The 72089-nt window shown below is 48.3% G+C and overlaps 1 protein-coding gene and 1 long non-coding RNA gene across 2 annotated transcripts; both read right to left on the minus strand.

Annotated features, from left to right (window-relative positions):
- Window positions 1–27720: 27720 nt before the first annotated feature.
- Window positions 27721–31958, minus strand: LOC123425884. The gene is made up of 2 exons (XR_006621948.1): window positions 31538–31958; window positions 27721–28030 (listed from the first exon to the last, which is right to left on the minus strand). It is a non-coding gene; the product is annotated as an uncharacterized LOC123425884 (long non-coding RNA).
- Window positions 31959–32442: 484 nt separating this feature from the next.
- On the minus strand, window positions 32443–34330 carry LOC123425882 (AAA-ATPase At3g50940-like). Its single transcript, XM_045109631.1, has one exon. The coding sequence runs from the start codon at window positions 34138–34140 to the stop codon at window positions 32614–32616; it is 1527 nt and encodes a 508-aa protein (XP_044965566.1). The 5' UTR covers window positions 34141–34330; the 3' UTR covers window positions 32443–32613.
- Window positions 34331–72089: the final 37759 nt, after the last annotated feature.

Genomic DNA, 72089 nt, shown 5'->3' on the forward strand with positions numbered 1-72089 from the left:
AGGGATGATCAAGGGGGTTTGCTGGTCTTGCTGCTCTGCGGCAAAGGACTGGTCGGCAGGGTCGTAGATGTACCCGGCAGCAGCGTCAGTCTCGGGGTCTACCGGTAGGAAGAGGGGGAAGAAACAATAAATAATAGCAACGATGCAACACAATGCATGACATGGCAAGATGCACGCTAGACATGAGCTAACACAGCAACATCCGTCACAGACGGGTCGGAAGAATATCTGATGATATTTTCTGGGTGTGTGGCTACTACTGGTCAGATTGGAAACGATGGAAATGTTCCATGTTTGCTATGCTAGGGACGCATGACAGACGAATGGACCGTGTATCCTGGTTCGTCTCGTTCTGCTGATCAACTTTCATGTTGAAAATATTTTGATGTGACTTACGGTTTAATTAATATTAATTTTTAAAGTTTTATTAATTATTTAGGAATCAAAAACAGATTTAATATATTTAATTAAATGCTAATATGGCATCAGCATGATGCCATGCTAACATCAGCAGGTTACTGGTCAACTGACCAGTGGGTCCCACGCGTCATAGACACAAGTTTTTAATTAGGTTTAATATTAATTTAGTGGGGGACCCACGTGTCATACTGTAATTATTCTAATTACTTAATTATCCATTTAATTAATTAACTAATTAATTAAATAATATATCTAATCATTTATTTATTTAGTAAAAACAGAATTTTTTATTTTATTTTTATTTTCATTTTTCTTAAAAGCGTGTGGGGCCTCCCTGTAAGTGGGTGTGGAGGTATGGTCCCACCGGTAAGTGGCAGTAGCCATATACACATATTTACCTACATATATTAAAAATAATGTATTCCTCTCTATACATACATGATATTACATACATACATATATACATACAAAATACATACGTGCATCTCATACATACATACATACGGGCGTCTAATACATACGTACATACATCTTTTTATTTTTCTTTTCTCACACACATCTCTCTTCTCCAACCTCTCTGTTTACATAGAAACTCTCAACACAGAGAGAGGGACATCTCCATCAACACCTACACGAGCACAACGACGTCGAAACGGAGCGCCGATTGCCGGAATGGAACCAGGAAAGGAAGGAGGAGAGAATGGTCGGGGCCCGGGGTTCACCGGCGTTGACGATAGGCCCGGTGTAGCCAGAGTTCTCGGGAGGTGCGAAGGAGATGGCGAGGAGGAGCCCGAGGTGATGGCGATGGCGGTGGCACGGTTGGTGACGGGGAGGCGCCGGAGGAAGGGGCCACCGGAGCCGGCCGGGGTGCGGGCGATGGCGACGGCGCCTCGGTCAGGCCGGCGGGGAGAGGGGGACCTCCCTGCTCGATCCCTCCTGGATCGATCGGGAGGGAGGTTCTGGCGCGTGGAGGGAGGATGGAGCCGCCGGAGTGAGGGCGACGGGGGGGGGGGTCTGGGGCGCTGGCGGGGATGGGAGGTGCCGGTGGGAGGAGTTGCAGGGAGGTTCAGCTGACGTGGGGATACATGGGGGCGAGGTGGATGGGCCGGAGGGTGACGGGTGCCAGGGAGGGGAACCAAGGGCACGGTGGAGCGCTAGGTGCGAGGGGGAGGGAGATCGGGAGGAGGGAGCGATTGTGGGGCTGGTCGTGCGTGGGGGGAAGGGCGCTCGGTAGGTGGGACGTGGGTGGTGCTGGGGTGCTTGGCAAGCGGGAGAGGTGAGGGTGCGGGGCCGACGTGGGAATGGGTGGCGGCGGCTCCAGGGGAGGGAGTGGGACGAGCGGCTTAGGGTATGCCTGCCCTTTGGTGTTATATACCCCACGTGGGTGGGCCGAATAGGGGTGGCCCACTGGGCCAATTTTGGCCTAGTTGGGCCAGGGGGTTTTCTTTTTTTTTTCTTTTTTTATATTCTTTTATTATTATCTTTAACTACTTTCTTTCCTTTATTTATTTGACACAAAGCTTCCCTTTTAAATATATTGGGATTACCTAATAATTTCAAAATTGCCCGATTCACATTTATAATTTCATTAGAGAATTTTTATAACTCCCCGACGTTTTTATTTTTAATAACATAAAACCTTTCTCGTTCGACGTTAATTTTAAGTTTTGAATTTTGATTCCGTTTCAACTAACACGAGATCATTGATATAATTAGTGGTGACGTGGCATCATTAGCGCGGGATCATTGTCGCTTAATTACATGCATTACTGTAGCAAAAGCTGAGGATGTCACATTGATGGAGATGAGTCCCCTCCGATGAGAGGAGTGTTGGTGATGACGATGGCGACGATTTCCCCCTCCGGGAGGGAAGTTTCCCCGGCAGGACGGCCCTTCCAGAGCTCTAGATTGGTTCTGCTCAAGTTCCGCCTCGTGGCGGCGGCATCTCCTCCCAAAGCGTGCTATTGGTTTTTTTTCTGGGACAAAATCCTCCTTATAGCAAAAGATGGGAGTTGGAGGGGCAACAGGGGGCCCACAAGCCACCCACGCGCGGCCAGGGGGTAGGCCGCGCCTGGCAGGCTTGTGGCCTCTTGGTGGCTCCCCTCCGGTACTTCTTTCGCCCAGTATTTTTTATAAAATCTAAAATAATTCCTCGTTGATTTTCATGGCTTTTGGAGTTGCGCATAATAGGTATCTCAAACTTGCTCCTTTTTCACACGAGAATTCCAGCTGCCGGCGTTCTCCCTCTTTATGTAAACCTTATAAAATAAGAGAGAAAAGGCATAAGTATTGTACTGTAAAGTGTAATAACAGGCCATAAAGCGATAAATATCAACATAAAAGCATGATGCAAAATGGACGTATCAACTCCCCAGGCTTAGACCTTGCTTGTCCTCAAGCGGAACCCGATATCAATAAATATGCCCACATGTTTAGAGATAGAGGTGTGGATAAAACAAAATACGGACATGCATGCATCATGATCATAATTAGAACAGCAATATCGTCATATAATCTCTTGTGCTAAAGTGACAATTCCTTCACAAAATAAAGTATGGATCAAGAACCTTATTGAGAATTAACAACCAATAGCCTTTAATCATTGAAGCAATTGCAATTTACCATAACATCAGAAAGAGTCAAATAAGAGCTTGTAAAGCAAATCCACAAACTCAATCATCCTTTCGTCTTCTACAATAGCTAAAACTCACGTGGTACTCATGAGATCAAAGTTTCAGTTGGAAACAAAGAAAGATAGGGGCTTATAGTTTCGCCTCCCAACTACTTACCTCAAGGGTAATGTCAACAATAATAATTCATGAATACTTACTTCCAAGTTGACATATGAATATAGATCTTTCCCTAGCACATGACGTTAGCCAAGATAAAGGCGAAATAAGGAATTGGTGTCGATCACCATGACTCTTTTAAGGACAAAAAGTGAAGGTACAAGATAGGCCCTTCGCAGAGGGAAGCAGAGGTTGTCATGCGCTTTTGAGGTTTGTATGTGTGATCTCTTAGTGTGGAGGAACGTCCCTTTATATTGCCTCCTGTGATAAAGAACTTTATTATGCAGTCTGTCGCTTTTTTGTCTTCCTCATCACACGTTTGTACAAAGCTTATTTTCCACACACTAATAGATCACACATATTTAGGGAGAAATTTTTATTGATTGCACCGATGACAACTTACTTGAGGGATCTTATTCAATCCATAGGTAGGTATGGTGGACTCTCATGGAAAAAATGGGTTGAAGGTTTATGGATGCACAAGTAGTATCTCTACTTATTGCGGAAGTTTTGGTTGATATGAGGTGGAAGCAAGCGTCACATGCTAAGGTATCTCTAGTCATATAACATTGTTCGGAACCAAGCAAACATAATTCATTATGCTGTCTTCCTTGTCCAACATCTACTTCTAAGCATGTAATAGTTTAATGAGTTTTCACAATCGTAGATGGTGCCCAAGATGATATATTTATATGTAAACCTCTCTTTCTTTATTACTTCCTATTAATTGCAACAATGACCAAGGTCTACGTTTGTCCACCCACAACAAGTTTCAATCAACATTCTTTTTATAAGTGAAGCCATCACTTCCCATAGGATCATTACATGATCTTTTATGCTTTTGTTCTTTTATTATTCTTTTCTTTACATCATGGCATGAAGCAAGGCCCTTAACTAAAACACTCTTTATTATATGACTCACGAGCTCGAATACAAAGGGGGTAACACAAAGCAAAACTCAAGCCTAGAACATACTAAGAACTTTATTCTGCTAGAAAAAGATAAAACCTAAAAGGATCGAACTAAGAAAAAGGTAAAGGTAAAAGATGTGATGGTGATATGATACCGGGGAAACTTCCCCAAGCTTGGCACAAGCCAAGAAGAGTGCCCATACCTGTGCTTAATTGTCTTCCTTCGATGGTGATGGTGGTGGAGTTGTTGCAATCTGGGGTTGATTCTCCGTCTTCCAAGGCATAGGTGCTCCATCATGGAAAGATGACCGAGTCTCCGGAATCCTCAAATCTGTAGCCAACCGTATTGATTTAAATCTATACTCATACTCACAGTTTTGGTTCTACAGGTCGTAGATCTAGGCTAGGAGGTGATCAATTCTGTCATAGAGCCTGGAGAGGTCCTTCCCGATGTCATAGCCATCGATCTTGTGCTTGTTGGTGAACTCCGTGATGATCGTGTGATTGGCGTTGAGTCCGCATTCCACCATCCCTTGACACTTGAAGACTTGCTGCTCCATTGCTTCGAGCCTCGCCTCCACGCTTCCGGTCTTCTTGGGCCCCTCGACATCACGGATGTGCAGCACCCCCTCATGCATCTCGATAGATTGAGGGTGTTGCAGCACTCCCGCGATGTAGGAATTGATGACCTTCTCGAAGAACTTGTCCTTCAGAACTTTTGGGGACGCCATAGCGATCTAGATCAGTCTGCACAGTAGCTCGAAACGAAAACAGAAGATATTTGCGCGATACGAGGGTCAGACCTTTCGGGAGAATATATAATGAATTTTTCCCGACCAAAGGAGTATTCCACAAGAAAACGGAGTCCGGGAGGCACACGAGGTGCCCACAATCCACCCAGGCGCGGCCAGGGGGGTAAGTCGCGCCTGGCAGGCTTGTCTCCTCCTCGTGCGCTTTCCGGACTACTTTAAATTTTTCTATTTTTCTAAAAATTCCAAAACGGAGAAAAATTGCTACTGGAAAAGTTTTGGAGTCGGTTTACTTACCGAATCACATACCTCTTTGTTTTTGGAGTCTAAAACAGGCTGATAAATATCCCTTATGTACTCCTCCGGAGTTATGGTATTAATAATATTGCTTTCAACATTTATGGGAGTACCTGAGATATAATGCTTGATTCTTTGCCCATTTACAACTCTCGGAAAATTACCTTACGTGTTGTTGATCTTTATGGCACCGGAACGATATACTTACTCAACAATGTAAGGACCTTCCCATTTAGAGAGAAGCTTGCCTGCAAAAAATCTTAAACGTGAATTGTATAGCAAGACATAATCACCTACATTGAACTCACGTTTTTGTATCGTTTTATCATGCCACCTCTTAACTTTTTCTTTAAACAACTTGGCATTTTCATATGCCTGAGCTCTCCATTCATCAAGTGAGCTAATATCAAATAACCTCTTCTCACGAGCAAGTTTGAAATCAAATTTGAGCTCTTTGATTCCCCAATAAGCCTTATGCTCTAGCTCAAGAGGTAGATGACATGCTTTACCGTAAACCATTTTGTACGGAGACATGCCCATGGGATTCTTATAAGCAGTTCTATAAGCCCACAGTGCATCATCAATTTTCTTAGACCAATTCTTTCTAGACCTATTGACAGTCTTTTGCAGAATTAGTTTAACCTCTCTATTACATAGCTCTACTTGACCACTGGACTGAGGATGATAGGGCGATGCAATTCTATGGTTGACATCATACTTAGCAAGCGTTTTACGGAAAGCACCATGAATAAAATGTGAACCACCATCAGTCATTAGATATCTAGGGACTCCAAATCCAGGGAAAATAACTTCTTTAAGCATCCTAATAGAGGTGTTATGATCAACACTACTAGTTGGGATAGCTTCTACCCACTTAGTAACGTAATCAGCAGCAAATAGGATATGAGTATACCCGTTGGACTTTGGAAAAGGTCCCATATAATCAAAACCCCAAACATCAAATGGTTCAATGACAAGTGAATAATTCATAGGCATTTCCTGACGTTTACTGATATTACCTATTCTTTGACATTCATCACAAGACAAGACAAACATACGGGCATCCTTGAAGAGGGTAGGCCAATAGAAACCGGATTGCAATACCTTGTGTGCAGTTCTATCTCCCGCATGGTGTCCTCCGTAAGCCTCGAAGTGACACTTCTGTAGGATCTGTCCCTATTCATGCTCAGGTACACAACATCTAATAACACCATATACTCCTTCTTTATAAAGGTGAGGATCATCCCAAAAGTAATGTCTCAAATCAAAGAAGAATTTCTTCTTTTGCTGGTATGTGAAACTAGGTGGTATATATTTCGCAACAATATAATTTGCATAATCAGCATACCACGGTGTACTACGTGAAGCATTGATGACATTCAATTGCTCATCAGGAAAGCTATCATCAATAGGTTGTGGGTTATCAAGAACATTCTCCAACCTAGACAAGTTATCTGCTACGTGCTTCTCAGCACCCTTCCTATCAACAACATGCAAATCAAAATCTTGTAGCAAGAGAACCCATCTGATAAGTCTAGGTTTAGCATCTTTATTTTCCATGAGATACTTAATAGCAGCATGATTAGTGTGAATAGTAACCTTGGAATCAACAATGTAAGATCTGAACTTTTCACATGCAAACACGACTGCTAAAAATTCCTTTTCAGTAGTAGCATAGTTTCTTTGGGCACTGTCTAGAGTTTTACTAGCATAATGAATAACATTCAATTTCTTATCAACTCTTTGTCCTAGAATAGCACCAACAGCATAATCACTAGCATCACACATAATTTCAAAAGGTAGGTTCCAGACAGGTGGTTGAACAATAGGTGCAGTTATCAAGGCCTTCTTAAGTATTTCAAATGCTTCTTCACAATCATCATAAAAAACAAATGGAATATCCGTTTTCAAGAGATTGGTAAGAGGACTAGAAATCTTAGAGAAGTCTTTAATGAACCTTCTATAGAAACCAGCATGACCAAGGAAACTTCTTATACCTTTGATGTCTGTAGGGCATGGCATTTTCTCGATCGCATCAACCTTAGCCTTATCGACTTCAATACCTCTTTCAGAAATTTTATGTCCTAAGACGATGCCTTCATTAACCATAAAGTTGCACTTCTGCCAATTCAAGACAAGGTTGGTATCTTTACATCTCTACAAAACTCGATCAAGGTTGCTGAGGCAATCATCAAAAGAAGACCCGTAAACGGATAAGTCATCCATGAAAACCTCAACAATCTTTTCACAAAAGTCAGAGAATATAGCCATCATACATCTTTGAAAGGTAGCAGGTGCATTACATAAGCCAAAAGGCATACGTCTGTAAGCAAAGGTACCGAAAGGGCAGGTAAAAGTGGTTTTCTCCTGATCAGATTGCGCAACAGGTATTTGGGAGAAACCAGAATAACCATCTAGAAAGCAAAAGTGTTTGTGTTTAGACAATCTTTCTAACATTTGGTCAATAAAAGGCAGAGGGTAAAGATCTTTCCTGGTGGCTTTATTGAATTTCCTAAAATCAGTTACCATCCTATAGCCAGTAAGAATTCTCTGTGGGATCAATTCATCTTTATCATTAGGGACAACGGTAATACCTCCCTTCTTAGGGACGCAGTGCACCGGACTTACCCAATCACTATGAGCAACATGATAGATAATACATGCATCCAGGAGCTTTAGTATTTCTTTTCTTACTACCTCTTTCATCTTAGGATTTAATCTCCGTTGATGATCAGCAACTGGTTTGGAATCAGGATCAGTTTTAATTTTATGCTGGCATAGAGTGGGCCTAATGCCCTTAAGATCATCAAGAGTTTATCCAATAGCAGCACGGTGCTTCCTCAGAGTTTTCAATAATTTCTTTTCTTCATGCTCTGAAAGGCTAGCACTAATAATAACAGGATATATCTCTTTTTCATCAAGATAAGCATACTTAAGAGTATCAGGTAACTGTTTAAGCTCTATTGGCAGGCTGAATAGTAACATCAATAGGTTCCATCTCGACACGTGCAATATCGTCTTTAATTTCATCATATAAAGATCGAGGTATTGCACTAACACTAGCACCCACGTCACATAAACCATGATAACAATGATCTCCTATCTTAACGGAAAAAATAGGCATGCCAACAACAGGCCTATGTTTGTCTCTAGTATGAGGTTTAGCAATTCTAGCAGCATCTTCACAAAAGTGAATATCATGCCCATCAACATTGTCGGACAGGAGATCTTTGATAATAGCAATGCTAGGTTCAACTCTAATTTTCTCAGGGGGTGTAGGTGTTCTAATGTAGCCCTTACGTATCAAAGTTGGAGATTTAGCATGATCCTTTATTCTAACAGGGAAAGGTGGTTTCTCAATGTAAGCACTAGGGACAATAGGATCATTATAAGCAATGACTTTCTCTTCAACTGGATTGGGTTTAACTACATTTATTTCTATGGGAGGATGATATTTAAACCACTTCTCTTTAGGGATATTAATATGAGCAGCAAATGATTCACATAATGAAGCTACAATCTTAGAGTCAAGTCCATGTTTAGCGCTAAAATCACAAAAAGTATTTGTTTCAACGAAGGATTTAACACAATCGAACTTAAGATTCATACCTGACTCCTTACCTTCATCAAACTCCCAATCTTCAGAGTTGCGTTTAATTCTTTCCAATAAATTCCATTTGAAGTCAATATCTCTCTTCATAAAAGAACCAGTACAAGAAGTGTCAAGCATGGTGCGATCATCATGAGAAAGCCGAGCATAAAAGTTCTGAATAATAATTTCTTTCGAGAGCTCATGGTTGGGGCATGAATATAACATTGACTTAAGCCTCCCCCAAGCTTGAGCGATGCTTTCTCTATCACGAGGCCAAATATTATAGATATAATTCCGATCACGATGTACCAGATGCATAGGATAAAACTTTTGATGAAATTCCAATTTCAATCGGTTGTAGTTCCATGATCCAGTACCATCACATAGCCTATACCATGTCAATGCTTTATCCCTCAAAGATAAGGGAAAGACCTTCTTCTTGACCTCATCCTCGGGAAAACCTGCAAGCTTAAATAAACCACAAACTTCATCTACATAGATTAGATGCAAGTCGGGATGTGATGTTCCATCTCGTGTAAAAGGATTAGCCAACAGTTTCTCTAGCATACCCGGAGGAATTTCTTAATAGATACTTCCAGTAGGTGCAGTAGGTTGAGGAGCAACTCCTTGTGCTTCTGTTCGAGGTGAAGATACCCCGAACAAGCTCCTCAAAGGATTAGTTTCCATAGTGACAAGTGACAATAAATTTCAGCACACTATATAAATGTTTCCTTACCAAATTCCACTTACCAAAGGCGCTTCACTCCCCGGCAACGGCGCCAGAAAAGAGTCTTGATGACCCACAAGTGTAGGGGATCTATCGTAGTCCTTTTGATAAGTAAGAGTGTCGAACCCAACGAGGAGCAGAAGGAACTGACAAGTGGTTTTCAGCAAGGTATTATGTGCAAGCACTGAAATTATCGGTAACAGATAATTGTGTGATAAGATAATTCGTAGCGAGTAGCAAGTAACAATAGTAACAAAGGTGCAGCAAGATGGCCCAATCTCTTTTGTAGCAAGGGACAAGCCTGGACAAACTCTTATATGATGTAAAGCGCTCCCAAGGACACATGGGAATTTCTGTCAAGCTAGTTTTCATCATGTTCATATGATTCGCGTTCGCTACTTTGATAGTTTGATACGTGGGTGGACCGGTGCTTGGGTGCTGCCCTTACTTGGAAAAACATCCCACTTATGATTAACCCCTCTCGCAAGCATCCTCAACTACAAACGAAGAATTAAGACTAAGTCTAACCATAGCATTAAACTAATGGATCCAAATCAGCCCCTTACGAAGCAACGCATAAACTAGGGTTTAAGCTTCTGTCACTCTAGCAACCCATCATCTACTTATTACCTCCCAATGCCTTCCTCTAAGACCAAATAATGGTGAAGTGTTATGTAGTCGACGTTCACATAACACCACCAAAGGACAGACCACATACAACGCATTAAAATATCGAACGAATACCAAAATCACATGACTATTTGTCGCAAGACTTATCCCATGTCCTTAGGAACAAAAGTGACTACTCACAAAGCATAATTATGTTCATGACCAGAGAGGTATTGAATAGCATTAAGGATCTGAACATATAATCTTCCACCGAGTAATCCAAGTAGCATCAACTACAAAGAGTAATTGACACTACTAGCAACCTTACAAGTACCAATCGGAGTCGTGAGACGGAGATTGGTTACAAGAGATGAACTAGGGTTTGGAGATGAGATGGTGTTAATGAAGATGTTGATGGAGATGAGTCCCCTCCGATGAGAGGAGTGTTGGTGATGACGATAGCGATGATTTCCCCCTCCGGGAGGGAAGTTTCCCGGCAGGACGGCCCTGCCGAAGCTCTAGATTAGTTCTGCTCAAGTTCCGCCTCGTGGCGGCGGCGTATCCTCCCGAAAGCCTCCTCTTGATTTTTCTAGGACCAAACCCTCCTTATAGCAAAGGATGGGAGCCGGAGGGGGAACAAGGGTCCCACAAGCCACCTAGGCGCGGCCAGGTGGGTAGGCCGCGCCTGGCAGGCTTGTGGCCTCCTGGTGGCTCCCCTCCGGTACTTCTTCCGCCCAGTATTTTTTATAAAATCCAAAATAATTCCTCGTTGATTTTCACGGATTTTGTAGTTGAACGGAATAGGTATCTCAAACTTGCTCCTTTTTAAGACCAGAATTCCAGCTGCCGGCATTCTCCCTCTTCATGTAAACCTTATAAAATAAGAGAGAAAATGCATAAGTATTGTACCGTAAACTGTAATAGCAACCCATAAAGAGATAAATATCAACATAAAAGCATGATGCAAAATGGACGTATCAGACTGCCACAACGTTGATATGCCAATGATATTTACCCTTCATAAGGACCCTTTTCATCGAATCCAATTCGTCTAAAATGGGAGAGACAAACACCCGCTAGCCACCTTATGCACCAAGTGCATGTCAGGCGGTGGAACCAGTCCCACGTAAGCGTACGTGTAAAGTCGGTCCAGGCCACTTCATCCCACAATACCGCCGAAAAAGATAGGACTAGTAACGACAAGCAATTGACAAAATCATCGCCCACAACTTTTGTGTTCTACTCGTGCATAGAAGCTACGCATATAACCTGGAACGGATGCCACTGTTGAGGAACGTAGTAATTTCCAAAAAAATCCTACGTCACACAAAGGATCTATCTAGGAGAAACCAGCAATGAGCAAAGGGGTAGAGCATCTTCATACCTTTGAAGATTGCTAAGAGTAAGCGTTACTAGAACGCGGTTGATGGTGTCGTACTCGTAGCGATTCAGATCGCGAAAGATTCCAATGTAAGCGTCGAACAACAGCGCCTCCGCGTTCAACACACATGCAGCCCGGAGACATCTCCTTCACCTTGATCCAGGAAGGAGAGAGAGGAGGAGTTGAGGGAGAGCTCCAGCAGCACGACGACGTGATGACGATGGAGCTGCGTGGTACTCCGACAGGGCTTCGCCAAGCGCTATGGAGGACGAGAAGGAAGAGAGGTAGGGCTGCGCCGAGGGAGAGATGGAATTGTGTGTTCCAACCCCAAAACCCCTTGGGTTTATATAGGAGGAGAGGGAGGAGGGTGCGCCACCCCTATGGTTTCCCCTAGGTGGTGCGACAGCCCTAGAGATGGGAGAGGGGCGGCGCCCTAGAGTGGCCTTGGCGCCCAAGGCAGCCCCCACGCCTAGGGTTAGCCGTCCCTTCCCCTCTTGTGCGCCTTGGGTTGAGGTAGCAAGTGCACCAGCCCATCTAGCGGCTGGTTCCCTTCCACTATTGGCCCGCGTAGCATTTCGGGGCTGGTGGCCCTTCCCGGTGGACCCCTAGAACCCTTTCGGTGGTCCCGGTACATTACCGTTGATTCCCGAAACACTTCCGACGATCAAATCTCTATGTATGAATCTTTACCTCCTGACCATTCTGGAGCTCCTCGTGACGTCCGGGATCTCATCCGGGACTCTGAACAACCTTCGGTAACTACGTATACTATTCCCATAACAACTCTAGCGTCATCGCACCTTAAGTGTGTAGACCCTACGGGTTTGGGAACCATGCAGACATGACCGAGACACCTCTACGGTCAATAACCAACAGCACCGTCTGGATATCGATGTTGGTTCCCACATGTTCCACGATGATCTCATCGGATGAACCACGATGTCGGGGATTCAATAAATCATGTATGTATTTCCCTTTGTCTACTTGTATGATACTTGCCCGAGATTCGATTGTCGGTACCCCTATACCTTGTTCAATCTCGTTACCGGCAAGTCTCTTTACTCGTTCCATAACACATCATCCCGTGGCTAATTCCTCAGTCACATTGAGCTCATCATGATGATGCATTATCGAGTGGGCCCAGAGATACCTATCCGTCACACGGAGTGACAAATCCCAGTCTCGATTTATACCAACCCAACAGACACTTTCGGAGATACCTCTAGTGCACCTTTATAATCACCCAGTTAAGTTGTGACCTTTGATACACCCAAAGCACTCCTACAGTATCCGGGAGTTGTACAATCTCATGGTCTAAGGAAATGATACTTGACATTAGAAAAGCTTTAGCAGACGAACAATACGATCTAGTGCTATGTTTAGGATTGGGTCTTGTCCATCACATCATTCTCCTAATGATGTGATCCCATTATCATGGCATCCAATGTCCATGATCATCTATTGATTAACGAGCTAGCCAACTAGAGGATCACTAGGGACACATTGTGATCTATATGTTCACACATGTATTACGGTTCCGGTTAATACAATTATAGCATATCAGGAACAAGGAAATATAATAATAACCAATTTATTATTGCCTCTAGGGCATATTTCCAATAGTTCGGATGATTCAGGCATCTTCTATATGATCTGGACGGGGGTCCTGATGATCCGATTTCAGGGGTCGGATGATCCGGGTCGAGGTCCGGATGATTCGGGCATCTTCGCGATGATCCGGACAGTTGTCCTGATGATCCGGCTCTAGTGAGAACGTTAGGTGTCCTTGCAAGATGATCCGAGCCGGGGTCTGGATGATCTAACCATCTTCCGGATGATCCGGGCCGAGGTCCGGATGATGTGGGCAAGTGCAGACTTGCACTTGCTCCATCTTCTCGACTCCCTCTTCTTGTGTCTCCGCTTCCAAGCTTCCCTCTCGGATTATGTAGTCTTACATAAGTGTTGGAACTACTTCCCATTGATACGTCCATTTTGCATCATGCTTTCATGTTGATATTTATCGCTTTATGGGCTGTTATTACACTTCATGGTACAATACTTATGCCTTTTCTCTCTTATTTTGCAAGGTTTACATAAAGAGGGAGAATGCCGGCAGCTGGAATTCTGGGCTGAAAAAGGAGCAAGTTTGAGATACCTATTCTACGCAACTCCAAAAGCTGTGAAGATCAACGAGGATATATTTTGGAATTTATAAAAAATACTGGGCCGAAGAAGTACCACAGGGGAGCCAGCAGGAGTCCATAAGCCTGCTAGGCGCGGCCTGTTGGGTAACGTAGCATAAATTCAAAACAATTCCTACGCATGTTCAGATCTTCCTATGGAGAGACCAGCAACGAGAGAGGGGTAAAAGCATCTTCGTACCTTTGAAGATCGCTAAGCGGAAGCGTTGCTAGAACGCGGTTGATGGAGTCATACTCGCAGCGATTCCGATCTAGTGCCGAACAACGGCACCTCCGTGTTCAACACACGTGCAGCCCGGTGACGTCTCCCACACCTTGATCCAGCAAGGAGGAGGGAGAGGTTGGGGAAGAAGTCCAGCAACACGATGGCGTGGTGTCGATGGAGAGACGATGTCTCCCGGCAGGGCTTCGCCAAGCGCCGGCAGAGAGGAGGAGGGAGAGGAGCAGGGTTGCGCCGAGAGAGAGATGAAACCGTGTGTCAAACAGCCCCGAACCCTCAACTATATATAAGGGGAGAGGGAGGGGTGCAGCCCTTAGGGTTCCCACCCCCAAGGGGTGCGGCAGCCCCAGATGGGAGAGGGGCGGCGGCCAGGGCAGGGAGGAGGGGTGGCCCACCCCTCTGGTGGGCCTTAGGCCCACCTATGCTAGGGTTTCCCCCTTCCCCACCTTTCTCTAGTGCGCATGGGCTGGGTGGGGGGCGCACCAGCCCACTTAGGGTCTGGTTCCCTTCCCCACTTAGCCCATCTAGCCTCCCGGGGTCGTTGCCCCCCTTCGGTGGTCCCCCGGGACCACCTCCGGTGGTCCCGGTGGTCCCGGAACGTTACCTGTGACGCCCGAAACACTTCCGGTGTCCAAAACCATCCGTCCTATATATCAATCTTTACCTACGGACCATTCCGGAGCTCCTCATGACGTCCGGGATCTCATTCGGGACTCCGAACAACTTTCGGTAACCTCGTACAACAATTCCCTATAACCCTAGCGTCATCGAACCTTAAGTGTGTAGACCCTACGGGTTCGGGAGACAGGCAGACATGACCGAGACACCTCTCTGGCCAATAACCATCAGCGGGGTCTGGATACCCATGGTGGCTCCCACTAGCTCCACGATGATCTCATCGGATGAACCATGATGTCAAGGATTCAATCAATCCCGTATACGATTCCCTTTGTCTGTCGGTATAGAACTTGCCCGAGATTCGATCGTCGGTATACCTATACCTTGTTCAATCTTGTTACCGGTAAGTCTCTTTACTCGTTCCGTAGCACGTCATCGTGTGACTAACTCCTTAGTCACATTGAGCTCATGATGATGTTCTACCGAGTGGGCCCAGAGATACCTCTCCGTCACACGGAGTGACAAATCCCGATCTCGATTCGTACCAACCCAACGGACACTTTCGGAGGTACCCGTAGTGCACCTTTATGGTCACCCAGTTACGTTGTGACGTTTGATACACCCAAAGCACTCCTACGGTATCCGGGAGTTGCACAATCTCACGGTCGAAGGAAAAGATACTTGACATTAGAAAATCTTTAGCATACGAACAATACGATCTAGTGCTAGGCTTAGGATTGGGTCTTGTCCATCACATCATTCTCCCAATGATGTGATCCCGTTATCAATGACATCCAATGCCCATGATCAGGAAACCATGATCATCTATTGACTAACGAGCTAGCCAACTAGAGGCTTGCTAGGGACACATTGTGATCTATTTATTCACACATGTATTACTGTTTCCTGTTAATACAATTATAGCATGAACAATAGACGATTATCATGAACAAGGAAATATGATAATAACCATTTTATTATTGCCTCTAGGGCATATTTCCAACAGTCTCCCACTTTCACTAGAGTCAATAATCTAGTTACATTGTGATGTATCGAACACCCATAGCATTATGGTGTTGATCATGTTTTGCTCGTGGAAGAGGTTTAGTCAACGGGTCTGCAATATTCAGATCCGTGTGTACTTTACAAATATCTATCACTCCACTCTGGACATGGTCCTGGATGGAGTTGTAGTGGCGCTTGATGTGCTTCGTCTTCTGATGAAACCTGGGCTCCTTGGCTATGGCAATAGCTCCAGTGTTATCACAGAAAGTGTCATAGGACCCGACGCGCTTGGAACCACTCCAAGGTCGGTGATGAGCTCCTTCATCCAAATTCCTTCATGAGCCGCTTCTGAAGCAGCTATGTACTCCGCTTCACATGTAGATGCTGCCACGACTTCTTGCTTGCTGCTGCACCAGCTCACTGCCCCACCATTCAACACATATACGTATCCGGTCTGTGACTTAGAGTCATCCGGATCTGTGTCGAAGCTAGCGTCGACGTAACCCTTTACGACGAGCTCTTCGTCACCTCCATAAACGAGAAATATTTCCTTAGTCCTTTTCAGGTACTTAAGGATATTCTTGACCGCTGTCCAGTGTTCCGTACCGGGATCACTTTGGTACCTCCCTACCAAACTTATGGCAAGGTTTATATCAGGTCTGGTACACAGCATGACATACATTAGAGAGCCCACGACTGAAGCATAGGGGACAGAACTCATCTTCTCTCTACCTGCTGCCGTGGTCGGCGACTGAGTCTTACTCAATCTCATACCTTGCAAAACTGGCAAGAACCCTTTCTTTGAGTTTTCCATATTGAACTTATTCAATATCTTGTCAAGGTATGTACTTTGCGAAAGACCTATGAGGCGTCTCGATCTATCTCTATAGATCTTGATGCCTAATATGTATGCAGCTTCTCCAAGGTCCTTCATTGAAAAACTCTTGTTCAAATAGGCATTTATGCTCTCCAACATCTCTATATTATTCCCCATCAATAATATGTCATCCACATACAGTATGAGGAAAGCTACAGAGCTCCCACTCACTTTCTTGTACAGACAGGCTTCTCCGTAAACCTGTATGGACCCAAACGCTTTAATCACCTCATTAAAGCGAATGTTCCAACTCCGAGATGCTTGCACCAGCCCATAGATGGAGCGCTGGAGCTTGCACACTTTTTTAGCACCCTTAGGGTCGACAAAACCTTTTGGTTGCATCATATACAACTCTTCCTTAAGGTTCCCATTAAGGAACGCTGTTTTGACGTCCATTTGCCAAATTTCGTAGTCATAAAAGGCGGCAATTGCTAACATGATTCGGACTGATTTCAGCTTCGCTACGGGAGAGAAAGTCTCTTCGTAGTCAACTCCTTGAATTTGTCGAAGACCCTTTGCGACAAGTTGAGCTTTGTAAACGGTTACATTACCGTTTGTATCAGTCTTCTTCTTGAAGATCCATTTATTTTCTATGGCTCGCCGGTCATCGGGCAAGTCCACCAAAGTCCATACTTTGTTCTCATACATGGATCCTATCTCGGATTTCATGGCCTCAAGCCATTTGTTGGAATCCGGGCCCGCCATCGCTTCTTCATAGTTCGAAGGTTCACCGTTGTCTAACAACATGATTTCCATCACAGGGTTGCCGTACCACTCTGGTGCAGTGCGTGCCCTTGTGGACCTTCGCGGTTCAGTAGCAACTTGATCTGAAGCTTCATGATCACTTCCTCTTCAGTTGGTGTAGGCGCCACAGGAACAACTTCCCGCGTTGCCCTACTTTCCTGTTCGAGAGGGGGTGTAATTACCTCATCAAGTTCTACCTTCCTCCCACTTACTTCTTTCGAGAGAAACTCTTTCTCTAGAAAGGATCCGTTCTTGGCAACAAAGGTTTTACCTTCAGATCTAAGATAGAAGGTATACCCAATAGTTTCCTTAGGGTATCCTATGAATACGCATTTCTCCGCTTTGGGTTCGAGCTTTTCTGGTTGAAGTTTCTTCACATAAGCATCGCAGCCCCAAACTTTAAGAAACGACAACTTAGGTTTCTTGCCAAACCATAGTTCATACGGTGTCGTCTCAACGGATTTAGACGGTGCCCTATTTAAAGTGAATGCTGCAGTTTCTAATGCGTATCCCCAAAATGATAGCGGTAAGTCGGTGAGAGACATCATAGATCGTACCATATCTAATAAAGTGCGATTACGACGTTCAGACACTCCGTTGCGCTGCGGTGTGCCAGGCGGCGTCAGTTGTGAAACGATTCCACACTTCCTTAGGTGTGTCCCAAACTCGTGACTCAAATATTCTCCTCCACGATCAGATCGTAGACATTTAATTTTTCTGTCACATTGATTCTCAACCTCACTCTGAAATTCCTTGAACTTTTCAAGCGTCTCAGATTTGTGCTTCATCAAGTAGATATACCCATACCTACTCAAATCATCGGTGAGAGTGAGAACATAACGATAACCATCGCGAGCTTCAACGTTCATTGGACCACACACATCAGTATGTATTATTTCCAATAAGTCGGTTTCTCTCTCCATTATTCCTGAGAATGGAGTCTTAGTCATCTTGCCCATGAGGCACGGTTCGCATGTGTCAAATGATTCAAAGTCAAGAGACTCTAATAGTCCATCAGTATGGAGCTTCTTCATGCGCTTAACGCCGATATGACCAAGGAGGCAGTGCCACAAGTATGTGGGACTATCATTATCAACTTTGCATCTTTTGGTACTCACACTATGAATATGTGTAACATCACGATCGAGATTCATCAAGAATAAACCATTCACCAGCGGAGCATGACCATAAAACATATCACTCATATAAATAGAACAACCATTATTCTCTGACTTAAGTGAGCAGCCGTCTCGCATTAAGCAAGACCCTGATACAATGTTCATGCTTAAAGCTAGTACTAAATAACAATTATTAAGGTTTAAAACTAATCCCGACGGTAGATGTAGAGGTAGCGTGCCGACGGCGATCACATCGACCTTTGAACCATTCCCGACGCGCATCGTCACCTCGTCCTTGGCCAGTCTCCGATTATTCCGCAGTTCCTGCTTTGAGTTGCAAATGTGAGCAACAACACCGGTATCAAATACCCAGGAGCTACTACGAGCGCTGGTAAGGTACACATCAATAACATGTATATCACATATACCTTTAACGTTGCCGGCCTTCTTGTCCGCTAAGTATTTGGGGCAGTTCCGCTTCCAGTGACCCTTTCCCTTGCAATAGAAGCACTCAGTCTCAGGCTTGGGTCCGTTCTTTTTCTTTTTCCCGGCATCTGGCTTGCCGGGCGCGGCAACAGTTTTGCCGTCTTTCTTGAAGTTCTTCTTACCCCTGCCTTTCTTGAAACTAGTGGTCTTGTTGACCATCAACACTTGATGCTCTTTCTTGATTTCCACTTCTGCAGACTTGAGCATCGAGTACAACTCGGGAATGGTTTTCTCCATCCCTTGCATGTTGTAGTTAAGCACAAAGCCTTTGTAGCTTGGTGGGAGAGACTGGAGGATTCGGTCAATTATAGCATCATCCGGAAGTTCGACTCCAAGTGAAGTCAGACGACCGTGTAACCCAGACATTTTGAGTATGTGCTCACTGACAGAACTGTTCTCCTCCATCTTACAGCTGAAGAACTTGTCGGAGACTTCATATCTCTCGACACGGGCATGAGCTTGAAAGACTAGCTTCAGCTCCTGGAACATCTCATATGCCCCGTGTTGCTCAAAACGCCTTTGGAGCCCCGTTTCTAAACTGTATAACATGCCACACCTGACCAGAGAGTAGTCATCACTCCGTGCTTGCCAGGCGTTCAGAATGTCCTGGGCTGCTGCGGGAGCGGGAGGGTCACCTAGTGGCGCATTAAGGACATAAGCCTTTTTAGCTGCTTCAAGGATGAGCTTCAAGTTGCGAACCCAGTCCGCATAGTTGCTACCATCATCTTTCAGCTTGTTTTTCTCTAGGAATGCGTTGAAGTTGAGGTTGACGTTGGACATCTACAATATTTTTAAAGACAACTTTTAGATTAAGTTCATGACAATTAAGTTCATTTAATCAAATTAAGTATGAACTCCCACTTAAATCGACATCCCTCTAGTCATCTAAGTGATACATGATCCATGTTGACTAACCCGTGTCCGATCATCACGTGAGACGGACTAGTCACCATGGTGAGCAACTTCATGCTGATCGTATTCAACCATACGACTCATGTTCGACCTTTCGGTCTCTTGTATTCGAGGTCATGTCTGTACATGCTAAGCTCGTCGAGTCAACCTAGGTGTTTCGTGTGTGTAAATCTGGCTTCACCCGTTGTATGCGAACGTTAGAATCTATCACACCCGATCATCACGTGGTGCTTCGAGACAACGAACCTTCGCAACGGTGCACACTTAGGGGAATACGTTCTCGAAATTTTAAGAGGGATCATCTTATTATGCTACCGTCGTTCTAAGCAATAAGATGTAAAACATGATAAACATCACAATGCAATCATATAGTAACATGATATGGCCATTATCATCTTTGCTCTTTCGATCTCCATCTTCAGGCATTGCATGATCATCATCGTCACCGGCGTGACACCATGATCTCCATCATCGTGTCTCCGTGAAGTTGTCACGCCAACTACTGCTATCACTACTACTATAGCTAACCGTTAGCAATGAAGTAAAAATAGTAAGCACATGGCGTTGCATCTCATACAATAAATTAAGACAACTCCTATGGCTCCTTCCGGTTGTCATACTCATCGACATGCAAGTCGTGAAACCTATTACAATAACATGATCATCTCATACATCATACATGCAACATCACAACTTTGGCCATATCACATCACATGCCAAACCCTGCAAAAACAAGTTAGACGTCCTCTAATTGTTGTTGCAAGTTTTACGTGGCTGATTTGGGTTTCTAGCCAGAACGCCTTCTTACCTATGTGACAGCCACAACGATGATATGCCAAAGCTATTTACCCTTCATAAGGACCCTTTTCATCAAATCCAATCCAACTAGAGTAGGAGAGACAGACACCCGCTAGCCACCTTTATGCACGGTGTGCATATCTGTCGGTGGAACCAGTCTCACGTAAGCGTACGTGTAAAGTCGGTCTGGGCCGCTTCATCCCGCAATACCGCCGGAAAAGAATAAGACTAGTAGCGGCAAGCAAATTGACAAATCATCGCCCACAACTTTTGTGTTCTACTCGTGCATAGAATCTATGCATAGAAAACCTGGCTCGGATGCCACTGTTGGGTAACGTAGCATAAATTCAAAAAATTTCCTACGCATGTTCAGATCTTCCTATGGAGAGACCAGCAACGAGAGAGGGGTAAGAGCATCTTCGTACCTTTGAAGATCGCTAAGCAGAAGCGTTGCTAGAACGCGGTTGATGGAGTCGTACTCGCAGCGATTCCGATCTAGTACCGAACAACGGCACCTCCGCGTTCAACACACGTGCAGCCCGGTGACGTCTCCCGCACCTTGATCCAGCAAGGAGGAGGGAGAGGTTGGGGAAGAAGTTCAGCAACACGACGGCGTGGTGTCGGTGGAGAGACGAGGTCTCCCGGCAGGGCTTCGCCAAGCGCCGACAGAGAGGAGGAGGGAGAGGAGCAGGGCTGCGCCGAGAGAGAGATGAAACCGTGTGTCAAACAGCCCCGAACCCTCAACTATATATAGGGGGAGAGGGAGGGGGCGCAGCCCTTAGGGTTCCCACCCCCAAGGGGTGCGGCAGCCCCAGATGGGAGAGGGGGCGGCGGCCAGGGCAGGGAGGAGGGGTGGCGCACCCCTCTGGTGGGCCTTACGCCCACCTATGCTAGGGTTTCCCCCTGCCCCCCTTTCTCTGGTGCGCATGGGCTGGGTGGGGGGCGCACCAGCCCACTTAGGAGCTGGTTCCCTTCCCCACTTAGCCCATCTAGCCTCCCGGGGTCGTTGCCCCCCTTCGGTGGTCCCCCGGGACGTTACCGGTGACGCCCGAAACACTTCCGGTGTCCAAAACCATCCGTCCTATATATCAATCTTTACCTCCGGACCATTCTGGAGCTCCTCGTGACGTCCGGGATTTCATCCGGGACTCCGAACAACTTTCGGTAACCTCGTACAACAATTCCCTATAACCCTAGCGTCATCGAACCTTAAGTGTGTAGACCCTACGGGTTCGGGAGACAGGCAGACATGACCGAGACACCTCTCTGGCCAATAACCATCAGCGGGGTCTGGATACCCATGGTGGCTCCCACTAGCTCCACGATGATCTCATCGGATGAACCATGATGTCAAGGATTAAATCAATCCCGTATACGATTCCCTTTGTTTGTCGGTATAGAACTTGCCCGAGATTCGATCGTCGGTATACCTATACCTTGTTCAATCTCGTTACCGGTAAGTCTCTTTACTCGTTCCGTAGCACGTCATCGTGTGACTAACTCCTTAGTCACATTGAGCTCATGATGATGTTCTACCGAGTGGGCCCAGAGATACCTCTCCGTCACACGGAGTGACAAATCCCGATCTCGATTCGTACCAACCCAACAAACACTTTCGGAGGTACCCGTAGTGCACCTTTATGGTCACCCAGTTACGTTGTGACGTTTGATACACCCAAAGCACTCCTACGGTATCCGGGAGTTGCACAATCTCACGGTTGAAGGAAAAGATACTTGACATTAGAAAAGCTTTAGCATACGAACAATACGATCTAGTGCTAGGCTTAGGATTGGGTCTTGTCCATCACATCATTCTCCCAATGATGTGATCCCGTTATCAATGACATCCAATGCCCATGATCAGGAAACCATGATCATCTATTGACTAACGAGCTAGCCAACTAGAGGCTTGCTAGGGACACATTGTGATCTATTTATTCACACATGTATTACTGTTTCCTGTTAATACAATTATAGCATGAACAATAGACGATTATCATGAACAAGGAAATATGATAATAACCATTTTATTATTGCATCTAGGGCATATTTCCAACACGGCCTACCCCCTGGCCACGCCTAGGGGGCTTGTGGGCTCCCTGTTGGCCCTCTGGCCCCCCTATTTTGCTATAAGGAGGGTTTCGTTCCATAAAAATCAAGAGGGGGCTTTTGGGAGGAATCGCCGCCGCCACGAGGCAGAACTTGAGCAGAACCAATCTAGAGCTCCGGCAGGGTTGTCCTGCCGGGGAAACTTCCCTCCCGGAGGGTGAAATCGTCGCCATCATCATCACCAACACTCCTCTCATCGGAGGGGACTCATCACCATCAACATCTTCATCAGCACCATCTCATCTCCAGACCCTAGTTCATCTCTTGTAACCAATCTCTGTCTTGCGACTCCGATTGGTACTTGTAAGGTCGCTAGTAGTGTTAATTACACTTTGTAGTTGATCCTACTTGGATTACTTGGTGGAAGATTATATGTTCAGACCCTTGATGCTATTCAATACCTCTCTGGTCATGAATATTATTATGCTTTGTGAGTAGTTACTTTTTTTCCTGAGGACATGGGATAAGTCTTGCTATAAGTAGTCATGTGAATTTGGTATTCGTTCGGTATTTTGATGTGTTGTGTGTTGTCTCTCCTCTAGTGGTGTTATGTGAACGTCGACTACATAACACTTCACCATTATTTGGGCTTAGAGGAAGGCATTGGGAAGTATTAAGTAGATGATGGGTTGCTAGAGTGACAAAAGCTTAAACCCTAGTTTATGTGTTGCTTCGTAAGGGGCTGATTTGGATCCACTGGTTTGCTGCTATGGTTAGACTTTGTCTTAATTTTTCTTTCGTAGTTGCAGATGCTTGCGAGAGGGGTTAATCATAAGTGGGAGGTTTGTCCAAGTAAGGGCAACACCCAAGCACTAGTCCACCCACATACAAACTATCAAAGTAGCGAACACGAATCATATTAACACGATGAAAACTAGCTTGACAGCAATTCTCATGTGTCCTCGGGAGCGTTTTACCTCCTATAAGAGCCTGTCCAGGCTTGTCCCTTGCTACAAAAGGGATTGGGCCACTTTCCTGCACCTTTGTTACTTTTGTTACTTGCTACTTGCTATGAATCATCTTATCACACAACTATCTGTTACCGACAATTTCAGTGCTTGCACAAATTACCTTGCTGAAAACCACTTGTAAGATCCTTCTGCTCCTCGTTGGGTTCGACACTCTTACTTATCGAAAGGACTAAGATAGATCCCCTATACTTGTGAGTCATCACGCATCATCCGTGAAGCTCCGACAATGCCTATGCATGCACACGAGAGGATTGTCAAGTAGTATACCATCCTCTAGGGGCACAAGCTGACACGTGTAAAGGAGAAGATTCACCTTTGTATGTATGAAGTAGATGTAGCACGTGTCACTTGGCAAAGGGACTCTTTCCATGGTGATGTCCGTGGGATGCTCCATATCATCATCTGCTTGAACCGTGACACTAAACAATAACATCATTGCCGACACATGTTCCTCGACCACTATATTTTCTTGTGCCGGCGCATTGTGTGCCTGCCTGTTTACGCCACTCCCTCTAGATCTCTAATTTCTTTTTTCACAGTGTTGTTGCCTCTAGTGTTTGCGGAGGTGATGAGGTTGTTTAGGTTCTGCGAGGACTTCAACATGACGTCTAACCCGTGACTAAGAACCCCATGTACAACACTTCTATGACCTACCCTCTAGGAATTGCAATGTGTTATTTTTAGTGCTACTAAACATCTTACGTGGATTCCAAACAGTACGAATTTGTTGCCAATAACATGCACATGTAAGGCTAAATGTGTAAATATTTCTTCATGGCCCTTTGTTTTTTGATGAAAATGGCACAACCAAAATTGTTGGTTCTATGTGTCGGCATTCTGGGAAAGGGGGTACCCAGACCTGCCTGCCTACGGCCCAGGCCCGGCCCACTTCACCGACCCAAGATCAACTAGTGCGACATCACCCGGGACAAGGCCCTCGTGAGAGGCCATGCCTTGCTAGGAGGAGCAGCATCAGGACCCGCCAAGGACCTCCTCAAGACCCCTCTGGAGCGGCGGATATTCCGAGGCAAGGCTAGGCCTCACGAGTCAAGGGTGACACCAGGAAAGGACAAGCCAGCAACAGATGGCAGGACGGGGCAGTTTCCCCTTTGGTGCAAAGGAGTAGGAGCGTACAGGGGTTCCAAAGGCATATTCCAAAGGTGTCCCTTCTGGTGCAACGAAGCCACTGCCGCCGCGAGTAGGGCAAACGTCATCCTCGGGCCCGTCCCTGCAGCGTGGACAGTTACTTTGCAGGCGAATACCACCTTTGGGTAGGGGAGCATGTTCCCATGTTCTCCTTCAAAATTGGCCTATGTGGGATCCCTTCCCATCGAATCTATAAGGGAAGAGGACCCGGGCCTCCACTATAAATAGAGAGAGTAGGATACTTGAGAGGGGGGAGTTCATTCCAACGATAGGGCAACACACCTAGCCACTTGGCCTCCAGAGGCTCGAGAGCACTGTACTAGTTCATCCACTAACCTCCGCGTGAGGCAATCCACCAAAAGAAGGAGTAGGGTTTTACGCTTCGCAGTGGCCTGAACTTGGGTAAACTTTTGTGTTCTGTGCTACCCTCGCCATCGAGTGAGGTCCTCGTTGTTCCCATCGAGTAGCGGGCTAGGTAAGGTTGAGCCGGGAGAGATCGCCGTACACGCCCCCGTGTTCGAATCCTTAGGGTTTTGCGGAGCCCGAAATCCGACACTATGTTTGATGATTATGTTTTATCTGACAAGGGACTAATGAAGTATGAGTACATTATTGTCTTATCTCACCAGTTACTATATCTTACTGTTATCTCATGAGTTGCTATATTTCTCATGAAATCTTGGAAGTTGTTCACAATAAAGGTAAACTTAGTAAATTATGTGATGTCACAGATGTGCACAAGTGCCGTTTCCAATTATTATTTTTCAATATATCATCAAAATGATATGTTTCATTATTTGCACTGCCACAATGAACCATCACAGTATGGTCAACCTCCTTCGTTCATAACCCACTAGGATTTCTGAGGGGCGTGGCATGCCGCCGCATTTTTGGCGCTAGTACTGCTAATGAGGCATGTTTCCTCTCTATGGTTTGCCCAATTTTCAATCGTTTATCGCATACATTGTACTTTTTAGTTTGTTGCAGGTTGTTGATTTTACTAACTCAATTGCTAGTGCTCCACACAAAACATATTGGTAATATGTGTGATGTAATACATACGATGGTCATTTTTATGTTATAGATCATACAATTTGATTATGGTGTGATGTTGTTGATCCATTGAAAATCACTTTGAATGGTGTACTACATCGTGAGCCAGTGTCACTCTCCACGAAGGCCCCGTGAGGCATTGAGATTCATGCCACACACGAGTGGCGCTCGCCGGCTTGGGGTAGGCATGGTGGTGGGCATAGGAGGGTTCAAGAACTTTGTTCGGGTGCGCGTGAAGGGGAAGGCAAATAAGAAAGCGATGGTTTGTGATGGCTACCCAGGATTTTGGTGTCAAGCACGGTGGCGTGTACGCACCGACATGCACGCTAAGGCAGCGACACGGGGATGTGTGGATGGGTTCAGTCATGGCATCCTCAAGCAGTAGCAGTTGCCATTGGTGTCGGGCTTCAACATGTGAATAAAAACGTCTTAGAGCATCTACAACCGGACCCCTCAAACCCTTCTGAAATGTCGAGGCACATTGGTTGGTCACAAAAAAGCGACCCAAACAGACCCCTCAAACGGGCCTCAAACGCCCGGGCTGACCGGCACCCCTCATATCCAGCCCCCCACGTCGGACCCGACATCCCAACCCTACTGCAAATTCCACCAAATCCACCCAGCAGAACTGTTGGATCCATTTCCTATTTTCCTCTCTTCTTCCTCCATGCGTCGTCCGTCTCGCAGCTCCGACACCACGCGCGCTTTGTCGCTTAGTAGCCTCTTCCACCTCGTCCGCCCGGTCAGAGGTATCATCTCTCGTGACCTCTCCCCGCATGACATCGTCGCTGGCCCACAAGACACCGCGCTACACCCGGCAAGTCTCTCGCTATGCGTTGCGTCGAATGTGTTTGACAAAATGTCTGACCGGATTTGTTGGTCAAATTTATAGGGGAAATGTTGGATTCCATGCTTCATTCGGCGAGGAGTATGGACCGATGGATCTTGATCAACTGATTCAAGATGAGTTCTTCGATCCATCGATTCGGACGATGAAGTGGACATGATGATGCTCATGAGCATGCAAGAGGAAATGGATCGAGAATTGGAGCACATTCTGAATTTCAAGGGCTCAATCAAAGGGAGAAGAGTCATCAATCGGTATAGGGTATCCGGAGTAAAGCTACTTCAGAAGGATTACTTTGATCTGGACCCACCTTTCCCGGATGTTACATTTTTTCTTCGTCGTTTTTGCATGCGAAACCCATTGTTTTTGCGCATCGTGGAGGGAGTGGTAGCACACGATGACTACTTCAAGCTCACAAGGGATTGTTGCGGTCAACTCTCTTTCTCTGCCAAGCAGAAGTGCACGACTGCTATGAGGATGCTTGCACTTGGTACTACGACATATGTCATTCGTGAGATGATCAAGATGGGGAGAGCATATGCTTGAAAACTACTATCAAGTTTGTCCGTGCTGTGGTGGAGGTGTTTGGATCAGAGTATCTGAGAGAACCAAATACATTGGACACGTAGAAGTTATTGGCTATTGGAGAGGCCAGAGGGTTTTCAGGAATGCTCGGGTCGATCGATTGCATGCATTGGCAATGGAATAACTGCCCCAAAGGTTTGCAAGGAATGTACCAAGGTCACACAGAAGAGGCCACCATCATACTAGAGGCGGCGGTATCACATGACTTACGGATTTGGCATGCTTTCTTTGGAATGCTAGATTCTCACAACGTTATCAACGTGCTTCAACGATCTTGGGTGTTTAAAGGGCTTTGCAATGGGGAATCACCTCCGTGGAACTACACCGTCAACGACCCATACTACAACATGGGATACTATCTTGCCGATGGCATATATCCTGAGTGGGCTGCATTTGTGAAGACCATATCCGAACCACATGGCAGAAAACAAAAGCACTTCGCAACAATGCATGATGCAGCTAGGAAGGATGTGGAGAGGACATTTCGAGTGTTGCAACCGCGTTGTCAAATGGTTCGTGGGGCAGCAGTGATGTTTTTTTAGAAAAGGAGATTACTTCCGGCCTTTGCATGAATACGATACATGCAACCACTTTATTAAAGAAAGAAATTAAATAGTCTGTGGTTCGGAACAAGCTCTAAAGGAGCAACAAAATAATCCAAAATAAAACCAAAGGATGCCACAACCGGCTAACATAGGCATAGATGCATGACCATCTATCCTATTACCGGACCGCCATCCAAACCTGTTGTAGATATCCCGAGCTACCATCTCCTACCGGATAGACCCAGTAACTAAAGGCTCCCGGTTTCCGCAGGAGTGAGTCACGGCCATGTATGAATCAACGCCGATGCCCTGTAAAGTACCTGCAAAAAATTTATATGTGTCTGTCTGTTAAAAGTCATGTCATTCCTGCAGTTCCATATAGCCCAAAGTAATGCACATACTCCCATACGAATATGTCTAGCAATAGTTGTGTCCACTTCGTTTAGCCATGTCCCAAACAACGTTTCAATGCTATCCGGAGGTATGATATTAAAGCCTATACGAACTATTTGCCATAAATGTTTTGCTAGCGGACATTGCAGAAAAATGTGTTTGATAGTTTTATCATGATCAAAAAAGCTATATCGTTTGCTTCCCTCCCAATTACGCCTTGCCAAATTATCCTTAGTGAGAATCACCTTCTTGTGAACAAACGACATGAAGACTTTCGTAAGGGTATTTTAACATTCCAAATATGAATCGACTTGAAGATTGGTGTTGTGTGAATAAGGTTCAAATACATCGATTTCACTGTAAAGATGCCATTAGTTTTTAGCTTCCCATGAAGCCTATCGGACTCCTCCTCGATAATTGGACATCCATGAGTGTAATAAAGCCTCCCATCGATGACCTATTAAAGCTCGTCGGATTTGAATGTTTAGAAGATTAGACTATAATATTACAGGGACGTATGCCTTCTCTTTTTTCGAGAGTACGCCAATGGCGTACCTTAGCTTTATAGAAGAGAGAAAAGTATGTACAAAGAGAATACATGGTAGATCACTGCAACCCGATGATCCCACCCTTCCCCTCCATTACTCTAAATGGACTACTCGCAAAAACATTGCACTCCTGCCACTCCAGCTAGCACCCATAGGCAAAGCTCCTAAAATATATGATCCACCATAGCATATTCGTCGCAAATCGCACCTAACTAGAAAACCCTAGCGTTCCTTTGCTTCCATAACGTCCAACAAATCAACATGACGAAAGCATCGAAGCCCTTCTTGTCCGCTCTGCTGATCTGCTTACGCCTACTCATCCACCACTGCTACAGCCTATCTTGCTGCACAGGAATCAGGCTCGGATCGATGCCAACTTTGGAGAAGCATCGAAACTAAACATGCCTCGCGAACACACACTGATCATGAGGTGATCAACCGTGTCCTCTTCCTGCTAACAGAAATAACAAAGAGAGTCTCTCTCTTGCAATCTATGTCTCAGTCTCCTATCACATGTCCAGAGGCGATATTCGACAGCCAACCACATAAAGATCTTGCAGGCTAGGGGGCACCGTTCTTACAAATGGCAGCTGTCGGAGGAAATCTCACTCCCCCAATACAAAACATCCGGTAGGCAGAGGCGGCGGTATAGACACGCGAAGCATGCCAAGCCCAAACGGCCTTGTCTTCGCTACTTGGGGTAATATCGAACTGCATAAGGACCCCCCAAAGGTGAATAAACTGTGCTAGCTCATTCGTCGATAGATTCTCGGGAATGTCCTTGGTCCATTCATGTTGGTACAACCCCTCATTGGCCAGCCTTCCGTTGATCATCCTAGTCTTCACCTTAGCTACCAATCCAAAAGCAATCTCCGTAATCATGCTACCATGCACCCATCTGTCCTTCCAGAACAGAATCTTTTGGCCGTCGCCGATCTCCCATGTCACCAGGCTATTGAATGCGCCCTGGACCTACTTGTCCAGCACCAGGTTCAGCCCTTGCCAGGGCCAGCAGTCATCCATTCTGCGAAGCCACTCCCATCTCGAGCCGAAGAGCAAGACCATGCTTACTGAGATCCATAATGCCAAGACCACCCAGCTGCTTTGGGCGACACACTTTGTGCCAGAGTGCACTTCCCACCACTCACAGCATCCGATACGGCCCAGAAGAAAGCCCTACAACCATGATCCACTTCCTGAATTGCCCACTTCGGAGCCTCGACCATGATTAAGTGGTGCGTAGGCCTAGCCCTCATCACTTGATTCACCGGAATCAACCTCCCTGGGCGAGTTACTAGACCTCTTTGCCAGCCCGGGAGGATTTTGAGCGCCCCGTCCACCATGAACTGCCAATCACAACGCGTCAGCTGTTTGATGCCCAGTTGGAGACCTAGATACTTGAAGGGAAAGCGACCAATCTTCCATGGCAAAGCATTCCTTACCACCTCCTCGTCATAATCCTCTCAACGGATCAGAATCGCAGATGATTTGACGAAGTTAACGTGTAAACCCGAAGCCTTTCCAAAAATCATGACAACCTCCTTGACGAAAGTGATATCAGCCCTAGATGGTCTAATGAATAACACCACGTCATCAGCATACATCGCTAACCGCTGCAAAGGCTTGCACCCATTCAATTTCTCCAAAATCTTGAGCTCGTGCGCCTTGACCATGATGGTCGTAAGGGTCTTCATTGCAATAACAAACAGTAGCGGGGAAATAGAGTCCCCCTGCTGCAATCCGCACGCGTGCATGAACTTGTTGGTCACACATCCATTCACCACAATCCTCGAGCTGGCAGTAGTAAGCATAGTTGCCAGCCAAGCAAGACATATCTCTGAGAAACCCTTAGCACGCAACACCTCAAAAAGAAAGGGCCACGACAGGGAGTCAAACGCCAGAGCGATATCCAATTTGAGCAGGTCTCGTTTTGCTTTCCTTTGGTGCAATTTCCTGGCCATTTGCCTCACAAGCAGATAATTGTCATGAAGATTTCTACCACGAATGAAAGCATATTGGTTAAGGCTCACCAACAATCCCATTCCGCGGGCAAACCCTGTTCGCCATCAACTTAGATGCCAGCTTTGGAATGCTATGAACTAAGTTGATCGGCCTGAACTCATTTATGTGGCAAGCTTCCTGATTCTTGGGAATTAGAGTGATCAAAGCTTGGTTGAGTCTGCCAAACCCATGACCATTGTTGAGGAACGGCTTGGCCAGAGCTGCCATCACATCTCCTTTGATAATATTCCAAGATTTTTAGAAGAAAACTCCAATGAAGCCATCCGGCCCAGGGGCACGGTCAGAAGGCATATCCTTGATGACAGTCCAAACTTCCTCCCCCGTGAAAAGAATATCCCACTCCGAGAGGTCCACCTGATGCATGTTAAGCGCCTCCAGCTCCAATGTGTGTTCTCTAGCAACGTCCATCCTAAACAGATCTCTATAAACTTTGAAGAAAGCCTCTTCTTCCCCTCTTTGATCTGTGATGATTAGGGGCGTATGCTTTTTACGTTGCACAATATTATACGTAGATTATAGAGTCGGTCGGCTGTAGATGCTTCTTAAGTTGTGGGCCGAGGGAGTAGTTATCTGCATCATCAAAGATGCGTCTTTTTCCTCTTAAAAAAATATGTGTTTTTTAAGGGGGCTGCTACGCATCTACCGGCGGATGTTTAGTAAACAGCCGCCACCTGGAGGTCCGTCCGATGTACGCGCAGTTGTGCATCCTACAATTCCTGAAACAACGGTCGAGTTGCAGAAACTTTCATTCCTGAAACGACGGCCGAGTTGCAGAAACTTTCGCTTTGTTACGAGAAATACTTGTTAATTCCTGAAACAACGGTCGAGTTTCAGAAACAATCGCTTTGTTGCAGAATTTTTTACCTTCGTCTTTGTGCAACAGCGCCTGTGTTGCAGAACAATTCCTGAAACAACTAACCGGTCGCAGAAACAATTCCTGAAACAACGAACGGGTTGCAGAAACGATTGCTCCAACTCCCGCAACAACAACCACGTTGCGGAAACAACAACCGCGTTGCAGAAAACTTGAAAGGGGATGAATGACTGCAAGGTTGGAGGAGAGGGAGAGGAAGCAGAGGGGAAGAGACACGAAGTGGCAGCTACGAGCGAGGGCTGACCGAGGGCGAAGCGGAGCGAGCTGGTGCAGCGGCCGACGGCCATGGGGAGCAGCGTGAGCCCCCCTGGTGGTGAGCGAGGCGAGGGAGAGGAAGCCTGGAGAAGACGGGTGGAGGAGAGAAGATATGAAAGAGAAGGATGAGGAGCGTGGGCTCACGGGAGGGGGGCCGGGGAGATAAGAACGAGTTGGTGCCTGCAGGGACACGTGTCGCAAGCGTGAGGTGAGGAGGTGGATCGCAGGAGGTACATCAGCCCGGTTGAACCAGATCTTTTCCTTTTTTAAAGTGAGGGAGCCGTCTGCTCGACCGCAACCCGCCGGATCCGCGCTGCCAGGAGCCGCCGGAGCGCTGGCAGGGGACGGATCTACGTCGCCAGGGCCTGCGTGAGCAGCCGCCAACACGAAGCATCCGAGTCGCCCTTCTACCACCAGGGTGCGCGGTGAATGGATCCCGCCGCCGATAGCCACCAGGGGGCTTTGGCCGCTGGCCTGCGCTGGCGACGGCAAGAGGGAGGGAGGATGGGGGAGAGGAGGCGCCGGCGCTGGGATTCCGCCCGTGCCGCTCCTGGAGCGACACGGGCTGAGATGCGGGGGCGCGTAGCCGAAGAGTCGTAAGGGCCAATTATTGATGGTTGATGCCCATGGATGGTGAAGCTCCTGGCAAATGACTTCCAATTTTACTTGTAACAGATACATCAGCTTGTTCAATTGATGCCTCATTATTCCCGCATAGATGATTACCTTTGTGACACATACTCGATCACTTAGTCTACTCAAATGAAATGCTCCGAGTTAATGGGGATGCTGACACTGAAGAATACTAGTGCTACATTGCCTTCTCTGCTACGCCGATCTTGATTTCTGTTGCTTCTTTTCTTGCCTTGCGTCTCTTGTCCTGGAGGAACTCCGTCAGCACCCGTAGCGCAACGTCGGCGTCTTCGCTCCGCAGCAGCATCTCGGACACCTCGGCCGGCGTCACCTCCACCGCTGCAAGCAGTTCCTTTATCTCTGGGAACAGAGCATGGTCGTCCACGAGGTGATAATTCCTGGCCAATGTCTTGAACGCCTCCCAGCAGCAGTAGCCCATGTAGATGTGCATGTCCATGCGCCCCGGCCGCAGCAGTGCCGGGTCAAGCCGGTCCTTGTAGTTGGTGGTGAACATGATGATGCGCTCCTCGCCGCTCGTCGACCACAGCCCGTCGATGAAGTTGAGCAGCCCGGACAGGGTTATGGTCTGCTGTTGGCGCGGTCCCGGGTGGTGGGCTTTGTCCTCCGGGACGTCGTCGTCTGATGAAGTGCCGTCGTCGGCCGGCACAGGCATCGTGCGGTCCTCCCTCGACTTGGCGTCGAAGCAGCAGTCGATGTCCTCGATGACGAGGATGGATTTGTTGGGCATGGCGATAAGCAGCCTCTGAAGCGCCGAGTTGAGGCGCACCTCGGAGAGGTCGAGGTCGTAGAGGTTGAACCGGAGGTAGTTGGCCATGGCGGCGACAAGACTAGACTTGCCGGTCCCAGGTGGGCCGAAGAGCAGATAGCCGCGCTTCCAAGCCTTGCCGATCCGCCGGTAGTACTCCTTCCGCTTCAGGAAACGGTCGAGGTCGTCGGTGACGGCCTGCTTGAGTGCGGGATCCATGGCGAGCGTGTCGAACGTGGCTGGGTGGTGGTGGTTGATGCCGTGCCATGAGCGACCCTCGTTCATGAAGATCTTGAGCGCGCGATCCCGCCGCTGCAGCTGCTCCGCCGTGGACATGATGAACGGCACGTACCGCTCGAGCGCCGCCTCCGCGTGCTCGGCGTCAAAGCTGAGCTCGAGGGTCTCGCGTGGTACTGATGGGGCCCGATGTCCCTTTCCCTTCTTGCCTTCGTCGCCGCCGGTCTCGATGGACGTCCACTTGAAGTCGACGCCGTCGAAGGCGTCGGTGGTGGAGCCCCCATCGTCCATGCACAGGAGTGTGCTCCAGCTGCTGCTCCCGTCGGGCTCCTTGTACCGGGTGCGCGCGAGGCAGAGCCGGCGCATGGCGGTCGGATCGATCTTGGTGGCCAGGTAGGCGCGCGCCGCCTCGAAGAGGTGGTTCTCGTTGTACCCGGCATCCAAGTGGCGGCGGATGACGATGGTGTGGCGCTCCTTGTCGCCGGCGCCAAGGCGGGTGCGCACGAACGCGGCACCCCAGCGCACCGCGGCGCGCAGCTCCTCGGGGAGGAGCTCCCTGGCCATGCTGCGCACCAGCATGGCGTACGCGGCCACCGACGCCGCCGTGCCCAGCGCCTTCTTGTACGTGTCCACCACCTTCCCGCCTCCTTCCAACGATGACGCCGCGGCCCCGGCCATGGTGGTCAGTGGCAAGTTATCCATGAGTGCGAAGTTGCGAACACGAGTGTGCTCCACGCCTCCTATATGTACTACTACTACTGCTGGTTCTCTTCTCTAGGGTTCATTTCCAGTTATGATGGACGAAGTTCTACCACCGAAGCGGCGCTGTTTCGTGGAAGGTCCCATAAAGGATGTATTAATGTGTCGGCCGATTGACTCCAACTGAGTCGTCTATGTTTAATACAGTACTCCTAATCGTCCTTCAATTCGTGCTGCCTTCATTTCATTTGGAATTATTTCCCCCACTTATTTTACCTTTGCTGAAGTCTGAAGAGGCTTCACATGCGTGAAGGAATCTTGGAGTGGAATGAGAGACCTCGGAAAAGCTGGCTCATGTCGGATGTTCGATCATGTCCGATGCAGCACAGGACATCTTTCGGCCGCGTATGATCGCATCAGTGTGCCACCAGTGATTTAATTAAGTCACCGGCTGTAAAAAGTCGTGGAGATAAGCAAAGAGGCAAATACACGGGGAGTCAAACAACTTGCCGGCTACGATCAATTTGATGCACAAATATGTAAAACTAGATGACATCTTGCACGTTGTTGCGGAAACTGATTGTTATACGTTCTACTCTTTCCTTTTTAAATTTATTTTTTGCACCTAAATATTTGTTGTTGAGAAAAATTATCCAACAACAAATTTGTTTTTCAACAAAGAGTATATATTAATATCAAGGAGATGCACACAGCCAAAAAACAAAGAAGAAACTAAAAAGAAAAGTCCCGCTACAGAGTTTCAGTACTTGCAACTGCAGCACAACCACCACCAAGACAATACCCGATGTTTAAGTACTCCAAAAACGACGCCTCCAAGAAGGAAACAGTGCACAAGCACCGTCGTCGCCAGATCGTAGATCTTGGGTTTTCATCCTGAAAGATAGGACCTTGAACTTCACTTGTGATGTCACCCCCACTTACATACCACTGCTACGAATCCCGAAACTCCAAGCAAATTCCTCAGCGCCGTAGGCTATAATCACCAGTACTAGTCCTCCAATCTTGGCTTTCATAACATTCTCCGCCTCTGAGTTTACCATAGAGTAAGATATCTCCTCATGGAACCAGATAGCACAGACTCGCGTCGCTCCCTCCTTAATGGAGAACCAATGGGCACAACCGAATTCCACCCGATCCAACAATCTCCAGGCATAACACGCCCATGGGAGTTCGCCGGCGGAGCCTTCCGGAACCCGCCACTCCGACCAGATCAAAAAGTTCGTGTATCAGGCAGATCTTCGTCTTGACGCAAGAGGAACACTAGGACCGTCGCCTTTATTCAAGCACACTAGCAGGCCCCACCATTGCCATAGGTTTGCATTACCTTCGGCCATGACCGCGCGGCCGTCCCTGTCAACACATCCACGCCTCCCTTCGGTGCGTCGACAGACGCCGCGCATGGGCTAGCGTCGCCACCTCGCTGCCAGACCTCCACTGCTCCGCTAAGGAGCCGAATTCCCCGCTCGAAGGGATCCAGCAGGTTACGCAGAGGACGCAACAGCTGGGCCGAGGAAGGGGCACCACAACCGGCTGGGGAGGCCCCAGTTCCAATCGGGGTGGATGGGGACGGCGTCCAGGAGTTGGGGCGAGGCCACCCATGACAGCAGCTAGTCGGGGTAGGGCCAACTGCCGCGGGGCTTCCTTGGATCCCGGTCGGATCTGGGCTGCCACGCCTGATGACGCAGCCCAAACGACCACGACGCCGGTAGCCGCCGCCACGCCCATGAGAGGACGCGAGTTCTGTCACCGGTCGCCGGGATCCTGAGCCCCAGCGCACGCTGACACACCACCCAACCCGCTGCCCTACAGGATGGAAGCCGTCGCGTGAGAGCGCCCTGCCGCCGCCGTCGGCCGCGCGGGCGTCACCCGGCGGCGTCCTCCAGCGATGGCGTGGCGAGAGGTGGACAAGGAGCGGCGCTGGTGGCCGGAGAGCCGCTGCGCCCGAGTCTCCCTAGGCTGGGCGACGCGGGCGATCCTTTTTTCACAGGCGTGGCGAGAGGTTACAACAATAATTATTTAGGTACGAAAGGAGTATAAGCATTTTTAAAGATTTTATCATGAGATTGAGTATGAAGCAAAATGAGTGAATCTATACTCTAAAATATATTTATATATATTTGTATGTAATTTTCTAGTAACATATAAAAAACTTATATTTAGAAGCAGAGGGAGTAGTGAAGTTGAAACATGAATGTTGATTATGTAATGCGGAACACCTAATGATTAATCATTCCATCTCGTAAAGAGATTTGCTAATTTTGCATGTATCCAAATGAACATACACTAAGACCGGCGTTCTTGATTCGTCTTCGCTTTTTGTAAATATGTGAAATGAGCGTTTATGCTCGTTTGAAACGTTTGTCTTCTTCTCTGGTTTCTCTCGCTCTTGTGCGCTAGAACCTCCTTCAAATCATGCGACCATTCAAACTACCACTGCGACTTGACCGTTGCTGGACTGCTGCCCGCCACGTGTATCACGGGTTGTCGCACACCCCGCTGTGTATCCTTTGCAACCAGGAGGACGAGATCATGCACCACCTCCTTGTTGGCTGTGTCGTCCCCCGCTTCGTCTGGCACATCATCTTTCATTGATGCCGCCTCAACGCACAACCTCCCGACGGTATGACCGAGTTCTTCGAATGGTGGTCCTCCTTTGTCAGTGCGTCCCCTACGAGCCACCGCAGGGGCCTCAGCTCCCTCATCGTGCTCACTACATCGATGACCTGGGAACACCACAATACTTACATATTTGACGGAACGACATCCTCTCATGCCCATTTGCTGCGCAACATCCAGGAAGAGGCTCGCACTTGGGCTAGAGCCGGCGCCATAGGACTTAGTATCATCATCCATGTAACCTGACACTTGTAATCGGAGCTAAGGAACCCCTCCACCCGCTGCTCAATAGCATCCTCGCGAGCGCCTTCCGGCGAACGCTCAACGAGGATTGCAACCCTATAATATCTCCCCCTTCTATCAATGGAATGATAGGCACTATACGTATTCGTGAAAAAAGACTACCTCTGCGATCGTTTAAAAGGTCGTGTTTTGATCTGTTTCTTCCGAAACTTCTTTTATTTGTTTTTCTACGGGTTAGTTTTAAAGCAATACATAGACATATTTCGTGGCATATAAACATCAATTTAACATCCATTTCGTCTTGCACAAAGCAGAGCCTTCATTAGAACAACTCTTCCAAACTATCTTGTTCATATAGAATTTCAATCGCTCTTTTATAAAAACAAAAATACAAACTTACTTGTCTACTTTATTCACATGGGTTGCCTCCCACGAAGAGCTTGTTTTCGGTCGGATAGGTCGACCGTAGTGGTGATCATGGTTGTGCTAACACATTGAGACCAATAGGAAAATAAAACATAATTTTCGTTGTCATATTAAATAAAAAATCGATAGGTAACTGATGGAGTCCGGGATTAAGGGGTCCTGAGTTAGTCGGCTTACTATGAAGAGGCTGGACTTATGGGCCGTACTAATTGGAGCCCGAGCTGTGCGGTCATCTCGTACTCAAGGAGGAAGGCACCAAAGACCGGCGTGACGTCCAAGTAAAGTAGACTAGGTCAGTTGTATGTAACCCTAGATCCCCTGGTGATTATATAAACCGGGGGTCCTCGTCCATGTAGACAGGTTGATTCACCTAGGGTTAGCATATACGATCTCGAGGTAGACTCTGTAACCATCATTCGCATCAATATAATCAAGCCGGATATAGGGTTTTACCTCCTCAAGAGGGCCCGAACCTGGGAAAATATTGTCTCCCTCTTTCTCCCGCAACCCATCGATCCAAGATCCACAGTTCGAGACCCCCTACCCGACGTCTGCTGATTTTGACACCGACATTGGTGCTTTCATTGAGAGTTTCGCTTGTTGGATCGTTGGAAGGATCGATGGCACGCCTAGTCATCAGCGAGGAGATCATAAATAGGGATGTCTTCATTCCCAGACACATCTTCGCTTTTGGAAGCGTCGTTCTGCACGCCAATCCGTCCGGCCACCTCGACGAGGTCGGAAACTTCGCCCCCGGTTAGGAAGTCAGGTTCGGGAGCCTAGAGTTCTCCACTGACCCCCCGGGAAGACCTTGTGTTAACAAAAAATTTAGCTCCTTTCGAGGAACCCACGGGTCCCGATACTTTTGATAGGGAACGTTGCATGGGAAACAAAAATTTCCTACGCACATGCAATACCTATCCATGGTGATGATCATCTACTAGAGGGGAGAGTGAACATACCCTTGTAGATCGCTAATTGATGCTCCTACTTGATTTCTACTTTCACGGTGTCAAACATCGTGAATAACTTAAGGATCATCTTGTGCATCCCTGATATGCCATAGTTCATCACGAAGCTACATTAGCTTGGTGGGAGTGACTTTGGAGAACAATGTCAATCACTATCTTATCTGGAAGATTAACTCCCACTTGATTCAAGCGATTGTAGTACTCAGACAATCTGAGCACATACTCAATGATTGAGATTTTCTCCCTTACTTTGTAGGCCATAAATCTTGTCGGAGGTCTCATACCTCTTTAACGTGGGCACGAGCCTGAAATCCCAATTTCAGCTCTTGGAACATCTCATATGTTCCGTTACATTCAAAACATCTTCGACGCCTCAATTCTAAGTCATTAAACATTACACACTGAACTATCACATAGTCATCAAAAACGTGTATGTAAGATGTTTGCAACATCCACATACGACGCTTGGGGTTCAGCACACCGAGCGGTGCATTAAGGACACAAGCATTCTATGCAGCAATGAGGACAATCCTCAGTTTATGGACCCGGTCCGCATAGTTGCTACTATCATCTTTCAACTAAATTTTCTCTAGGAACATATCAAAAATACTAGAGCTACAGCGCAAGCTAGAACATAATTTGCAAAGACCTTTTGACTATGTTCATGATAATGAGTTCAATTAATCATATTACTTAAGAACTCCCACTCGAACTGACATCCCTCTAACCATGGTGTCGCATGATCCAAATTCACTAACTCAAGTCCGATCATTACGTCAGTTGAGTTTAGCTTCAATGGTGAACATCTCCATGTTGATCATATCCACTATATGACTCATGCTTGACCTTTCGGTCTCTTGTGTTCCGAGGCCATGTATGTACATGCTAGGCTTGTCAAGTTTAACCCGAGTGTTCCGCGTGTGCAACTGTTTTGCACTCGTTGTATTTGAACATAGAGTCTATCACACCCGATCATCACGTGATGTCTCGAAACGACGAACTGTCGCAACGGTGCACAATCGGGAAGAACACAATTTTTATCTTGAAATTTTAGTGAGGGATCACCTTATAATGCTACGGTCATCCTAAGAAAAATAACGTGCATAAAAGGATTAACATCACATGCAAACCATAAGCGACATGATATGGCCATGAACTTGTGCTTCTTGATCTCCATCACCAAAGCACCGTCATGATCGCCATCATCACCGGTGCCACACCATGATCTCCATCATTGTGCTGCCATCGAGGTTGCCGTGCTAACTATTTGGTACTACTAAATCTACTACTAGTGATAAAGCAAAGCATCGCCAAGCGCAAGATAATGAAGGACAACCCTATGGCTCCTGCCGGTTGCCGTAGCATCGACGTGCAAGTCGATATTTAACTATTACAACATGATCATCTCATACATCCAATATATCATATCATGTCTTTGGCCATATCACATCACATGCATACCCTGCAAAACAAGTTAGATGTCCTCTAATTTGTTGTTGCGTGTTTTACATGGCTGGTATGGTATCTAGTATGATCGCATCTTACTTACGCAAAAACACAACGGTGATATGCAAGTTGCTATTTAACTTTCTCCAAGGACCGCCTTGGTCAAATTTGATTCAACTAAAGTTGAAGAAACAGACACCCGCCAGTCATATTTATGCAACATGTTGCATGTTAGTCGATGAAACCGGTCTCTCGTAAGCGTAGGAGTAATGTTGGTCCGGGCCGCTTCAATCCAACAACATCGCTGAATCAAGAAAAGACTAAGGAGGGCAGCAAATTGAACATCAACGCCCACAAACTCTTTTGTGTTCTACTCGAGATATCATCTATGCATGAACCTAGCTCATGATGCCAATGTTGGGGAACGTTGCATGGGAAACAAAAATTTCCTACGCACACTCAATACCTATCCATGATGATGATCATCTCCGAGAGGGGAGAGTGAATCTACATACTCTTGCAGATCGCTAAGCAGAAGCGTATATAACGTGGTTGATGTAGTGGAACATCTTCATGATCCAAATCGTAGCCCGTCCCGCGATCTCATCACGATCCGTCCCGCGATCCCATCACGATCCATCCTGATCTAGTGTTGAATGGACGGCACCTCCGCGTTTAGCACACGTACAGCTCGATGACGATCACCGCCTTCTGCATCCAGCAACAGGGGCAGAGAGTTAGACAAGTTCTCCAGCACGGGCGCGTGGTGGTGGTGGTGGTGATGAAGTAGAGGGAGCACGTGGCCATTAGGGTTAGCCCTCACCTCTAAAACCTGTAGTATATATAGGAGGAAGGGGAGGGGAGACTGCCTTGGCCCCTCCTCCAAGGAGGGTTTCAGCCGAAGCAAAGGGGGAAGAGCCCTCCCCAAACTTGGACTACTTCCCTCACAAGGGAGGTTGAGTCTTGGGGGGACTCCTTCCCCTTTGGTCACCTCCCTTCCAATTTCGCATTGGCCTCCTTAGGGTCTGATCGGCCAGCCCACCAGGGGCTGGTGCGCCACCTCTTAGGCCCATATTGCCCTTGGGTGAGTTGGGCCTTCCCCGTGGACCCCCGGAACCCTCCCGGCACCCCCAGTACATTACCGGTGACACCCGAAACTTTTCGGTGACCAAAACGGGACTTCCTATATATCAATCTTCGTCTCCGGACCATTCCGGAACTCCTCGTGACGTCCAGGATCTCATCTGGGACTCCGAACAGCTTTCGATTACCAACACACATAACTAAATAATACCGAAAAATCACTGAACCTTAAGTGTGCAGACCCTGTGGGTTCGAGAACTATGTAGACATGACTTGAGACATTCTCCGGTCAATAACCAATAGCGGGACCTGGATGCTCATATTGGCTCCTACATATTCTACGAAGATCTTTATCGGTTGAACCTCTATGTCGAGGATTGAGTTAATCCCGTACGCTATTCCCTTTGTCCATCGGTATGTTACTTGCCCGAGATTCGATCCTCGGTATCTCCATACCTAGTTCAATCTCGGTACCGGCAAGTCTATTTACTCATTCCGTAATAAAAGATACCGTAACTAACTCCTTAGTCACACTGCTTGCAAATCTTGTTGTGATGTTGTATTACCGAGTGGGCCCCAAGATACCTCTTCATCACATGAAGTGACAAATCCTAGTCTTGATTCATGCTAACCCAACAGACACCTTTGGAGATACCTTTAGAGCACCTTTATAGTAACCCAGTTATGTTGCAATGTTTGATACATACAAGATATTCCTCCGGTGTCCGGGAGTTGCATGATTTCATGGTCATAGGAACAGATACATTGACATGCAGAAAACAGTAACAATAAACTGACACGATCATATGCTACGTTCACAATTTGGGTTTTTTCCATCACATCATTCTCTTAATGATGTAATCCCGTTGTCAAGTGACAACACTTGTCTATGGCTAGGAAACCTTAACCATCTTTGATCAATGAGAGAGTCAACTAGAGGCTTACTAGGGACAATGTTTTGTCTATGTATCCAGACATGCATTTGTGTTTCCATTCAATACAATTCTAGCATGGGTTTCCATTCAATACAATTCTAGCATGGATAATAAATGATTATCATGAACTTGGAAATATAATAATAACCAATTTATTATTGCCTCTAGGGCATATTTCCAACAACTTTGGCGTCGGAAACCACATATCTCGCCACCGGGACGACCTACGTCTCCATCCCGGCCCTAGTGCCTGACGTGGTAAACACGCCCGAGATCGTCTCAGTCAAGAACACTCCGGAAGCGACTTTGAGTGCAACTAGGGCATCGGTGACATGGGTTAATCCCAAACTCATAGGCTGCAGGAGCTTCGCCGAAACCCCTGTACTACACGAACTACTCTACCAGATACAAGGCATGTGCATGATGAACAATCAGGCTACGGTCTACGATCAGACCAGGCTTAGACCCGACGATAGGGAAATTTACGCCCCACCCGTCACACAATTGATCAACATTGTTGAGTGTCCGGTTACGGGCTTCCCACACCAGTCATCAAAGTTAAGAACGGTTTACGTCCCGATCAATGATCATCTGGACTACCCGATAGTCTCGAGTACCTATCTCGCCCTGGCAATATTACGGGGCCAACGGCAGGTCCAGTGAGTGACCCAGCCGGGAACGCGACCACTAAGATCTCTTGCCCACAAATCACGAGAATTCAAAGTCTTTTCCCACCCACCACCCAACTCGAGCATCACGCACAAGAGTACGGTTCTTCAGCCTGACCTAAAGTCACGCAACGACCATGGGAATCAGTACACCACTCTTGGGCCAGATTCCTCCTCAACAACAGGACCAAGGGCCATGACGAGCAGGAGCTCATTCGCGCTTTCCAGCATCATTGCCGTGATGAGGGGATCCTTAATGCCCTCTCCTGTCACCGAATTCAAACCCTCACCTAGTTGTCAGGCCTAGTGCTCAAATACTATGCCATGGAAAGCACTTGGCAAATACAACAAATGTGCAATGATCCTAGCCTTGCCGAACAAACCAAGAAAATTCGGACAAGACACACACCCCTACTCACGGGTCCGGTCACGTCCGTATACTCAATGAAGAGAACACAGACGAGGGCTAGGTCGGTCCTCACCGTACTACTCGATAAGCCAAGCCCCATACATTCTGCACCGCCTGAATGAAGCTCCACCCACAGCCTTAGAGCATGCTGGGTCGTCAGGCAAGTCGCAAAAAGTGGAGAGAGCATCCTCAAGGTAACACCCGCGGAGCGCCGGCCACTAGCACCGCCGGATAACTCCACGGAAATCTTAACGATCTATGAGACATTCACCTCAAAAAATCAAAGAAAGAAAGCCTTTTGGGAGCTCCATCAAATCCACCATGTATTGGCGGCAAACCCATGGTCGAACATACCCATTACTTTCAACGAAGGTGATGAGCCGATGACTAGCACATACCGGGTACTAGCCGCCTTAGTCCCGAACCCCATGTCGACGGCTTTAGACTCAACAAAGTACTAATGGATGGGGGCAGAGGCCTCAACCTCATCTACGAGGACACACTTGAGAAAATGCAGTTCGACCGATCTCGAATCGAGCTGAGCACAACCACTTTCCGGGGTGTTGTACCCGGGAGGGAGGCCCGCTGCAGCGGACGAGTAGCGCTCGATGTAGTATTCAGTACACCCGATAACTATCAATCCGAAGAGCTCCTCTTTCATGTTGTCCCGTTCCACAGCGGTTACCATGCTTTGTTGGGATGCGAAGCCTTCACACAATTCCATGTCATACCGCACTACGGGTACATGAAACTCAAAATGCCAGGGCCAAACGGCGTGATCACAGTAATTAGTGACCCCAAAAGAGCCCTCCGAGCCAAAAACAAAACGACATCCCTCGCCCTGGAGTTGCTAACTGAGAGCCTTCGTGCAGAGGAACTCACGACAGTACGTGTCATGGTGGACAAAGACGATGTGATCCTCGGCAAGCGGCCCAAATCCACATCCTTCAAACCCGCGGACAAGATCGTCAATTTACACGTACACCCAATGGACCCTAATAAAACAACACCTATTAGGGCACAACTGGAGCCCGCAATCGACAAAGCACTACGCGCCTTCCTACGTGAAAATTGGGACATATTCGCGCGGCACCCCTGAGACATTTCAGGAATCCCTCGGGGGCTGGCGGAGCACAACTTGAACATAATCGCCGATTTCAAGCCTGTCAAACAAGCCTTGCATCGATTTTCAAAACCAATCATCAAGCTATGGGCGAGGAACTCGACGAGCTATTGGAATTCGGATACACCACGCACATTAAACACACTGTCTTGTTGTCAAACCTGGTCATGGTACCAATGAAGGACAAATCTTGGCGACTATGTGTCGATTTCAAGGACCTAAACAAGGCCTACCCTAAGGATATTTTTCCTTTGCCCCGAATATACCAAATTATCGATGCAACTGCTGGACACGACTCCTTGTATTTCCTTGATGTCTACTCCGGATACCATCAGATCAAGATGAAGGAAACCGTTCAGGCAGCAACCGCCTTTATAACACCATACGAGCCATTCTGCTTCAACACAACGTCGTTCGGGTTAAAAAATGCGGGCGCCACTTACCAGTGTATGATCCAAACATGCTTGGGGAAACAAATCGGAAAAACAGTAGAAGCATATGTGGACGGTGTGGTTGTTAAGACCAAACATGTCAACCAACTGGTGGACGACCTCAGGGAAACCTTTGCCAACCTACGGGCATACAATATTTGGCTTAATCCGGATAAATGTGTCTTCGAAGTCCCAACCGTCAAGCTCCTCTGATTTATCGTTTCACAAAGGGGAACCGAGGCCATTCCGGCCAAAATACGAGCATTGTCACAACTCGCGATACCAACAGAGCTACAACACGTCCAAAAGTTTGCAGGCTGCGTAGCGGACTTAAGCCAATTTATATCTCACCTAGGCGAGAAGGCCCTCCGGATCTATAGGTTGTTGAAGAAAACTAAGGAGTTCAAATGGACCGATGAGTCTAAAACGGCTCCGGAGGACATCAAAGTGATACTAGCGAGCAACCCCATCCTAGCAGCACCCTTCATAGGGGAGCCAATGTTACTATACATCTCGGCCACCAATCAAGTGGTCAGCGCGGTACTCGTCATAGAACGAGAAGCTGTGGGCCAACAACTACAGATTCAAAGGCCGGTCTACTACGTATCCGAGTTGCTCACCCCATGCAAAACCAGTTACCCGCACTACCAAAAGATTGCCTACACAGTGTTTATGGCATCAAACAAACTTCGACACTATTTCTAGGAATGTGCAATCAATGTGACTTCGGAGGTACAATTGAATGATATCATCAATAATAAGGATTCCACCAGCCGAATTGCCAAGTGGGCCATCGAGCTCCTGCCATTCGAGATAACCTACAAATAGCGGCAAGCTATCAAATCTCAAGTCTTGGCCGACTACGTGGCTAATGGACTGAGGTCGAACTCCCCAGAGAGTATAACACTTATGCTCATTGGACCATGTATTTCGACACGTCCAAAACTCTAGCCGGTTGTCGGTGTTTACTCACAACATAAGCCATGGGTAGGCTAAAGATCGTGGGAACCGAAGTGGCACCGGAGGGCGCTAGGAACGAGGTTGGTACAAGCATGGAACACACGATGTACCCAAGTTCAGGGCTCTCCGTAGAGATAACACCCCTAATCCTGCCGGTGTGTATGATGTATGAGTGGGACTACAAAGTGCTCCTGGAGCTGTGTTGCAGAGGAGGAAGAAGGAGTTGTCGGCTCGCGTCTGCCTCTCCTATGTGGTTGGTGTGTGTACTAAGTTGACCGACCCTCTGCATGGAGGGGGCCGGGGGTTTTATAGATGAACCCACCGACCTACAATATGGATAAAAGTACAAGAGTGGGACACGACTGGAAGCCTCGCCGGCTGCCAGGGAGCCCATGGGGGTCTTGTCTTGTCGCTCGAGGGGCCCGCCGGTTGCGAGGTCCTGTATGGCTGTGGGACCCGCCGGCTAGCCAATAAGGCTCTCGCATAAGGTTGACGCAGGACACGTGTGGTACGTCCGGCATCGTCCGGCGAGATTCGTCATGGGCAGACAGTACGGCCGTCTCCACTATTCCCATGTCGAGTGCAGTAATGGAGTGGGAGTTTGACGGGCCGACACTATGCAGGGTGATGGATCAGAGCCGGAGGAGGTCAGTGGCATGGACGCGGACGCTGGTACCTGCCGTGCACCACGATCCAATACCTTTGCTGACACGTAGCCACCTTTAACCGTAGGGTCTCGTCATGACCTACGGTCTGATGTGACTTGAGATCCCCAGCCAGCTAGCCTGCTTGACTAGCCGGCCTGGGCACGACCGCCTCACCCCTAGCCGGCTGACTTGGCCTAGGCGGCCAGGGGGAGGTAGCTGTCTCGCCTCTAGCTGATAGATGCTTCCTGGCCGGCCAGAGAGTTGGCCGCCTCGCCCCCCAGCCAGCAGGTGCTTCTTAGCCGGCCAGGGGACTTGGACCTTGTAGAATTTGTTCTAGTTATTCCTTCTTGGTTGAAGGCAAAGGAGCACGCTCGTTGAGCCTACCCCGGGGTTATCCCCCCGACAGTAGTCCCCGAAGCTGGGGAGGTCCGGCGCTTTGGAGCGGGCGGCCTCGCCGTCTTAAGTTGTTTGTTGTTCTATTCCTGTCGTCGCCTGCGGCACGAGACGCTGGCTCAGAAGCCGGCTGGCTTCCAAAAGACGCCTCGGCTTCGTTGTAGGCCACGCAAAATGCGCCACGTGCCAGGCCCCGCTTGACATGATGATGGTTTACGCAGGTGACGGGACCGGGCCTGGGCCCTGGGTCCCGCCACGACGCCCCCTCGCCCCCCGTGTAGAGGATCCTCTACGGATTTACTCCGCGACGGTTGGGTCTCGGGAAGTGTTACCGCCTATAATAAACGGGATTAGTGGGGTCTTGTGCGCACCGGATCCCCTCCCCACGATCCTTTATGGAGTTTAAATGGGGCGCGGGGGTACCGAGGAGGCCATTCGCCCCCCTCTCGCCCCGCAACAAAGCCCTCTTCCTCTGTGAGCCCAGAGAGAAAGAGACCGTCCGCCTTCGTCTTCATCCTCTCCGTCGCCGTCGCGCCACCCGTCGCCACCAGTCTTCCCAAGCGCCCGTTGCCCGCAGTCATGGCGAGCGGCTCCTCCTTGAAGAAGAGCCAGTCCAACGGGGCTTGGCTTGGCAGCGAGATTTGCGACAACCACATCGATGCGCTCCGCCACTGCCGGATGTTGCCTCCGGCCTCTCTCGTGATGGTGCGTATCCCCGAAGCCGAGACCGCCCCGACGCCACATGAGGGAGAGATCGTAGTGTTTGACGAGCACTTCTATAGGGGCTTCGGGCTTCTCGCGAGCACTTTCTTCTCCAACTTTCTTACTTTCTTTGGCCTGCAACCACACCACCTGCCGCCGAATGCCATTCTCCAACTTGCTTCGTTCGTCGTTCTGTGCAAGGGCTTCTTGGGGATCGAGCACCGCCTCGACCTCTGGTAAAGCTTGTTCTTCCTCAAGAAGCAGTCCAAGAAAATGGACAAGGCCGAGTTTGAGAAGCTCGATGGCCCTCGCCCGATGATGCCGTGCGGAGGCGCACTGGTTCACCATCGGTCGAAGTCCGACTTCCCCCAGTTGCCACTGCAAGAATCCATCAAGTAGTGGCAGAAAGGCTTCTTCTATGTGAAGAACGCCAGCCCCGCACACGACGCCCTCAACATGCCTCTCTTCGCCATCGAGCCTCCGATGGCGAAGCTGAATTGGCAGGCCAAGTATTCGAAGCCGATTCCTGAGGTGGCGCAGATCGGCGCTTACCTTGATAGCTTGAAGAACCGCGGCCTCCTGGGCCCCGGCCTACTTACCACCATGATCACCCGCAGGATCCTGCCCCTGCAGAGGCGGCCCCATCTGGTTTGCCAGATGAGCAACCGGTATGATCCCTGCCGGCGCTCCACCAAGAACTTCACAGCCAGCACGGTGGCTTGGAGCGTGAACCAGATATCCACCACCCACCTGGATGATAGTGGAAACTGGGAGTGGGGGCTAGTCTGTTACGACAGGGCCCATCCGCCTTCGATGGTAGTCATTTTTTGAAGTAGTCGGTCTTCTTTCTGAGCCGGCCGCCGACTCCATTGCACAACTGTTCGAGAACTTGCAAGCGCTCAACCCGCCTACCGCCGACGTAGTGACGTCCGACGCCTCGGAGATCGAGGACAAGGGCATGATCGAGCCGCGTTCTGCCGCCTCCGAGGATTCGGAGGATGCGTTGGAGTCGGAGGGCTCTGAGCCATCTGGTGAGCATCTAAAACCCTCCATTGTAGATTGGATGGATGATGACGAGACACCGCCCTCCTTATCTGATGCAGCCTTTGAGGAAGACTCCGATGGGGTGGAGGAGGTCACTAGCCCACCCCTGACGCGTGGTCGCCGCCATGCGGCCGAGACGGCCGGTCTTGGCGAGGCAGCCAGGAAGAAAGGCAAGGGTGCCACAACTTCTAGGCCGGCCCCTAAGCGTGTCGCGACAGGACCTCCAGCCGGAGGACGAGCAGGCAGTGCTAAGAAGCATCGTGCTCGCGCCGGCAGGAGGCAGGTGCCCATCGTTGTGGGGTAAGAGTTCCTTTTTATTCCCTTTTGCTTTGTCTTGCGTGAAGATAGGTTCCTCAAAGCGATACTTGACAGGGAGGTTGAGGACGTGGAGGAAGATACCGCCTCCGCCGCTGAGCGAGCTGGCTGGGCAACGGTTGATGCTGCCCAGAAGGTTATTGAAGAACAATCCGCCCGTTGGTGGGAGGTGGCGGCGAAGAAGATGTCCGCAGGCCAATCTGAGCCCCGCTAGGATGACAAGCCCACGGAGAGGCGCACAAAGGCTAGACATGACCCCTCCACGCGTGCTCGCGTGGAGGAGCCAGCTAGCGAGGTAGCCCCGAGGCGTACCCAGAGGGCTGAGGCGGCCAAGCCGTCTGAGCCGAACGCCTCCGCGCCAGTGGACCTCGAGGAGATTCCCGAAATGCCGGAGGCCGAGGCGGCGGCCGATGCGCCAGAGCTGAACCTGGAGGCGCCGGAGGTGGCCATAGATGCGCCGGACGCGGCCAATCCACCCCCCGCTATGGAGACGACGCCGGCTGGGGTGTCGATGGAGCCGGCCACCAATCAGACGCCTGGAGACGGCACCCTCGTTGTCTCCACCCGTGGCCCGGTCGCTCCAGGAGCCGGCCCCAGTGCCAGGAGCCGACCTATGAATGCTTGGCGGGCGGCCAACCTTGAGCGCCAGACGCTGCTCGCTAGAACCGTGCTCCATGGCGTCCCGGAGCTGGTGTCGCTGTTTGCCAGTAGATGGTACATGGTGGAGCAGGCAGCCCGCATGGCGGACAGCGATTTGGAGCGCCTGGAGGAGCGCACCAGGGTGAGTGCATTATCCTTTGCATCTTCCTTGTCTTGGTTTTGATTTTTCCTTCTCTTGAATAAATGGGGGCGCGCCAGCGCACCCACTGGGTGTAGCCCCCGAGAATCGGGCCGGCCAAGCATTCGCCGGGCCAAATCTCTTCGAGCTTATCCCTTGTCCTTGCTTTTTTAGTGGGGGCGCGCTAGCGCACCCACTGAGTGTAGCCCCCGAGAATCGGGTCGGTTATGAATTAACCGGGCCGAATCTTATTTTGTTTCTTCTTTGCTTTGCTCGTAGGACCTTTACGACGCCCTGGTGCAGGCGTATAACACGCTGCAGGCTCAGAACCAGGCGGCTGACGGCGAGGTTGCCGATCTTCAGGTCCGGCTGGGCGAGGCCGTCCCGGAGCGGGACGCCTTGCGCGAGGCGGACCAGCGGCTCCAGCAACAGCTGGCTCTTCTCCAGACAGAGAAGAAGGAGTTCGAGGCGGCCCGACGGGCTGAGCAAGAGCAGCTGCGCGCCACCCTACAGGAGAAGGACGACTCCTATGCTGCCGACATGGAGCATCTCAAGACGGATCATCTCGAGGAGATGAAGCTCAAGGATGCTGCCCTGAAGGAGAAGGAGGAAGCCCTGATCCAGAGGCAGGTGCAGGTGGCCAAGGCGCTGGAGACGGCCGCGGCCCTCCAGGAAGAGATCTCCCGTGCCACTCAAGCAAGCAAGGTGCGGGAGCTCGAGGCCCTGGAGAATGCCCACGAGACTGACAACCATTTCAACTGTAAGTCCTTTTTATTTTGTCTTGAATTTTCTTCTTTGCTGCTTCCTCCTGTTATTCTTGTTCGCACCCCTTCCCCTATCCCAGGATTCTTCCCTGAGACACGGGAAGCGGCTGAAACGGCTGTCGAGGTCAGCCGCGAGGAGCGTCGCGTTGCCGGGCAGGAGGTAGACGTCACTGCCGGCTGGAGCATGGAGGAGATTGGCGTGGGCCTTAGAGACTGCCTGCGTGCCCTGGCCGAGTCTGTGGAGCGGCTTTAGAGCGCAGGCTCATCGATGATAACGGCTCTGTGGCCCGACGCCGTGGAGCCGGCGTCGATGAGCCAGCTCTCCCGTTGGCTTGCGGCTAGCGACGATCGTCTTCACGCCTGGCATGCCTCAACCGCGCATGTTGGAGCCTAGATAGCCCTGCGCTTGGCCAAGTCATGGTATCGGAACCTGGACTTGGGCAAGCTCGTCGTGCAGCGCGATGGCTCGGAGGGGGAGCTGTAGGCCGTGGAGGAGCAGCTGCGTGTGAGGGCCAGCGACATCGCCTGGTACGCCGCCTGGGATGAGCTCAACTTGGAGCGGGGTGAAGATGGCAACGTGGTACCAGAGGATCACCACGGTCTTCAGCCTTCTGACGTGAATGGTAGCTCCGACGAGGCGGCCCATGAGGAGGAAGACGCCGCCTCTAGTGGCGAGGCGTATGCCGACTCCGCTAAGGACGGAGCCGGGATCTCTCGTGGAGGAGACGGCGCCACCGCCTCGGGAGCAGCCAGCGATGGTGAAGTCACCACTTCAAAAGCAGCAGCTGGGGCAACAGACGAGGCCGCCGGCCCTTAGCCGGTCCTGTTTTTGTTTTGGTTCTCTGCAATATATTGTCAGTCCAACAGTTCCACCCACTCGGGGGTGTGTAATGAACTTCGGCCGTGGGCCAATGTTTTTGAATGTATGAATTCTGCATTAAATTCGTAATGCCATGCGTGCTGTTTTATGTTTTCATCTTTTGATTCCTACTTGACTTCTTTTTCTCCAACCCCTTTACTCCCTCTAGCGTCTACGCCGCCAGCCCGACAGCCGGGAGCCGGTCTGTGACTGGGTCGAGGCTTCAACCTTTGGGAATATTGGACTTAGATTTTTCGAAGCCATCAAGACTTAAAGACTCAAACACAAACCAGCAGAGGCCGGCTAGAATAAGATCACTAAAAGGATCAAACCAACCCGAGCCGGCAGCCCTTTTTGTAGATTGAACTTTTCGCGCAGCAGGCCTTACCTAGCGCCGCCTCGCTAGTCGGACAGCCGGGAGCCGGTCTGTAGCTGTTACGAGACGGCCAAGGTTCGACTCGGCGTACACTATATGCTCTTGTAGAACTAAGGTAATCATTCAGGTGGCTAGCAAGCTCCCGAGCCCGTTGGAGCCGGACCAAGGGACTCACAGAATGAGTAAAGACTCTAGTATGAACCCAAAAGAGGTTTGCTTCAAGCATCAGCTTGAAACACCCAATTGTATTAATTGGAAATCCCGAAGAGGGAGGAAGATACATATGTGCATGCTCTTTCCATTTTTGTTACTTGCCTTCTTAGCAATAGAACGGGCGAAGCAACGCCGCGTTCCATGGACGTTCCGTCTCCTGGCCGGAGTCGTCCCTCTTGCGCTTCCTTGGCTTCTGGGCATCGATCAGGTAGTATGCATTGTTATGCAATGCCCTGCTGACGATGAAGGGCCCCTCCCATGTGGATGAGAGCTTGTGCTGGCCGGCTGTTCGCTGGATTCTTCTGAGCACCATGTCCCCCTCTCTGAAAGAGAGAGGCTTGATTTTCTTGCTGTGGTAGTACCTTAGCTTCTATTGATAGATTGCCGTCCGGCTCAAGGCTAGGTCCCGTGCCTCCTCAAGCAGATCGACGTCGTCTTCTCTTGCCTCCTTCGCTTCTGTTTCTGTGTATAGGGTGACCCGAGGCGAGTCGAACTCGACATCCATAGGGATGATAGCCTCGTACACATATACCAGAAAGAATGGGGTGAAGCCGGTTGACCGGTTGGGCGTGGTGCGGAGGCTCCACAGTACTACGGAGATCTCTTCAATCCAGCAGCCGACTGACCTGACAAGTGGTGCCACCAGCCTTGGCTTGATGCCGGCTAGGATTAGGCCGTTGGCCCTCTCCACCTGGGCGTTGGACTGGGGGTGTGCCACCGATGCCAAGTCGAGCCGGATGCCTACCTTGGAGCAGTAGAGCGCCAACGCACCCTAGGCGAAGTTGGTGTCGTTGTCGGTGATGATGCTATGGGGGACGCCGTATCGGACACAGATGTGTGTGATGAACCTGACGACCGTGGGGCCATCAAGCTTCTTGATGGGTCTAGCCTCGATCCACTTGATAAATTTATCAATGGCCACCAAGAGATGAGTCGTGCCACCTCGAGCGGTCTTGATTGGTCCCACCATGTCCAACCCCCAGACGGCAAAAGGCCATGACAAGGGGATGGTTTTGAGGGCCGAAGGTGGCATGTGGCTCTGCGCGCCAAAGCGCTCGTGATGTTTGGTGTGTATCCCTTGCAACGACGCTAGAAATAGTTGTGTCGACGGCACGAGGAATCCTTCAGCTGCGGCTACGCCTTAAGGGACTTCCTAGGCAAGTATGCAAAGGATTTCCCCCGTGGCCTTGGAGCCTTGAGTTGGTGTTCCCTTGAAGCGGAAAGGGTGATGTAGCACAGCGACGCTAAGTATTTCCCTTAGTTTGAGAACCAAGGTATCAATCCGACGGAGGAGTATCTCAAGATCCTGCACAAACACAAAAGCTTGCACCCAACGCTATGAAGGGGTTGTCAATCCCTTATAGATTGTTTGCCAAGTGAGAACTGAAAGCAACAAAGTAACAAAGCAAAGTAAAAGCGGAGGTGTAAACGATGGATGTGAATAGACCCGGGGGCCGTAGCGTTTACTAGTGGCTTCTCTCATGAAAGCAAGTAGACGGTGGGTGAACAAATTACTGTCGAGCAATTGATATAACTGCGCAAAGTCGTGACGATATATATGCAATGATTATATCTATAGGCATCACGTCCGAAACAAGTAGACCGATACTGTCTGCATCTACTACTATTACTCCACACGTTGACCGCTATCCAGCATGCATCTATTGTATTAAGTCCATAAGAACAGAGTAACGCCTTAAGCAAGATGACATGATGTAGAGGGATAATCTCATACCAATGATAAAAACCCCATCTTTTTACCCTTGATGGCAACTACTTGATGTGTGCCTTTCTGCCCCTACTGTCACTGGGAAAGGTCACCACATAGCAGAACCCAAAACCAAGCACTTCTCCCATTGCAAGAATCATAGATCTAGTTGGCCAAACAAAACCCAAGACTCGGAGAGACTTACAAGGATATCAAATCATGCATATAAGAAATTAGTAAAGACTCAAATAGATATCATAGATAATCTGAGCACAAATCCACAATTCATCGAATCTCGACAAACACACCGCCAAAGAAGATTACATCGGATAGATCTCCATGAAGATCATGGAGAACTTTGTATTGAAGATCCAAGAGAGAGAAGAAGCCATCTAGCTACTAACTACGGACCCGTAGGTCTGAAGTGAACTACTCACGAGTCATTGGAGGGGCGATGATGATGATGAAGAAGCCCTCCAACTCCAAAGTCCCGTCCGGCAGGGCGCCGGGAAGGGTCTCCAGATGAGATCTCGCGGAAACGGAAGCTTGCGGCGGCGAAAAAGTATTTTCTAGGCTCCCCTAATATTTTGCGGAATATTTGGGAATTTATAGGCCAAAGACCTAGGTCAGAGGGCGGCCAGGGAGGCCACAAGCCTGCCCACCGCCGCCTCCCCCTGGTGGCGGAGTGGGGCTTGTGGGCTCCCTGGAGCCCACCTGGCTTGGCCCAAAAGCCCCCCGGTCTTCTTCTGTTCGGGAAAAAATCATTTCGGGGTTTTTCTTCCATTTGGACTCCGTTCCAAAATCAGATCTGAAAAGAGTCAAAAACACGGAAAAACAGGAACTGGCACTTGCCACTGAATTAATAAGTTAGTCCGAAAAAGATATAAAAGGTACATAAAACAACCAAAGAAGACAAGATAACATTGTGAAACCATAAAAAACTGTAGATACGTTTGAGACGTATCAAGCATCCCCAAGCTTAACTCCTGCTCGTCCTCGAGTAGGGAAGTGATAAGAATGAATTTTTGATGCTTTCATGCTACCTAGCATAGGTGTCCTTTGTAATTCCTCTTATGTGACGGGAATGTTCAGATCCATTAGATTCAAAACAATAGTTTTCTATTGACGTGGAAACAATAATAATTCAAGAAAACTAGCAAAGTAATCATGAACTTTCAAAATAACAAGGCCAAAAGAAAGTTATCCCTACAAAAGCATATAGTCTGGCTATGCTCTATCATCATTGCATAACGAATTTAAATCATGCACAACCCCGGTATTGGCCAAGTAATTGTTTCACACTTTTAATTTCTCAAACCTTTTTAACTCTCATGCAATACATGAGGGTAAGCCATGGTTATAACACTATAGATTGTGTGGAATGTAGTGGAGGTTGCAATACAAAAAAGGAGAAGATAGTCACATTAACTAGGCATATCAATGATCTGTGGAGATGCTCATCAATATATATCAATGTGAATGAGTAGGGATTGCCATACAATTGATGGAATAGAGTTATGAGTATGTGAAAGCTCTTAAAGAAAACTAGTGGGTCTGCATCCAACTTGCTTGCTCACGAAGACCTAAGGCAATTTTGAGGAAGCCTATGATTGGAATATACAAGACAAGTTATATAGTGAAAATTTCCCACTAGCTATATGGTGGTGACAAAACAAGAGACTCTCAATCATGAAGATCATGGTGCTTAATATGCACAAGTGTGGAAAAAGTGGTAGCATTGTCCCTTCTCTCTTTTTCTCTCATTTTTTTTGGTGGGCTCTTTGGCCTCTTTTTTTGGTGGGCTTCTTTGGCCTCTTTTATTTCCTCACACGGGACAATTCTCCATTAATGATGATCATCACACTTTCAACTCAAAACTTAGAGTAAGGATGAATCTATATGGAATGCCTTCGGTAGTGTACCGTGGCAATGATCTAGCATGGCATAGACATAATTGGAAACATCATGCTAGCTATCTTACGATCATGCAATGGCAATGTAGACGTGGTGGCACATGTCATGGTGGTAGTTGCATGGCAATATATCTCGGAATGACTTTGAAAAAGCCATAGTAGGTAGGTATGGTGGCTGTTTTGAGGGAGGCTAATGGTGGGTTTTGTGCACCGGCGAAAGTTGCACGACACTAAGAAGATAGTGATGGTGGAAGGTGAAAGTATATCTAAACCATGGACTCAACATTAGTAATGAAAAACTCATATACTTGTTGCAAAAGTTTTATTAGTAATCGAAACAAAGCATTCAATGCATACTCCTAGGGGAAGGGTTGGTAGGTATAAACCATCGCGCGATCCCGACCGCCACACAAAGGATGACAATCAATAGACTAATCATGCTCAGATTTCATCACATAGCGGTTCACGAGACGTGCATGCTATGGGAATCACTAACTTCAACACAAGTATTTCTAGATTCATGACACCTTACTAGCATGACTTCAATATTACCATAACCACAACTCAAAACTAATTGAGATGAATCAAACTTCTGTAACTATTCAATGCACATGAAGGTGGAAGTTTTCTTATCCCTTTGGATAACTACCCCTTTTGAGACTACTTTCAAAGCATAGATCAACTACCAAGCCACGCACCGCTGTGCTCTAAAAGATATAAGTGAAGCACATAGAGCAAAAGTATCTAGCTCAAAAGATATAAGTGAAGCACATGTGAGCTGAATTGTCTACCAAAGGATATAAGTGAAGCTCGAGAAAATCACGGTGAGTGCATGTCGCTCTCTCTAGGTGTGCAGAAAGGATGATTGTGACACAACAAAAATAAAAGACTCCTACGATACAAGACGCTCCAAGCAAAAACACATAACATGTGGTGTATAAAAATATAGCCCCAAGTAACGTTACCGATGGATTGAAGACGAGAGAGGGGATGCCTTCCCGGGGCATCCCCAAGCTTAGGCTTTTACGGCATCCTTGAATCTCTTGGGGTGCCTTGGGCAACCCCAAGCTTGAGCTCTTGCCACTCTTCATCTTTTTGTCCATAAGAACTTCACCCAAAACTTGAAAACTTCACAACACCAAACTTAAACAGAAACTCGTGATAACATTAGTACAAGAAAGCAAACCACCACTTCCTTAGGTACTGTAGAAAACTTAAATTATACTTGTGCTGATGTTGGGTTACTGTACTTTCAATCTTCCATGGCTAATACCCCCCGATACTATCCATAGTTTCATCAAAATAAGCAACCAACACAACAAAACAGAATCTGTTAACAGCAGACCAGTCTGTAGCAATCTGTATATTTCGTGTACCACTTGTACTCCAATAATTCTGAAAAATTACGACAGTCTGAAGAATTTGCGTAGCAATCAGCAGCAAAAAGAATCAACTCAAAATCTCTTACAGAAGAAAAATGAAAATTCTTTTCATGAGCAGAAAGTTTCTATCTTTTCCAGCATGACCGAACGATCATCCCCAAGACTAATCATAACGGTTTTGCTTGGCACAAACGCGAAAATAAACACAAAAAACACAACCATAACAGAATTATGATAGTGTGGAAAACACAAAACAGAAAGAAAAATGATAGATTCATTGGGTTGCCTCCCAACAAGCGCTTTTGTTTAACGTCCTTAGCTAGGCGAAAGGTGATGAAATCACGTATAGTCATCTTTGGTGCTCAAACCATAGGTAGCCCTCATCATAGATTCATAAGGCAATCTTATCTTCTTTCTAGGAAAGTGCTCCATGCCCTTCTTTAAAGGAAATTGAAATCTAATATTCCCTTCCTTCATATCGGTGATAGCACCAATAGTCCTTAGGAAAGGTCTACCAAGAATAATGGGACATGAAGGATTGCAATCTATGTCAAGTACAATGAAATCCACGGGTACATAGTTCTTATTTGCAACAATAAGAACATCATCGATCCTCCCCATAGGTTTCTTGACAGTAGAATCCGCAAGATGCAAATTAAGAGAACACTCTTCAATCTCATGAAAACCAAGAATATCACATAAAGACTTTGGAATCGCGGAAACACTAGCACCCAAATCAGACAAAGCATTGCACTCATAGTTCTTGATCTTGATTTTGATAGTAGGTTCCCACTCATCATGAAGTTTTCTAGGTATAGAGACTTCTAGTTCGAGCTTCTCTTCAAGAGATTTCATCATAGCATCTACGATATGCGCGGTAAAGGCTTTGCTTTGGCTATAAGCATGTGGAGAGTTTGCAATGGATTGCATCAAAGAAATGCATTCAAACAAGTAGAAATTATCATAATTGAATTCCTTGAAATCCAAAGTGGGAGTTTCATTACTACTCAAAATTTTGACTTCTTCTACTCCACTCTCCACACCTTTATCATCAAGATAGGTGGACTCCGAATCATTGGGGCGTTTTTCAACCAAAGTGGATTCATATCTAGCCCCTCCATAAGTAGGTTTGACACGTGAAAACAAAGATTCAAGAGGAGACACACCAAGCACTTTAAGATCTTCGTGATTTGCATCACTAGAACGCACCCTTTTAAACCATTCATGTTTAGCGCGAATTTGGGCGGTTCTTTCTTTGCTCTCATTCATGGAGATACACATAGCCTTCAAAGTTTCATCCAAGTTGACCTTGGGAGGAGCGCATCTAACTTTCAAAGCATCAATATCACAAGACATCCTATCAACGCTCTTAGCCAAATCGTCTATTTTGAGTAGTTTTTGCTCTATGGACGCATTGAAAATCTTTGAGAGTTGATGAACTCTTTGATATTACTCTCTAGATCAGAGGGTAATTTGTTGTGATTTCCATAAGTGTTGCCGTAGGAATTGCCATAATTGTTAGAGGAGTTACTAGGAAAAGGCCTAGGAACATAGTTTCCTCTAAAAGCATTGTTGTTGCCAAAATTGTTCCTACCAACAAAATTCACGTCCAAACTAGCGTTGCTATTCTCAATCAAAGAGGATAGTGGCATGTCATTAGGATCTACGGTAGCGTTTCTACTAGCAACCAAATTCATAAACTCGTCCATCTTAGCACTTAGCGAGTTAATCTCTTCTATAGCGTGCACCTTTTTGCTAGGAGGCGACCTTTCAGTGTGCCGCTGAGAGTAGTTGGTCATGATATTGTCTAGGAGTTTTGTAGCGTCTCCTAACGTGATTTCCATGAATGTTCCACCTGAGGCGGAGTCCAAGATATTGTGAGAAGCGAAATTCAAGCCAGCGTAAAAGATTTGTATAATCATCCACAAACTCAAGCCATGAGCGGGACAATTTCTAATCATAAGCTTCATCCTCTCCCAAGATTGTGCAACGTGTTCATGATCAAGTTGCTTGAAATTCATGATATCGTTACGTAAGGAGATGATCTTAGCCGGCGGAAAATACTTGGATATGTAAGCATCTTTGCACTTATCCCAAGAATCGATACTATTTTTAGGCAAAGAAGAAAACCAAGTTTTTGCGCGATCTCGCAACGAGAAAGGAAAAAGTTTCAACTTAATCACGTCATTATCCACATCTCTTTTCTTTTGCATATCACAAAGCTCAATGAAGGTATTGAGATGGGATGCGGCATCTTCACTAGGAAGGCCAGAGAGTTGCTCTTTCATAACAAGATTCAACAAAGTTGCGTTGATTTCATAGGATTCCGCACTAGTGGAGGGAGCAATCGGAGTACTAATAAAATCATTATTATTAGTGCTCGAGAAGTCGCAAAGTTTGGTGTTTTCACACATGATGACTTCAACAACTAAACAAGCACACAAGCAAGCAAGAAAACCGACAAAGGCAAAAGAAAACGGCGAAGGGGAAAGGTGAATGAAAACGGCAAATGTGAAGTGGGGGAGAGGAAAACGAGAGGCAACTGGAAACAAAAGTAAATGCAAGAGAAGAGTTTGTGAGAACTACTTGGATAGATCTTGATTTCTCCTCCCCGGCAACGGCGCCAGAAATACTTCTGATGTTTGCTGTGTATCCCTTGCAACGGCGAAATAAATAGTTGTGTCGACGGCACCAGGAATCCTTCAGCTGCGGCTACGCCTTAAGGGACTTCCTAGGCAAGTATGCAAAGGATTTCCCCCGTGTCCTTCGAGCCTTGCGTTGGTGTTCCCTCGAAGCAGAAAGGGTGATGTAGCACAACGACGGTAAGTATTTCCCTCAGTTTCAGCACCAAGGTATCAATACGGCGGAGGAGTATCTCAAGATCCTACACAAACACAAAAGCTTGCACCCAACGCTATGAAGGGGTTGTCAATCCCTTATAGATTGTTTGCCAAGTGAGAACTGAAAGCAACAAAGTAACAAAGCAAAGTAAAAGCGGAGGTGTAAACGATGGATGTGAATAGACCCGGGGGCCGTAGCGTTTACTAGTGGCTTCTCTCATGAAAGCAAGTAGACGGTGGGTGAACAAATTACTGTCGAGCAATTGATAGAACTGCGCAAAGTCGTGACGATATCTATGCAATGATTATATCTATAGGCATCACGTCCAAAACAAGTAGACCGATACTGTCTGCATCTACTACTATTACTCCACACGTCGACCGCTATCCAACATGCATCTAGTGTATTAGGTCCATAAGAACAGAGTAACGCCTTAAGCAAGATGACATGATGTAGAGGGATAATCTCATACCAATGATAAAACCCCCATCGTTTTACCCTTGATGGCAACTACTTGATGTGTGCCTTGCTGCCCCTACTGTCACTGGGAAAGGTCACCACATGGCATAACCCAAAACCAAGCACTTCTCCCATTGCAAGAATCATATATCTAGTTGGCCAAACAAGACCCAAGACTCGGAGAGACTTACAAGGGTATCAAATCATGCATATAAGAAATCAGCAAAGACTCAAATATATATCATAGATAATTTGATCACAAATCCACAATTCATCGGATCTCGACAAACACACCACCAGAGAAGATTACATCGGATAGATCTCCATGAAGATCATGGAGAACTTTGTATTGAAGATCCAAGAGAGAGAAGAAGCCATCTAGCTACTAACTACGAACCCGTAGGTCTGAAGTGAACTACTCACGAGTCATTGGAGGGGCGATGATGATGATGAAGAAGCCCTCCAACTCCAAAGTCCCCTCCAGCAGGGCGCCGGGAAGGGTCTCCAGATGAGATCTCGCGGAAACGGAAGCTTGCGGCGGCGGAAAAGTATTTTCGAGGCTCCCCTGTTTTTTTGCGCAATATTTGGGAATTTATAGGCCAAAGACATAGGTCAGGGGGTGGCCAGGGAGGCCACAAGCCTGCCCACCGCCGCCTCCCCTGGTGGCGGAGTGGGGGCTTGTGGGCTCCCTGGAGCCCACCTGGCTTGGCCCAAAAGCCCCCTGGTCTTCTTCCGTACGGGAAAAAAATCATTTCGGTGTTTTTCTTCCGTTTGGACTCCCTTCGAAAATCAGATCTGAAAAGAGTCAAAAACACGGAAAACAGGAACTGGCACTTGGCACTGAATTAATAAGTTAGTCCCAAAAAAAGATATAAAAGGTACATAAAACAACCAAAGAAGACAAGATAACAACGTGAAACCATCAAAAATTATAGATACGTTTGAGACGTATCAGCTGGCAGCCCTCGCATTTGTTGACCATGTCCACGGCCTCCTCGAGGGCCGTGGGCCAGTAGAATCCATGGCGGAACGCCTTAGCCACCAGGGTTCTAGAGGCGGCATGATGCCCGCACTCCCCCTGGTGAATGTCTCTCAGGATCTCCTGTCCCTTTTTTGATTTGATGTAGCGCTGGAACACGCCAGTCACGCTACGCCGAACCAGCTCACGATGATGATGGCGTAGGCTGTAGATCGGCGTTGGATCTGCCTTGCCTCCGCCTCCTCTTGAGGAAGCTCGCCGTGAAGAAGGAAAGCCAGGATGGGTTCAGCCCATGACGGAGCCGACACAAGGGCTGGCTCCATCTTGACCTGAGTGTCGGGGGCTTCTGCAGCCCCCGCGCTTGATGAAGGAGTCACAAGCTCGAGAATCTCTGTCTCTGATGCCGTCGTGGAAGCCGGCTCGCCGTCTACCTCCATGACGTCCACCCACTGGGTGTCGAGACGACAGGATTCGAGGCTTGGCGGAGCCGGATTTGTTGTTGTAGCCGGTGAAGTAGTCGTAGCCGGTGAAGTGGTTGTAGCCGGTGCCGCAATTGGTGTCGGCAGAGCCAGTGTAGCTGGCACAGGAGCTATAGCCGGCGTAGCTGACGTAGCCGACGGCGCTTGCATCGAAGGATCAGCCGGCACAAAAATTAATGCCGACTCTAGAGACGGCTTGATAGACGGCTTTTGCAGCTGTTCGAGGGAGATGCCGGCTGGAATGGCTTGTCTTGTGGACCCAATCTTGGCCAATGTATCAGCCGCCTCATTGTCCGCCCTCGGAACGTGGTGAAACTCGCAACCCTCGAAAGGGCTGCTGACCTGCTGGATGTTGGCGTCCCTGGCGTCCCATTCGCTAGAGACTTGCTATACCACGAGGTCCGAGTCGCCGAAGCAAAGGAGCCACTAGATGCTAATATCCTTGGCAAGCCGGAGGCCATGAGTGAGTGCTTCGTACTCGGCGACGTTGTTGGAGGCGGTGAAGTGAATCTGGAGAGCATACTTGAGCTGGTTTCCTTTCAGAGACGTCAAGACAATGCCGGCTCCAGACCAGTTCGCATCTTCGAGCCGTCGAAGTGCATCCGCCAATGAGTGGAATCTGGAGGCGGCGGCTCAAACTGGGTTTCGGCCCAGTTGACAAGGAAGTCGGCCACCACGTGAGACTTGATGGTAGTGCGAGGCTCGTAGCAGATGTCGTGGTCAGCTATGGAGATGGATCACTTGGCAATCCGGCCAGTCGCGCCACGGTTGCGCATGATTACTGAAAGAGGAGTAGTGGTCACCACAGTGATGGCTTGCTCTAGGAAGTATTGCTTCAACTTCTTTGCGGCAAGGTAAACACCATAACACATTTTTTGGTAGTAGGGGTAGTTTTACTTGGAGGCGGACAAGACCTCGCTGAGGTAGTAGATAGGGCGTTGCACTAACAGTACCTTGCCCCCTCCTTGCGCTCAACTACCAGCACTACACTAACCACGCGAGTGGTTGCTGCAATGTATATGAGAATGGGTTGCCTTTCAGCCGGTGCTACCAAGATTGGCAGGCTCGAGATGACCCGCTTGAGGTCGTGGAAGGCTTCGTCCGCCTGGTCATTCCACTCGAACTTCGTTTTCTTCTTCATGAGCTGATAGAGTGGAAGGGCCTTCTCACCGAGTCGGCTGACGAACCGGCTAAGGGACGCCACGCAGCCGGCGTACTTCTGGACGTCTAGGATTCAAGCCGCCTTCACCATCCGCCCGATGGTGCCGATTTTCTCGGGGTTCGGTTCGATGCCGCGAGCGGACACGAAGAACCCCAAGAGCTTGCTGCCTGGAACCCCAAAGACGTACTTCTCTGGGTTGAGTCGGATCTTGTACTCGCGCAGGTTGGCGAACGTCTCCCACAAGTCGTCGAGGAGGCTGAAGTTCTGCTTGGTCTTGACGACGATGCCATCCACATAGACGTGGATGTTTCTGCCAATCTATGGCAGTAAGCACTGCTGCATGAAGCGTTGGAATGTCGCACCAACGTTCTTTAGACCGAACGTCATGGTGGTGTAGCAGTAGGCCCCGAAGGGCGTGATGAAGGAGGTCTTTAGGCGATCAGCTGGATCCAGCTTGATTTGATGGTAACCGAAATAAGCATCCAGAAATGACAGTAGTTTGCAGCCGGCTATGGAGTCGATCACTTGATCTATCCGGAGCAAGGCGAAAGGGTCTTTCGGGCATGCCTCATTCAGGCTTGTGTAGTCGATACACATTCGCCAGGTGTTGTTTTTCTTCAGCACCAGGACTGCATTGGCTAACCAGTCCGGGTGGAAAACCTCCATGATGAAGCGGGCTTCAAGGAGCCCGGCGATTTCTTCTCAGATTGTGCGCCGCTTCCCCTCGGCGAAGCGGCGCAAAGGTTGTTTCTCCGGCTTTGCATCCGGTTGCAAGTGAAGTTTGTGCTCGGCGTAGTTCCTCGGAACAGCCGGCATGTCTTTGGGGGGCCATGCAAAGATGTCCCGATTCTCACGGAGGAACTCGACGAGCTCGCCTTCCTATTTGGGGCTGAGGCCAGCCCCGATGGTGATGCCCTCCTTGGGGTTTGCAGGGTCGAGTGGCACCTGCTTGGTTTCTTTAGCCGGCTTGAAGGAGCCTTCGCCGACCAACTGGGATGGAGGCGTAGGGATCGCCGGCTGCTCGGTAGCCTGAGCCATGAGCTGGTCAATTTGCCTTTTCTCCTCAGCAATCACCATGGCGTCGGCCAGGCGGCTGCTGTCCTGCGCACACTCGAGAGACTTCTTGTAGTCGCCAGCAATGGTGATGATGCCCTTTAGACCCGGCATCTTCATCTTCAGGTAGGCGTAGTGGGCGATAGCCATGAATTTGGCCAGAGCTGGTCTGCCTAGCAGCGCGTCATACAGGCTGCTGAGATCCACCACCTCGAACCATATGCACTCATGGCGGAAGTGAGCCTTGTCACCGAAAAGGACATCCGGCTGGATTTTGCCGATCGGCGAGCAGGACTGTCCCGGCACGATGCCTTGGAAGATAGTGCTGGTCGGCAAGACGTCCTTCTCCTTGAGCCCGAGCTTGAGGAGGGTGTCGAGGTAGAGGATGTTGATGCTGCTGCCGCCGTCGACCAACACCCGGGAGAACCGGAAGGTGAGCCTCTGGGAGGCGAAGGTAGGGTCGAGGACGAGTGCGTATGAGCCCGAGTTGGGCATCACCGCAGGATGGTCGATCCGGTTCCATGTGATGGGCTTTTCAGACCAGTGCATGTATTGGGGAACCGGGGCGACCGTGGCATTCTGCTCACGCCGGCGCTGGCGCTGGCTGTGCTTGTCGCCGCCTTCGCTGGTGAAGACGACGAAGGCTCCGTCTTGATGGGGGTAGTCGTCGTGGAGACGACCGTCGTCGCGAGGCGGCAGTGGTGGAGCCAGAACCGGACCATGAGCCAGAGCTTGAGGTGCTGCACGCGCAGCTGGGGCAGCCGGCAGGCCCGCCCCTTGAGACAGTCGTCGTGCAAAGTTGCACTGTCGAAGGGTGTGGGTAGAGGGCTTCGCCCCATAATTCATCTTGCAGGGCACGTCAAGCATCTGCTCAAAGGACTGCTTGGGCTGCCAGTCATTCTTGTTGGTCCACCTCCGTTGGGAGCCGGCCTGAGTACCGACGCCTCTCCCTCCATGTTGGCTACCAACTTGTTGTTGGAGCGCGAATCGAGTTGATCCGCCTTGCGCTTGTTGTTGTTCTCGCCGCCTCAATTGTCTCCAGCCGGCTTGGGAGTAGCCGGCGTGGGGACAACCTTGTCCGAGGCGGTCACCTTGACCCGCATTGCGGAGTTGACCGTGGCGTACTTGTCTGCCTTGGCCATGAGCATCGCCAGAGAGGTAGGCTCAGAGCACATGAGCTTGTGCTTGAGGAGAGTGCCATTTCAGCAGCCGTCGATGAAGTACTGGATGGCCCGTACCTCATTCATTCCCTCGCAGGAGTTGCGAAGCTCCGTCCAATGTGTGTCGTAGTCGCGATGGGGTTCGTTGGGCCTGTGGATGCACATGGCCTGCTCGCGAGGCCGGCCAGGGCGCTTGTAGGTGCCAATGAAGTTGCGGATGAACGCCTCCTCGAAATCAACCCACGAGTTGACGCTGCCGGCTAGAAGGCTGTTAAGCCATGTCCAAGCTGAGCCGCCTAGCATGAGTGGCACGTACCGGAAGGCTACGCGCTTGTTGCCCTGGGCAATGCCAACGGCGGTGGTGTAGTCGATCAGCCAGTCCTCTGGCTTGGCGGTGCCGTTGTACTTGGGAGTGTCCCGAGGTAGAGTGAAGCCTCGGGGAAACGGCTCCCCTCGGATCCGGGGGCCGAAGCACGCCGGACCGATGGGACCGTCCTCCTCCAAAAGAGCTGACTGTGCCGGTGCGTTGAGACGCCTGCAGGCGTTATGGTCGCCCTGGGGGACGCGAGCGCCGATCCGAGCCGTGATCGGAAGCATGGGTCCTCCCCGAACGAGGAACCTCATACACCAAGTCACTCTCATCATCTCCATGACGCCGACTCAAAGTATGCTCGCTCTCGCGCTGAGAACGCCTGTTGTGGCTGCCCTCGCCCTTCTGGCCAAAAGTGCGATGCGAGGAAGATCTTTCGGCTTGTTGATGACCGCTCGGGTTATGACGCGCTCCGGGGTTGGGTCCCGGAGACTCCGATTGAGCTTGACCGGGGTCAAGCCGTGTGTGCTGCTCGTTGGCGGCGTCAAGGAGATCCTTGACCCGCTTTTCCTGGAAGGCGCGCTCCTCGCCCTCCAAGCTTGGCATTTCTGCCATGGTCACGTGAGCCGCCCGTAAGTTGGCCGCAGGAGTCTCGTAGATGGGCTGCTTGCCCCCTAGAATCTTGGCGATGACCCGGCCGCGGCCGCCGATTGAGCCGAGCCGGCTAGGGGCCTCGGAAACCGGAGTGAGGCCGTAGGTGGAGTTATACTCGCGCTGCGTGGCCTCCATCCGGCGTTTAGCCGAGGCGATGGCAATGCCCTCCTCCAAGATCTGCCTACGAGCCTCCTCCAGCGAGGCCTGTGCATCGGTGGGGTTTGTGGAGGCGGAGATGGGCGTCTTCAGGTCGGTAAGCGCTGCCTGAAGAGTGTCAGCAGTGACAGCAGCAGTCTCACCAGCGACGGCTGACACCTTGCCATGAGCCATGCTGGTGCGAGCGCCAATGACCATCACCTCCACGATGTTGGGGACGGTGGCGACATGATACGGGGTGAAGAACCCCGCTGACGACGGAGGACCGTCGAATACGAGTACGTTGCTGGGGTACACGTCGAATGTAGGCGTCTCAGCGATAGAGAGCCTACTGAAGCTGGCGCATAACGCCTCGACATCGAAGTCCTCGCCGAAGTAGCGAGGACCATCGTTGAGGCGCAGATCGCTAAAGAGAACGCTAAGGTTCTCCATAGCAGCGACAACGACGCTGGGAGGCGCCTCGTCATCAGACTCCCCATCCGAATCCGCGCGACGGACAGGGACGTCGATCATTATCGGTGAAGCCTCATCGAAGGTAGGCTCCACGGGCATGCAGATCTGTCCGGATGCAATGCATCCCGTGGTGTAAGCGCGGGGCCCCGCCTAGCGCGTGAAGCCAGCCGATGCCGCGGACGGCCCCACGATGGGCGCCAAATGTCGGTGTTTACTCATAACATAAGCCATGGGTAGGCTAAAGATGGTGGGAACCGAAGTGGCATCAGAGAGCGCTGGGAACGAGGTTGGTACAAGCATCGAACGCATGATGTACCCAGGTTCAGGGCTCTCCGTAGAGATAACACCCCTAATCCTGCCGGTGTGTATGATGTATGAGTGGGACTAGAAAGTGCTCCTGGAGCTGTGTTGCGGCGGAGGAAGAAGGAGCTGTCGGCTCGCGTCTTCCTCTCCTATGTGGTTGGTGTGTGTGCTAAGTTGACCGACCCTCTGCATGGAGGGGGGCGGGGGGTTTTATAGACGAACCCATCGACCTACAATATGGATAAAAGTACAAGAGTGGGACCCGGCTGGCAGCCTCGCCGGCTGGTCACGGGGCCCACGGGGGTCTTGTCTTGTCGCTGGAGGGGCCCGCCGGCTGTGAGGCCCCGTCTGGCTGTGGGACCCGCCGGCTAGCCAATAAGGCTCTCGCGTAAGGTTGACATAGGACACGTGTGGTACGTTCGGCATCATCTGACGAGATTCATCATGGGCAGAGAGTACGCCCGTCTCCACTGTTCCCACGCCGAGTGGAGTAATGCAGTGGGAGTTTGACGGGCCGACAGTGTGCAGGGTGATGGATCAAAGCCGGAGGAGGTCAGCAGCGTGGCCGCCGACACTGGTACCTGCCGTGCACCCTGATCCAGTACCTTTGCTGACGCGTAGCCACCTTTAACCGTAGGGTCTCGTCATGACCTACGGTCTGATGTGACTTGAGATCCCAGTCGGCTAGCCTGCTTCACTAGCCGGCCTGGGCACGACCGCCTCGCCCCTAGCCGACTGGCTTGGCCTAGGCGGCCACGGGGAGGTAGCCGTCTCGGCTCTAGCTGGCAGATGCTTCCTGGCCGGCCAGAGAGTTGGCCGCCTCGCCCCCCAGCCGACAGGTGCTTCCTAGCTGGCCACGGGACTTGGACCTTGTAGAATTTGTTCTGGTTATTACTTCTTGGTTGAAGGCAAAGGAGCAGGCTCGTTGAGCCTACCTCGGAGTTATCCCCCCGACACTTCGGCAGCATAGGATTTCTTCTTAAATCGTTCAATATGGGCATTATATTCATAATTAGTATAACAATAACGAAGCATAGCCTAATTTTCAGATCGGTAAGGAGCATCATCATTATCATCACACCTTTTAAACAGAGCCTCAATTTCATAAGCAGCCATAAAAGCAACAAACTCTTCTTTTTGATCCACATCATAGTAATCATATATACCATTAGCATAAGAAGCCAAGGTTCTATGATCATTAAACTCACAAGAAAAGGGAAGGCGTGGAGCCTTCATCCTAGAGCAACAAGTAACACCATGTCTCTTCCATAGTTCCCAAGCATACCTTTTCAACAAATGGATTTGATCCCATAAAAGTTTCCCTTTTTGAGTCAAGCGATAATCCCTAAAGTATTCACGTTGATCCAACGTGTATCCCATTATATAATTGAATGGGGCTTTCTCAGGATTATTAAAGAAGTGCATAATATTTTCCACATAACGAGCCTCGAGGGTTTTAGGAGGTTCCCCATCTCCATGAGTAGCAAGTAGACGTAATTTTTTTTGGTATTTCGTGTTCCATATCCATAACTTAAGATAGAGAACAACTTAGAACAGCAAATAAATCTACTTAGTGATAAAGGAAACAAGCACACACGAGGATATTCACCCCACGCTATTGCTCCCTGGCAACGGCACCAGAAAAAGGTCTTGATAACCCACAAGTATATGGGATCAATTGTAGCCTTTCTCGATAAGTAAGAGTGTCGAACCCAACGAGGAGCTAAAGGTAGGACAAATAGTCCCTCAAGTTCTATCAACCACCGATACAACTCTACGCACACTTTACGTTCGCTTTACCTAGAACAAGTATGAAACTGGAAGTACTTTGTAGGAGTGATAGGATAGGCTTGCAAGAAAGTAAAGAACACGTAAATAAAACTAGGGGCTGGTTAGATAAAGAAACAACTCCGAGTGTCTAACGAGTGTGGAAAAGTGGTGGTAGGAGTTGCGGAATTTGTCCCTAAGCAATTGACTACGTTACTAGATCGATAGCAAGTATCATGTGAGAGAGGCCTCTGCTAGCATGTCATCCCTTACTTGGAATTCTATGCACTTATGATTGGAACTATTAGCAAGCGTCCGCAACTACTAACATTCATTAAGGTAAAACCCAACCATAGCAATAAGATATATTGGTCCCCCTTCAATCCCATATGCATCAATTTCTATGGTAGGTTTGAAGTTTCTGTCGCTCTAGCCTGCCAATACATAGTCCTATCAACATACAACTAACCCTATGGTGTGATCCACGCGCGCGATCATATGATGGGCACCAAAGGACAACAACATAACCACAAGCAAATTAAACCAATCATAGCAATTCATCAATCACCGATAGGACAACGATAATCTACTCAAACATCATAGGATAGCAACACATCATTGGATAATAATATGTAGCATAAAGCACCATGTTCAAGTTGAGGGTACATCGGGTTGTGGGAGAGTGAACTGCTAATATAGATGGGGGAAGATGATGGAGATGTTGGTGAAGATGACGGAGGTGTTGGTGTAGATCGCCGTCACACGAGGATGTCCCGGGTGGCATTCCGGCGCCGTCGGGAGAGAGGGGGAGAGAGCCCCCCTCCTTCTTATTCTTCATTGACCTCCTCCCTAGATGTGAGAAGTGTTTCCCCTCTGGCCCATGGTCTCCATGGCGTCGGAGGGGCGAGAGCCCCTTCGAGATTGGATCTCTCTCTCTGTGTCCTTCGGTTTCTGCGCTCCCAGATTCTGTGTTTCACCGTTTCTTAAATTCCCGGAGATCCGTAACTCCAGCTGGGCTGAAATTTTAACACGATTTGCTTCCGGATATTATCTTTCTTGCGGCAAAAGAAGGGCTCCAACCGCCTTTAGGAGTGGCCACAAGCCTGCCTGCCGCGGGCCCACCCCCTGGCCGCGGCGACAGGGCTTGTGGGCACTCCGTGCATCGCTTCGCGTTGATTCTTCTTCCCAAAAATCATAAATATTGCAAAAAAATCCCCGTAAGTTTTAGTTACGTTTGGACATTGTTTGGTATGGATATTCTGCAAAACAAAAAAACATGCAACAAACAGGAACTGGCACTGGGCACTGGATCAATATGTTAGTCCCAAAAAATAGTATAAAAAGTTGCCAAAAGTATATGAAAGTTGTAGAATATTGGCATGAAACAATCAAAAATTATAGATATGATGGAGACGTATCAGCATCCCCAAGCTTAATTCATGTTCGTCCTCGAGTAGGTAAATGATAAAAAAGATAAGTTTTGATGTGGAATGCTACCTAGCATAATCTTGATCATATAATCTAATCATGGCATGAATACTAAAACACGAGTGATTCGAAGCAATAGTCTATCATTTGACATGAAGTCAATAATATTTCAAGCATACTAACAAAGCAATCATGTCTTCTCAAAATATCATGGCCAAAGAAAGTTATCCCTACAAAATCATATAGTCTGACCATGCTCCATCTTCCCCACACAACGTATTTAAATCATGCACAACCATGGTTTTAGCCAAGCAATTGTTTCATACTTTAGTGTTCTCAAACCTTCTCAACTTTCACACAATACATGAGCATGAGCCATGGACATAGCACTATAGGTGGAATAGAATATGGTGGTCATGGAGAAGACAAAAAAGGAGGAGATAGTCTCACATCAACTAGGCGTATCAACGGGCTATGGAGATGCCCATCAATAGATATCAATGTGAGTGAGTAGAGATTGCCACGCAACGGATGCACTAGAGCTTATAAGTGTATGAAAGCTCACAAAAGAAACTATTGGGTGTGCACCCAACTTACTTGCTCACAGAAGACCTACGACAATTTTGAGGAAGCCCATCATTGGAATATACAAGCCAAGTTATATAATGAAAATTTCCCAATAGTATATGGAAGTGACAACATAGGAGACTCTCTGTCATGAAGATCATAGTGCTATTTGAAGCATAAGTGTGGAAAGAGGATAGTAGCAATTTTTCCTTCTCTCTTTTCTCTCATTTTTTGTGGGCTCTTTGCCCTTTCTTTTTTTTGGTGGGCATCTTTGGCCTCTTTTTGATAAATGGGCTTCGCTGGCCTCTTTTATTTCCTCACATGGGACAATGCTCTATTAATGATGATCATCACACTTACAACTCAATATTTAGAGCAATGATGACTCTATATGAAATGCCTTCGGTAGTGTACCGTGACAATGATCTAGCATAGCAATGACATCAAAAAACGGACAAGCCATGGAAACATCATGCTAGCTATCTTATGATCATGCAATGGCAATATGGAAGTGGTGGCACATGTCATGAGACGGAACGGTGGTAGTTGCATGGCAATATATCTCGGAATGGCTATAAAAATTCCATAATAGGTAGGTATGGTGGTTGTTTTGAGGGAGGCTATATGGTGGGTGTAATGCACCGGCGAAAGTTGCGGTACTAGAGAGGCTAGCAATGGTGGAAGGGTGAGAGTGCGTCTAATCCATAGGCTGAACATTAGTTATAAAGAACTCACATACTTATTGCAAGAGTCTATTAGTCATCGAAACAAGGTACTACACGCATGCTCCTAGGGGAAAGGTTGGTAGGAGTTAACCATCGCGCGATCCCGACCTCCAAACAAAGGATGACAATCAATAAATAAATCATGCTCCGACTTCATCACATAACTGTTCACCATACGTGCATGCTACGGGAATCACAAACCTTAACACAAGTATTTCTACGAATCCACAATTACTCACTAGCATGACTCTAGTATCACATATTCATGTCGCAAAACTATTGCAAGGAATCAAACATATCATATTCAGTGATCTACAAGTTTTATGTAGGATTTTATGACTAACCATGTGAATGACCAACTCATGTTAACTCTCTAAATAGGTATAAGTGAAGCATGAGAGTTTAATTCTTTCTACAAAAGATATGCCCCGCTCTAACAAATATAAGTGAAGCAAAAGAGCATTCTACAAATGGGGGTTTTCTATGTGTAGGGAAACAAGCAATCCAAACTTCAAATGATATAAGTGAAGCACATGAAGCATTCTATAAAGCTAACCAATGACTATCTCATGCCAGCATGGTGCATAAAATAAAAAGGGAAAATAAACACAAAAGACGCTCCAAGCATTTGCACATATCATGTGATGAATTAAAATATAGCTCCGAGTAAAATTACCGATAGATTGTAGACGAAAGAGGGGATGCCTTACGGGCAATCCCCAAGCTTAGACGCTTGAGTCTTCCTTGAATATTACCTTGGGGTGCCTCGGGAATCCCCAAGCTTACGCGCTTGCCTCTCCTTATTCCCTCATCCATCATGCTCTCACCCAAAACTTGAAAACTTCAATCACACAAAACTTCGTGAGATCCGTTAGTATAATAAAATAAATCACCACTTCAAGTACTGTTGTGAACTCATTCTAAATTCATATTAGCATTATATATACTGTAATCCAACTTCACCATGGTTCATACCCCCCGATACTACCCATAGATTCATCAAAATAAGAGAACAATGCATAGAAAACAG

Source organism: Hordeum vulgare, chromosome 2H (assembly GCF_904849725.1).
Source record: "Hordeum vulgare subsp. vulgare chromosome 2H, MorexV3_pseudomolecules_assembly, whole genome shotgun sequence".
Lineage (NCBI taxonomy): Eukaryota > Viridiplantae > Streptophyta > Magnoliopsida > Poales > Poaceae > Hordeum > Hordeum vulgare.

Coding starts and splice junctions, on each gene's coding strand:
- LOC123425882 (XM_045109631.1), bottom strand. CDS start 34,140: ATGGATAACTTGCCACTGACCACCATGGCCGGGGCCGCGGCGTCATCG.